At 46.9% G+C, this 63,521-nt stretch overlaps 1 protein-coding gene across 1 annotated transcript; it reads left to right on the forward strand.

The window, feature by feature from the left end:
• Positions 1-40,604: 40,604 nt before the first annotated feature.
• On the forward strand, positions 40,605-59,690 carry LOC133350545 (neuromedin-K receptor-like). Its single transcript, XM_061564976.1, is given in 7 exon segments — positions 40,605-41,339; positions 42,197-42,694; positions 51,603-51,797; positions 56,739-56,889; positions 57,594-57,626; positions 57,628-57,791; positions 58,488-59,690. Coding segments are annotated over 6 exon segments (1,356 nt in total). The 5' UTR covers positions 40,605-41,339; positions 42,197-42,218; the 3' UTR covers positions 58,825-59,690.
• The last annotated feature ends 3,831 nt before the right edge of the window (positions 59,691-63,521 follow it).

Genomic DNA, 63,521 nt, shown 5'->3' on the forward strand with positions numbered 1-63,521 from the left:
AGCATCCATACTCTTTGCATATTCACCTCTTTATAAGTTATTTTTATTTTATAATCTGAGCCAATGCTCCGCTGTGCCTGATTTTACTTTGTGGGATTTTAACGTCCTCAGTGCTAACGTCGTAATAGATACCGCCCTCTGGGGCATTGCCGCTAATGAAAATCATACATTTAATTGGACTTAGCTCTAAGTCCCCAATAAACGACCCATTAAAGTCTACGTATATCCTGAACGAGACATTTGTTTGGCTCGGCATGAAAATGAGATGAATAATAACTACTGAGCATCGAGGGGACTTTGATATAATGCATCCTGAGAATTAATGAAAGGCTCCTTTTATCAAAATAAGTTGAAAGTCCTCTAAAAGATTAAATTAATCGTCATTTTCTTTAGCCAATCGTACTTTTATGCACGAGGAAATCAATTCAAACGGTTTCATTAAATGCATAATACATACGTTTCTCTTTGGGCTCAGTGCCACGGTTTAAAAATCTGCTTTTACGGGAAAGTGCTACAGCGCAACCCCGCTGTAATTTCAGACAAAATTGCCTTCGCATAATGGAAATGGAACTTTCAAAAAATGCTCTGAGCTCTTTTTTTGACGCCAATAGAAGGGGCCGAGAATTCCCCGATCGAAGTAAGCCAGAACGAGTTAAAATAAATCTTACGCCCGCGCGCGCCAGTGGCAGATGTAACAGAATAATAAATAAATAAAGTACATCGACATTTTCACGTTGTCATTGGTGAGGGCCGGCAGATGGAATAGCGTGCTAACCAGTATTGAAAAATTCCAGATTTCTTATCTTACAAAACAGAATATTGGTATTTTCTGCACAATTTCGAGATGAGGTCTGATCTGACCGAGGCTACAGGTAAAAGACAAGGTCCTGGGAGATGCTTGCTCACACCCATTGCTTGCAGGGCAGTTTCCACTCGAGTGAGCTCTACAGTGCCCCTCTAAAAGGTACATTGGCCTACTCTACCAACACTTCACCCCACCACACGTGGCTTGCTGATACGGCCAAATGTGGTGGGCTACCTATTTGAAGCCCTCGAGTAGACAGAAGCTGGGAGAAATTTAAGAAAATCGCTCTATTGTTTCCACTTTAAGATGTTTTCTTGTTCATGTTGTGGTTTTATGTTTGTTGCGGTTGCACTCGATTCAAGAGCCGAATGGCTCACAGGGCTATACCTAATAAATGAACTTGAAACTTGAACTTGAAACTTGAAACACTGCCGCGCCGGGAGATCGAACAAGCCAACTCGCGATTGCAGGACCTTTGTGCTGACCATGACACCAGGGCAGCATCCAAGGCTAGCCTTGGTGAAATACACGTGGAACTGTGGCGGCTATGTGCATTATAAAGCAAAGGAACTTGAGAACTGGGGGGATAGTTTAACGTCTTTATGTCATCATTTTAGGTCCACTGATGTTCAAATAAGCATTATAAATCCCCGTTTAGATTTTTGTTCTTCAGACGAAAAGTATACATGAGCAATTTTTTTTTACAAAGCAACATTTCACCGTCCGACTTTTAATGATATCCGCTTCTGGGTTTTAGTGCATGTTGAGCAGAATGTACTTTGGAAGACAATAATACGTGAAAACTGCTGCCTTTTTAGAATAAAGCTTTTACTATTGCTCAAGGGTGAAATGCATCAACTTTAAGTGATAACTATTTCTGGAAGTGATTTTTTGCACCTGCAGTCACAAACAAATTTCATAAACCTGACATTTACCCCGAAGATATTCATTCGAAGCATTCAAGGCATTAAACGACTATCGCTGTGCCGTCGAGAATAAACAATGTTTTTCAAGTAATATTTTTCCTCTTGATATGCAAATCCCTTTGTCAAGGCGCTCTTCCTCCTCCAACCCAGCTTAAATATACGCTTCCAAGCTTGGTGGTGTTCATTCAGACGCTGTCTTTCCGACAGACCTGTTCTTCACCTGAGGACGACTGCTTGCGTTGTGGCCGAAACGTCGTGAGAATTATTTTATTATGTTTTATTTTTATCATTTTATTATTTCCCTTATACGTGACTTTACCGAAAGAACCAATAAGATGAATCCCTGCAGTCACGAAAGCTTTAAATCGAAATATTTTTCCCCTTTAATTCACTGGTCAGAATCTCACACACACACAGATCAGCAACTCATGCACAATACGCATTAATTAAAAAAGTGTAAATTATAGCAGAGATCCCTCAGTGAGTCTCAAAACTATTTCAAGAGGGTCATGCATGGGGATGTTTGGCCAATCACATGCATGCGTTGTTTGGAGGAAACTCAAGTAGCTGGAGGAAACCCATCCATACAAGGGGGCGGAGGGTGACACTCAAAACTCCACACAGATAGATTCAAGAGTTAAATTGCTGTCCTGCCATCTCCTGGACACCTCGCAGCCCAACGGTTACCCATCCAAGTACTGACCAGGCTCAAAGCCTGCTTAGCTTTTGACGTCACACAAGATTGGACAAATTCGGGGATGATTTGTTCCTGAGCTTGAGTCTAATCAACACGAACTAATAACTAATACGTAAATACAACTGATGTCACTGACCTCATTATGTAGTCACTGATAATCTATGTTTCAACGTTTTTTATACCATTCGAAAAAGGAGAATGTCAATTTCACGAAACCAGTAGGCATTAAGTATTGTCACAGTGGCGATAATTGCTGTTCACATCTACATAATCAGACATTTGTAATACGCTCCACGGCCGTTTCAACAAAACCTGTGGCCTTTGATACGCATTATTGTTAACCACTTCACACTTGATAATTTTTTTTTTACCCTTCTATCTGGCAACAAAACTGAAACCTTTTTTTACAAGGAGTCATGTTTACATAGACCACAATACCTGCAGTCATAATGCAAACAAAAACATAACTCGGATAATGTGCACTGTCCTTGAAGTTGATTGGTCCACACCCGAGACAGCTTTCCTTAGAGCCTATTTTCACATGGGTTGGACCAGATGACGCCAAAAGGACTCCTTGTAAAAAAAAGGTGTCAGTTTTGTTGCCAGATAGAAGGGTAAAAAAACAATTATTATATCTTTTAATGGCAAATGAGATTCCAATGGTGTAAACACTTCACACGTATACGTGCCTATTCACATCGACTACACATGTATGCATACACATGTGTAATGCATGTATGCACACCGTTTCCAGGCCAACACTTATTCTTCCTCACACTGAGTACAACACTCGATGATATGAACGTCTCTACTGGCTACACACAGCCGATCACTCGGTGTGGCCCCATCGCCGTCACTCGGCGACACCGCTGGCTGGTGGCGTGCCGATGGAAACCACGCAGGAGATCTTCCACGTGGCCGGACCACGGAGAGAGATGTCTTCGAGGGGCGACGCAGCCAGGACCCAGGACCCCCCACACGAGCTCGGAGCCCCGGGTCCACTCCCCCCAGACGTGGCTAGGCCCCGCCTCCAGCCACGCCCTCTCGTGGAACCTTCGAGCAGGTTCTTGGAGTATCTCGGCTAGCCCCACCTGTTACCTTTGTCCCAGATGCACGCCCCTTGTCTGATTGGTTGTTGCTTAACCGTGCCCGTAGCCGTGATGCCCCTTCCAGGCCAGCAGGTGTCACCCTGTCACTACACATGTGTCATGGTACATTGGTCAGCGCACAGCGCTATGAACCCAGTGACCTGCGTTTGAATCGCAGTCACAACGAAGATCGGTGACGGGTGGTATTTAAACCGGTACCTGCCCCCCACCAACCAACACTGACCAGAATGGTGAAGTATGGTCGAACAACCCCCATGATGATACAGTGTGAGGAGGCCTTCATCCAGCAGTGGGTTGGAAACGAGTTTGAAAACATAGATATCGAGAATGGCGGTGCAGTGGTCTGTGCACTGTGGTGTGAACCCAGCAAGTTGAGTTCAATCCCCGGTTTGTGATGTCAGTGGCGGGTGATATCTAAACCAATTCTGTGATCCGCCCTTCACCACCCCGAACTGACCAGTGCATGATCAGGCAACCCCAACAACCATCTTGGCATGGGGAAGGCCTCAATCCAGCAGAGGATGGACAGGGGCTGATGTTAATGATCATTCCCATTCATATGTATTAACGTTACATAATCTGAAGAAATATGTTTGCTTAGAAATATTTATTTTGAAAAAATAAATCATTGCGCGTTCAATTTCCCTGCAGAGTTTTCAACATGTGAAGGGTTAATCATCTTTGAGGCCCGATATTTTATTCATGCAAAATATGATTTGGGAATTTGTTTTTGCTGGAAGAAGCTTATATAGTTATTTCATAACTTTTTGCTTTCATGACAACTTGAAGACACATACTCACTCACAGCATATATTTGTTTCGTCAAAATATACAATTCCAATCTTTCATCATCGCAAGTCACAAGATTCACAATTTACGGTCACAATTGCTTTAAAGGCAATTTTTTTTTGTTTACATTTTCTTTTCGAAACAAGTTGTGAATCGTGCTCAGTGTTGCTGTCTCATCCTCAGACCTTAGATATCAACCCTGAGAGCTAAAATGTTGCAATAACCCGGCGCGAAAGAAGTTCAACTTACAGTACTTGAATAAAAAACTATTGTGAAAACTTGTGTGAAACATAAGGCACTTTTTTCCTACATTTTATATTTTATGGAGGAGGGCCATCGCGTGAAATATCACCTGTTATATATATTCCTCTTTTAATGCCGCACGGTGTTATTGATAAATGTGTTAAGGTTTGTTTTTTTTTTCATCTGTGCTTGTGTAGCACTACTAATGCAGCAATATACCAGATACGTTGTTTAAACATTTGCCCTTTCTCCACACCTCCGATTAGGAGGGTTGGCTACGTATCGTGCAAAAGAAGTTCAACATGTGAGTATGGGTCTCCATGGTTCTCTATTATTCTGTAGATATCTGTGGGTTTCTATGGGTCTCTTCCTTCCGATATTAGGAAGCAACTGGAGCTATGCACTATGAAATCATCCCGATTGAAAACGCATTTCTTTAGAACTGCTTTTGTGTGTTTCGTATGGTGTCCTTCCCCTCCGCACCCCCACTAGCACGGTTGGCTACGTACGGTGCGAAGGAAGTTAAAAAGCCATACGTGCATAATCTCAAATTAGGACACAACAATTCATTTCTCTGATTATTCCAATTGTCTCAGCTCAGGGTCGCGATTCACTGCAATGGCTGTTTCATATTTGTTTTGTGCTGCGGTGACGAGGCAGCGCCTCTGGTGGCTGTTGTATACAACTCAAAGGATACGAATCGGAGGGCTGTGATTCTGATATATATGCGCGCGCGAGCGTGAGCGTGATTCCACGTACATTTTGCGAACTTAAGAATCAAAATCATTTGGTGAAATTATGGATGGTTATACCCTTGCTGGCCAATCACACGTCTGTGCAGGCTGCCTTCAAGGGACGCCCGCAGCCCCCTGCGTTCGCTTCATAAACAAGTTTCAAGTTGCATGTATTAGGTATAGTCCTGTGAGCCATTCGGCTCTTGAATCGGGTGCAACCGCAACAAACAAAAAAACAAAAACATGAACAAGAAAACATCTTAAAGTGACTATGTGACTATGTGCAAACAGAAAATCCAAGAAAAGACAGCAAAATATTGCAGAAAAAGCACCGTACACCAACAGCGTTGGTGTGTGAGAATGTCAGAAACCAAATAAATAAGGGGACAGTATTTCTCCTTTACATACATGTCCATCCACATGAAAATTAAAATGATGTTCGCACACCCTCCGTCAGCCACAAAGACTGCTCATTGTGCATATTTTCAGCAGCATCTAGCAGTTCGCCAGCATTGGTTCTGCCGACGAGACGCCGCATATCGACAGGTTTCGGTGCGTGCTTGCGTAGAACCAAATGCTGCTTAAATTGTGCACTCCCAAAAGGCCGTGTGGCTGATGGGATGTGTAAAACGCGGTTTTTGTTTCTTCACGCGAGACGGAGAGATATTTGAAAGGGGCATTTTGTCAGCTTACGTATTCTCTTCACGACTTTGCACTTCTGCAACGTCCCACATGGTAACGCACAAAGCAGCTCCCGTGGGAGGACATCTATAGTTTATTTCTCATAATTTTCGGGACACTCTAAAACAAACTAAACTATTTGTATTCTACCAGGTGAGGTCCACTGAGCTATATAGCTCTTTTTTCAGAACTACCTGGCCACATATGATGGCTCAACAAAGTGGCTTATCACGTGGAAATGTATAGCAGCCAAATACTCGAAACGCATGTTTCTAATGCAGAAGGAAAACCCGGCGGACCCGGAGAAAAATGCACGCGACCATGGGGAGAACACGCAAACTCCAAATATACTGCGGGGTCGGGATCGAACCCACGACCTCCTGTATACCAGCTGAGCTAATTAACATCTCCTAGCCACCGTGGACACATTTTCGTTTTGTTGGACGTATTAATTCAGTTGTGGAGCACGTTTCCACGGACTTCTTAATTTTCACCCTCCCCATGTGCGCATCAAAAAACTCTGGGCCAGTAATCAGGGGAGAAAATTGAGTTTGCAGATTTCGAAGGGGTGGGTCAGTTGTGTCCGCAATCAGTCGTGGTGGTGTTGTTTTTGTTGCAAAAGCAATCTTAGGTGTGCAATAAATACACCTTGACAGATAACATATTTTAATTCAAAATTCAAATCTAAGCAAAACACCATTAAAGTAAAACAACATTCATCTGGTGAATAAAAGTCAAAGAAAGGTACGTAGGTGAATTTCAATTTGAAATAATACTCGTGGTGACAAGAGTCTTGCGTTTTGCAAAGTTTGTATTTGTTGTTTGTGTTAACATGGCAATCAAGAATAAGGCGTCAATGTTGAGTATGACTATACATGTACATATATAGAGACGTTTAAAAACCTGGGAAATTTCTCCAACACAGTTAACGCGCATGGCCACCTGGTCATCTGCACCTTCAAAATAAAACATTTATTTGGGCATTAATATCATATGTTTTTATGTAAAACGTTCTACGATACCGTTATTAATGCGAAGTGCCCTATATAAATGAGAATTAATTGGAGGAAAAAAACCTTACATTTCACTAGTTTTAACGTAACTGGAATGTGAGTGCGTAAAAAGCCACGCATATACCCACAAAGCAAGGCACATAAAAACAATCACCACTGCTGTCAATATTATCACTGCTGCCACAGCAGATGGCATGCATGTGGCTGGCTCACAAGTCAACAGCACCTGTTATATCAATCAATAGCAACACTGCTACGCAGTCGTTAATTCAGGGTTTCCTAAACTCCAGTCATTGCGACCCACCACGCTTCAGATTTCAGCATTCACCAATCTGCCCCCCCACCCCATTCTAATTCAAATTAACTCGTTCCACGCTGCACGCGCACGATGATTGTTAAACACTTCCCACGTGACTCGCTCAGCAGTTAACGGTGTCTGCGTCACGTGCAACAAGCGCGCGCGCACACACAGATCTCAATTTTAATTTGAATCGCCTCTATAACAATGGTCAACAAAAAAAAAATTCTGGCCTGGACCTTTGCAGCTGTTTTAGACAAATTTCAGGGTGCTGATTCCAAATCTGATCTCAGATTTGCTCTATCACATCTCATTTTTATGCTATCGGCATACCCCATTTTAATTGGTTTTACCCGAGATTAACTCTGTCACTTATGATTGCAAGTTGTTGCGAGTCAGTGACTGCTTTAGTGTTAAAATATGGTGCTGTATTTTTAGGATAGTGTGTTTATAATATCATTTTATGTAGATATCCACATTTATTTAATATTTTTCTTCCGCAGTTTTTATTGAAAATGCAATATTTGATACCTCAAAAACCTGACGTGATAGACAAAAACTGATGCCAGATTTGGAATCAGCACCCCAAAATTACCTTAACACCGTTGGAATACCTTTAGCCATTAAAAGTGTGTTGACCAGTGTAATCCATCATGCCAAGACAATCGAATCGAACATGTGCTCTCTGGTCCAGAGGTCCAGCGTGCCAAACGATAAAAAAAAACATCGCTGCCTCGACTGACCACATGCGGTGCAATCTGAGAATCCCCCAATAACAAAACAAAAAAGCCCGACTGTAAATGTCTTGACGAGGTCAGATAATGTGGCGGGTAGGATAACCCTTGAGGGGTCATTTTCTCATCTCCAGACCCCACTCCCCGGATGAACCTCGCGGCTGGCGGAGGAGATGGAGCCACGACTTGACAGGGCGAGGTCGGCCGGGTCACCGAGTCGCAATCGAAACGAACGTTTGTTTCCAAACCAAACGAACGTTTGTTTCCGAACCAAACGCAGTCACCCCGGGGGGGTACTCCTGACCCCCGACGCCACAAACGAGATCAGAGAGTGTCGATTCTCCACAGACAAGAGTGATGATTTTTGTGTTTGTTTCCGTTCTTGTAAAGTAAAAAAAAGAAGTGAAGCCCTTTGCAAAAAAAAAAGGAAAGAGCAGAGCGGTCGTGTGATTCTACGGCGTGTTAAGAAGCGATGGATCCTTCTTGCCTGCGCAAAGGAGCTTTCAAGTGGAGTGCAGTGTGCGCAGAACTGACCCCACCCTTTAAACCCGGGGTTCGTCTGCCATGGCCTAGCAAGCTGGGACGGTGACAGCGAGGTCCTCGGGCCGTAGGTTTTACATCAGAGTTTCCTTCTCCTAGGTAGACGGCCTTCCAAGGCTGAAGAGATCCACCTTCCCTGCTATTTCAAACCATAGCTGGTATAGCCCACAGCCGCAGTCCACAGTAACGAAGTGGCGCGCCTTAGTCCCGAACACTTGGCCGTTGGGTCCTAACGAGACCCTTCCGCCCTGGCCGGTGACTCCGTCGTGGGAGTTCATTCGCCCAGTGATGCAGTGTTGACATCACCCCCTCACGTCGTTTAGCCCGCCAGCTGAAGCGGTTTACCGGGGTGTGGCACTAGGAGCCAGACGTCAGAGATTTAGGAGATGGATGAGGACCAGTGTTTCCGTCCACTCAAAAATTGAGTGCAGCTACCAGAAAACAAAGGTACTACCTCTACCCAGAGCTCCCTACACCCCCGGATACTGACTGGGTAAAAGTTGAGAGTGGAAAAATCGTAGCTCCAACGCCAACGCCATTGATAGGGGGAAAAAATGTGGTTTCCAATTAGCAAAATGAGAAGAGAGAGGATTATAGCTCGTATTATATGATACGGAGAAAGCTATTGAATTGATATGTAATCACATTCCTCAGGCCCATATTTCAAACAAATACATGAAAATTACATAAAAACGCGGGCCTTTATATATAACTAATGTACATCGTTGTGGAATGCAATTAGCATTAACAAAGCTATATAAAATGAAGTAATTATTATAGTTTGGAACATGAAGAGTGGGCATAGAAGCATGGAGAGGGGCATGTTTGGACAGATAATGAGAGGCAGGAACAGCAATACACGAGTTATCGAATATCGGTATCCCTCGATTTACGAATGGAATTCGATCATCAAAAGACACGAGTGAAACGAAATTTCGTAAATGGGAACGGCTTAAAGACATACACCTACATCACGCGTTCACAACATAATAGCATCAAAGAACATACCGTTGGAAACGATTGAATGATACATAATAAATACAAACAAAAATGATTATCCTTTTTCAGGAAACTCGCCCAAATGTCTGCATGTTGTAATGACTGCCATGGCGATGTGGAGGACGTTGCCGTTGCATTGTGGGGATAACAGTGACGTAGCCTCCCGGATGATTCTTGTTTGAGGATCCCGTGGGCGCGTGCTGTAGTGAAATTTCGTTTCAAAGTGCATGTTGGATGCTGGATGCAATTACCAGCGAAACGTCGTACTCAAATTCTAAATGTTGTGGTTTCACGCTTCAACACACCGGTGGGCTAAAGCAGTGAACTATTTGTCTTTTGTCAACGTGACACTTTTTTACTGATTGGCCGTGTCGGGTGGTGGAGGGTTACGACACATTTATAAATAACGCGATCTAAACCCAAAAACGTTGATTATGATTATGCATGTTCTTAATTAAAGTGTCCACGGTCTGTCATGTGCGTTCGTGCGGAATTTCTTAAATCGAGCGTCCGTAAATCGAGGCGTACCTGGGTACAAACGTTAAAGAATATAAAATATTGACCTTCAATAAAACAATCATGGGACTTGATCAGCGCATGTTGCTGAAAGGGATGATGGTTGAGACTACGGAAAAGGCGGTAGCCGGAGGAGGGAGCATGCACAAGAGTTAATTCAATGCGGATATGGAGTGATTCAATCAGCTCGTGTGTTGAAGCTAGATAGATTGTTGCATTGCGACTGCAAAAGACAGTGACGGCTTCCACAAGTGACATAACAAGAATGTAATTGTCCAAACATCCCAATGTAGGACCCTCCTGAAAAGCATGTTAAGGCTGTGACGCTTTCCTGGGTAAATAATAGGAAAGAAAGAAGAGATGGAATCCCACTTCGATGTCAGTGGTATGGAGTAAACTGACCATGTTAGGCCTATTCATTAGACATTTACCTTCACGCCTTGCGCAAATGCTGATTATTGTCAATCAAATTACACTCCAATGCGATTTGTATGGATGTGTGTTCAACTTATTTCCCACCATACGTAGCCAACCGTGCTAATCGGAGGTTATTGTATTGGTCATTGTATTTTATGACTCTTACTTTTGGGACATCCGGTACCGTCCCTCCATGACCTGAACAGGGCCGTGAACCAACGATTCTCCTTGCTTCGTGAGAAATCTACAGATTGATCTGCAAATGATGCAGGGAAAACCAGGAGGGATTGGACGTCGGAGGCGGAAATCTCGTTGAGAATTGGCACGCGCGTAATATCTCGAAGACGCGCGACTTTTGGTGTGTTTTGTTTTACACACGTGTGTACGTCTGCGCAATGCACGTACACCAGTTGGGGAAAAAGTGGACTCGTGGTTCGCCAATGTCGTGTTTTTATTATTACTGCATGGTGGAGGGGGAGGGAGGAGGGTGTGGTACTAATTTACAATTGTGGGGGTTAGCTGTCTCTGCAGGGGGGGTGGGATGGGGTGAGGGGATTAATGGGAGCCGGTGGTAGACGTGGCTTAGGTGACTTATTGTTCCGTGGAATTTCATAGCAGCCAAATACTCGACAGACGTGTTTCTAAATGCGGAGGGAAAAACCGGAGGACCCGGAGAAAAAATCCATGCGACCACGGGGACAACACGCAAACTCCAAATATACAGCAGGCGTCAGGGTCGGGATATAACCTATAATCTGCTGCATACCAGGCGAGGGAGTTAACATCTCACCATCGCCACGACCTTATGAATGAATGGGTTTGGCTTAATTTTTTTTTGCTAAACAATTATTATCCGCTGCGGGCACCGAAGACATGTGGATGCCCAGGCACCTAAAGTGCGGTGTGAAGCTAATCAGGCCAGGACTGCCGTAATTGCAATGGCGAAGCACGTCCCGGTTCGAAGGGAATTAATTCCATGATTGCAATCACCGCCTTTACAGATACCACTGCCACCACCACCTGGGTGCCCATTAGTCAAACCCCTTCCTCCCAACACCATTGCGCATTTGGCCTCTCGCTAAGGACAATGCACACCGCATATTAACCCTGTATCGTGACCTTCTTTTCAAGGGGGAGGGAGGGCATTCAAAACAATCCGGGGGTGCGGAGGAGCGCGACAGTCAATGCTAAACATGTTTTAAACAAATCTTAAACGCTAAACAGAATGAGGAACGATACGATCTCTGCTTTCGTCTCTCATACATTCTGCGCCAGCTCTCTCTCTCTCCCCCTGTGTGTCTGCGTGTGTGCGGAAATTCAAGGTCAACGTGATTTCCTACTCAACTGGGCATTGAAGCCAACGTTCATTTCCTTGTTTTGCAGCGCTGAGCCGATGGTGGAAGTTCTACTTTCCTGCGGCGTGGGGCGAGTTCACGAATAGGACAACCGCTGTCGCCTTCCGCACAAAGTGGCACTCATTTCATCGATCCTGGAGGGACTGTGGCCTGAGTCAATCCCCAACCAGGAGTTGAACTCGCAACCTTTGAAATCTGAGCCGCTTACTGCAACGCTGAGTCACGTGGCCGGGTATATAAGGAAACGCTGCAGAAAAAAACAATACCACACGCGTTAAATATGTCGCCAGCATTTTTTACATGACCATTAAAATGCAGTGGGGGTGGTGGTGGTGGGGGGGGGGGGGGGGTGCACAACCCCCTTTAAATCCCCGCCTGACACGGCGGCGCTGCCGCGAATACATATACAAAGGGCTCTCGCATCTCAAATCATTTTCACATCAGTCCGAGTCAGCACTGTGGGCCACAAATGCATGGGCAGCCCAATGTCGGCGTCGCGAGAGACTAAAGGGCAACTGAAACAAATGATCCGTGAGAATTTCCTGACATATTCCAGGCTAGTTATATGCGCCTGAGCACCATCCCACTCAATGCAAGGGATCGTTTTTTTTTTGTGTATGCGGTACATCACGCCGCTCGACAAACTATCCGTCTCGCCGCCCCGAACCGCGCTTTCTTGCGCGCAAAGAGCTTTGGCATTTTGAAATGAGATGCAATACATCTGCGGTTATAAAGGTCTCTTGAAAAAAAATGCCATCCAGCACCCTCGGCGATTTGAGCAATCGCCACGTGGTTCGGCCTGATACAGAGAGAGATTGATACAGAGAGAGATTGTGACGCCTCGAAGGTGGCTGGGAAGCAGCCAAAAGACACTACGACAATGCCACGATTTAGCATAAGAAAGTTCGGCTAAAAGCAAGCGTAACTTTAAAACTACAAAAGAAATTACGCGCTGAAACTTCCCGCCGTGTAAGTTCGTCGCCCCTATAAAAATAATAATAAAAGCATATCAAAGACGTTATATTAGTATTGTTATTGTCAAAGCAAGAGGCAATATGAATCAAACCATCTGTCAGCCCATCGCAAACCTGCCGCGTCTCAGCACTGTGCTCATCTTCCGTTCATCTTAGTGGTTGGAATGCCCCATTCATGTGGCAGGGGCAAATTATCTTCACAAGACAGACACTGTTGACTTCCCCATGTGGTGTTACTTGTTTTATAGACCCTTGAGAAATGAATTGCTTAGTCAACCTCTCACTGGGTTTGTAACTCAGATTATTCAGATTTCAAGCTGCAGGATAAATATTTTTTTTATTTCATTTGTCCCTTTAATCGCATCACTCTGTCAATCCACTGATAGACAAAGGCCGTCTCGGTCAGAAGAATATTTATTTTTTCAATCCATACCTCCCCATGCAGATCAGTGCGGGATGACAGTGCTCACACAAACCACTGCGCCATCATCAGCACCCCCCCCCCCCCGCCCCCCGCTGCTAAACCAATTGAGTAGGGAGGTGTAAAAACCCACCATGCAATCCCACACTCCTCACGCTACAAACTTTAACAAGCGGCCCTGGCAGCTGTTTCTGAATATTCTGCACACTACATTGGCTCTGTCCCGCGCAGTTAATAGGCCATAATTAAAACGCTGCTATTCACTTTCACTCGGACGAGTCTTCTGCGAATCATGTTGACGGTGGCGCCCCAGAACTTGGAGCGTAGAGAGGCGATTGCATTGGCGCGCCAACAACTTCCTATCTCTCTTCGTCTTTGGCAGGCCCTCGTTGATCAAGGATGGCTTCCTTCCACAGTGGTTCTGAGATGACGGGAAGAGCCCGATGCGAGATCCACTCACTCTGCCGCCCGTAGGGTAGAGTTGCTGGACGGGATGGGCGTGTGTGTGGGTGGTTGTGTGTGTGGGTGGGCATGTGTGTGGGTGGTTGTGTGTGTGGGTGGTTGTTTGTGTGTGTGGGTGGTTGTTTGTGTGTGTGGGTGGTTGTTTGTGTGTGTGGGTGGTTGTTTGTGTGTGTGGTTGTTTGTGTGAGTGGTTGTTTGTGTGGGTGGTTGTTTGTGTGGGTGGGCATGTGTGTGGGTGGTTGTGTGTGTGGGTGGTTGTGTGTGTGTGGGTGGTTGTTTGTGTGTGTGGGTGGTTGTGTGTGTGTGTGTGGGTGGTTGTGTGTGTGGGTGGTTGTGTGTGTGGGTGGTTGTGTGTGTGAGTGGTTGTTTGCGTGGGTGGTTGTGTGTGTGTGGGTGGTTGTTTGTGTGTGTGGGTGGTTGTGTGTGTGTGTGTGGGTGGTTGTGTGTGTGGGTGGTTGTGTGTGTGGGTGGTTGTGTGTGTGAGTGGTTGTTTGCGTGGGTGGTTGTGTGTGTGGGTGGTTGTGTGTGTGAGTGGTTGTTTGCGTGGGTGGTTGTGTGTGTGTGGGTGGTTGTTTGTGTGTGTGGGTGGTTGTGTGTGTGGGTGGTTGTGTGTGTGAGTGGTTGTTTGCGTGGGTGGTTGTGTGTGTGGGTGGTTGTGTGTGTGAGTGGTTGTTTGCGTGGGTGGTTGTGTGTGTGTGGGTGGTTGTTTGTGTGTGTGGGTGGTTGTGTGTGTGGGTGGTTGTGTGTGTGAGTGGTTGTTTGCGTGGGTGGTTGTGTGTGTGTGGGTGGTTGTTTGTGTGTGTGGGTGGTTGTGTGTGTGGGTGGTTGTGTGTGTGAGTGGTTGTTTGCGTGGGTGGTTGTGTGTGTGTGGGTGGTTGTTTGTGTGTGTGGGTGGTTGTGTGTGTGTGGGTGGTTGTTTGTGTGTGTGGGTGGTTGTGTGTGTGTGGGTGGTTGTTTGTGTGTGTGGGTGGTTGTGTGTGTGGGTGGTTGTGTGTGTGAGTGGTTGTTTGCGTGGGGTGGTTGTGTGTGTGAGTGGTTGTTTGCGTGGGTGGTTGTGTGTGTGTGGGTGGTTGTTTGTGTGTGTGGGTGGTTGTGTGTGTGAGTGGTTGTTTGCGTGGGTGGGTGGGCGTGTGTGTGGATGGTTGTGTGTGTGGGTGGTTGTGTGTGTGAGTGGTTGTTTGCGTGGGTGGTTGTGTGTGTGTGGGTGGTTGTTTGTGTGTGTGGGTGGTTGTGTGTGTGAGTGGTTGTTTGCGTGGGTGGGTGGGCGTGTGTGTGGGTGGTTGTGTATGTGGGTGGTTGTTTGCGTGGGTGGGTGGTCGTGTGTGTGGGTGGTCGTTTGCGTGGGTGGGTGGTCGTGTGTGTGGGTGGTCGTTTGTGTGTGTGGGTGGTTGTGTGTGTGGGTGGTTGTTTGCGTGGGTGGGTGGATTGAGATGCAGCGCACTCCTTTCGCTCAGCCCGCTTGGTTTCATTACGCGCTTGCCGGCGAGACTCAAGATGCACGATGCCAACCCCGGCTGTTTCTAGTTCAGTTTGTGCCGTCTGCAGCTAGGCACTCTCACGAGTTGATGTCGATGTCACATCTTTTTTAATGATACTTTAAGAACGTCCTTGAACCTCTTCTACCGTCCTCCCTGCGCATCTCTCACCACGGTGGAGTTCAAAGTAAAGGACTTGCTTTGGCAGCCTGGTATCTGGCTTGGGGACGACATGACCCACTCAGCGGAGGTGGTTTTGTGAGTGAGCAGTGCCTCAATGCCGGGGAGGTTGGCCTGAGAGATGACAATGATTGTGGTTCGCCCGTCCTGACAGCTTTGCCGTGCTTGCTGTAAGAACAGCCCCGCACAGAAGCTACGTGCAGAAACCTTCAACAAACAGCTGCGCGCTCTGCGTTCTTCTTGAATATAAAAAAAAGGTGTTGCCGTTTGATGACTTCGCTTACGCCACTGCTGGCAGAAGAGCTTCCATTGGAGATTCCATTGGAGAGAGGTCTCGAGGGCATTTGGTCTCATCTTCCACACTGACCAGACTTCTTGGCAGAGGTCGGCGTACCCACACTTTACCCCACCGCATTGTGTAACCCGCCGATGTGACGAGTCAAGCGCGCAAAGCGGTACAGCCACGGCAGCGCCCTTCGTTTCTGGGCATGCGTGTCATGTTGCCTGTTAGATATTTCTATATGTGCGGTAATCCTATAACTGTGTGTGTTTTTTCCCAATCCAGTTATTTGCAATGCAAAAAAATACTGTAAAAATAACAATAATAAGGTAATTCATAACATATCCACCAGTTACCGTGGTGGTTATCAAGGAGGCTTGTGAGAGCAAATTGTCAGAACACCAGACTTTGCTGCGGTGATATTCACCCAATTTCCGCACTCTTAATAACAACAACAGCATTCTTTTTCACCGAGTTGTCACGGGAAAGAGGAGGCGGAGAACAACGTCCAGCGTCAATACCCCGCCTGTGCCACCACCACCACGACCACCACCACCACCACGGCCCCTCACGATACTCAGCGTTGCTGGTGGGTTGTGAGCCCCGTGAATTAGGGAGCGGTGGCAGAGCGATTAGCGCACTACGCTACGAACCCGGCGACCGAGTTCGACTCTCGCTCACGGCCAACACCCAGTGACGATTATCTGAATCGGTGCTGGGCCTCCCCTAGGTCGACTCAGCCTCAAATACGTACCTGGTGCGGTGCGCAAACATCGCCACTGGGGAGACAAAGGCGGCCGGGCGTGGTGCTGGCCACCCACCCCCTCGTGTGCCGTGTCGACCTTCATAGGTGCTGCTACTCGCTAACAGCACTTGCCCCGACAGTCTGTTCAGGCTACATGGGGTATCTTTGTCTCTGCCCCGTGAGTTGAGTTGCGTGACAGCGAATATCGCTCCACTGGGCGGAAGAGGCGACGCAGAGTGGGTGAAGCGTAATTTAGAAATATTTAAAATGTGTTATTTTGAAGAACGAGAAGTGCACATTTAAACGCACAAAATAACTAAAAACGCACAAACAAACAAGCGACGCGCAATGCCAAGGGAAATTGGATGTAAGTGTTTTTCCATTGGCAAATTATCGCTAAGAGAGACGCTGTTAAAATATGGGGGGGGGGGGATTTTAGCACTCATGATAACGGTGTCCTATTACGGTCGACATGCGTACAGCAGCATAGCTTGCGAAAGCGCAATGGAAGATGAAAAGAATTTAAACTATATTAATATGTATATATTCATCGATAGGTATCTGTAAGTATTTTTTCGAAAATAGGGCGCCCTGAAAATCAATGCCGTTGTGATTATAGAGTGGTGACGCAGTGGTTAGCGCCCTGCACCATCAACCTGAAGACCTGACTTGAATTCCCGGCCACGGTCTATCGTGATGGAATGCGATGTACGTATGTATGCTGAACTTCTATCGCACCGTACGTAGCCAACCGTGCTAATCGGAGGTCCGGGATGAAGCAACGTCCATGACCGACACACACAGAGTGGCGTCGTAACTGACATTACCAGCTCAGGGCGTGCGCCAAATCGGTCACGTGCGGCCCCAATGTTTGATTTGTCTCTGCTACTCGTGGCTTTAGCCATGGGGGGTGGGGCTGTGGGCACCCCCTGCCTGCGCCACGCGAGTTACGCGACTGCTGACGCCCCGTGGGGAGAAATTGGACTGTCAGAGGGCTGTAAATTGTTATTTCATGCCTATGACTAAATAATAAATTCCCTTTATTGACTCAATAAAGCCCCACTGAGTGTTACGGCTCTTTTGCAGGAAGGGTCCTGCCCCGGCGTATGTGACTAGTCCCATGAACGTTTGTGCATCAGCTACCTGGGTCGACCCTCGAACTCGACCTGAATCACCGCGACCTGAATCACCGCGACCTTCCATGCAAGAGTCGTGCGCTCTTCATCGTGGTTATGCCAATCATTGTTTGCGACTTGAAATTTCGTCATCGCAATCATCAGCCAGGGTCAGTCCACTGCTGGATGAACGCCTCCCCAAAAGCCGCCGCCACCTCTCACGACCACGAGATTTAAAAGCTCACTCAACTACCAGCACACATACTGCATTCATCACTCCGTCTCCTACGTGGACCTCCGCTCGGACACGTTGCCAATCATTGGCTATGTAATCATATTACATACTTGGTGTGATAGTAAGCACTCTCTGTCTCGTTGCGGGCACTTCTGCATTAAGGAATCTATGTAACGAAAGACACACACACACACAACGCCTAACCCCCCTCCCCCCACCATCCCCACTGCTAGCGAATGAATGAAATTAAAGCGCGGTCGATCGTGCAGGATAAACGACGCGGTTGTGCGCTGATGCTGTGCGCGCACGCTCAGTATTTTGATTCGGGCTGGGGGGGTAGGGGAGTGGAGGGTAGGGGAGTGGGGAGTGGGGGTTGGGGCTGGATAATGGGGGTGAGGTGGCGATCGGGTGCGATGTGCTGGCGGGGTTTGTGGTGGCGGTGGTTGTAGCAGTTGTTGATGGTGGTCAGAGTGTTGCAGATGTAGGCGGTGGGTGTGGGAATACGAAACAAATGCCTGTCCCATTGGCAGTGTCTGTGATGGTGGTCATGGTGGACTCAGCCTCAAATGAGGACCATGTGAGTTAGTTCATCCTCTTCATCCCCTATGTCGGGACGCGAGGCCTGCAATGAGTTTCCCTCTCCACTTCTTCCTGTCCTTGGCAACATGTTGAGCCTCGCCTCCAGGAGACGTTGATCTCTGCCACCAGCTCCTCCTTCACGGTCTCGCTCCACGTGGTCTCGGCTCTCCGAGGTTTCCCTTTTGCCCTGTGGTGTCCACGTGAGGGCACATTTTTTAGGGGGCCATCCGGCGCTCGTTCATTCTGAGCTCATCTCCGAGCCATCTGAGTCGCCGTCTCTCGATATCTCTCTCGCGCCGCATTAGGGCAGCCGGCCTTGTTGTACACTTCGGTGTTGTGGATTTCGTTTGGCCAGAAGATGCAGCAGCAGATTATCCTGGGTCATCCTCGCCGTGTCGGTCTTGACAACACGGCAACTTTCTGAGCCGTACAGCAGCGCCGATTTAACGTTGCTGTCATACAACTGGATCTTGGTCTTGATGCTGTACTGCTTAGACCTCAACATGGGGCAGAGTTGGGCAAATGCACACTGAGCTTGATATCTTTGGAGACTCCCGTTGTCTCTGCTGATGAAATGAGTACTTGCTGTGATGTGTAAGCATCGTCATCAGGGAGACAAAGGCGGCTGGGCGTGGTGCTGGCCACCCACCCCCTGGTGCGCCGTGCCGGTTTTCATAGGTGTTCGCTAACAGCACTTGCCCAAACAGTCTGTTACAGGCTACACGGGGGTGGTGGGGTCTTTATATTTGTGCTTGGTGGTGGTGATGATGATGATGGCAGTGCTGGAGATTGTCGTGGTGGTAGTGGTGGTGAGTGTAGTGCTGGAGATTGTCGTGATGGTGGTCGTGGTGGTGGTGGTGGTGGTCGTGGTGGTGGTGGTCGTGGTGGTGGTGGTCGTGGTGGTGGTGATCGCAGTGCTGGAGATTCTGACGATGGCAGTGTTGGTGGTGGCGGCGCCAAACAATGCGATCGCATCGGCCGTCCAACAATGCGTGGGGTGGGGGGGTCCATGTGAATATTCGTTTAGCTCTCGTTCAATCCAGGGGAAGGGGCATGCCTCTGAGTGCTTCCTCTCCCCCTCTCTCCCATCCTGTTACGGCGACGCGGCCAATGCGCCTGCAAGTTTTGGGCACTCGAATGATGCCCTCTCCACCCCCTCCCGCCACCACTCGCTCGCCCTCGCACGTCGGATGAATGTTGCTGTTGTCGTTACTGTGGTCCAGGTCACGTTGATGCATTTTTTTCACCCCCCCCCCCCCCCCACAGACAGATGCGACAATAGGTTCGCTCCATTGTTGTTCGCGACCCCTCAGCGCTGGCAACTTATCCCCCAATGCGGAGTACAATGCTTGACATGGACCCGCAAGCCGATCTAACGCAGGTGATTGTATTGTTGTTGTTGTTGTTGTGTGTGTGGGTGTTGGAGTCTTGTGAAGGTGCGTTCAAACAGCTCTGCTGCGCACAAAATAACCCGTGAGGGAAATCGTTCATTCGGCTATCTTTTATCTGAACGCGCACGCTTCAGTGGAACGAACACAACGCCATCATACCATGTCAGATCAATGCGCGGCGCGGTTTGTAAGCAGTACATGCGAGTGTTGAACGGAAGCTCGTTTTATTCATATTATTTGTTGATTAAAGACACGTGCTCTTTTTTAAAATATCTGGATTGTTTGCTTTTCATTGTACGCGATGATTCAAACCCGTTCTGAAATGGATTACCCCTGAAAACAATGATGTGCCTCCGTTCCAAAAATTCTAAAGTAAATCACGTGTCTTTTTAGCTTCTTGAAATTGGATGTAATCCCATCAACGAACATTTGGAACCATTTTTGAGACAATGTAACAATGTGTGCATCTAAACCGTAGCCACTGCACTGGGGATGAAGTAGGACTTTGTAAAAAAAAGAAAATAGACGCACTCGAGCACCCAATTTAAAATGACACCACAGGCTTCGATGGATGAAGTCAAACTTTGCTCGGACTGCATGAGATCTTGTCTTGGTTCGTGCGCGTTCAGACTGCAGGCAAATGCTGGCAAGTGTCCATTCGGCGTGGCTACGCAGTCCTCGTGTTGACATTTGTTTTCGGTCATGTTATTTTATAACGCTGACATGAATTGGTGCATTTGCAGGACCAGGAGAGATGGCGATGGCATTTGGGGAGGATTTCATCCAGCAGTGGATTGATTGGCTGATGATGGTGATTGATGATGAACCCTGGCCATGCTGTATGGCCTGTTGCACCCACGTTCACAGGCATGAGTCAATTGTTTGGAGACAATGATGTCTACTCTTTGTTTTTTTCGGTAAAGTCACGTAGGTAAAAATTAAAATTAATAAAAGTAAAAGAAATAAAAAATCACGACGTTTCGAAGGCAACAAACGTCGTGATTTTTATTTTATTTTACTTTTATTAATTTAAATTTTTTACCTACGTGACTTTACCGAAAAAACCTAAGAATATGAATCCTTGCAGTCACGAAAGCTTCAAATCTATAATGGAGACAATGATGTCTACTCTTTGGTTTTTTCGGTTAAAGTCACGTCGGTAAAAAATTAAAATAAATGAAATCACGACGTTTCGGGCGCAACACAAGCGTCCTTATTCAGGTGGGGACAACTTAGCGAAAGCGCAACCGCTTAGCGTGATTTTACCGATAACCAACGAGTATGAATCTTTGCAGTCACGAAAACTTCAAATCTAGAAACAATGATGTCTGTTTCGTATTTTGTTTTTCACACAGTTCAGTGCAATTAGGAAGGGTTTCATATGTAGAGTACATCTTCAGTTACTTCATTAAGAATCGATCATCAACCGTATCAGAACTTCAACGGGCCGATGCGCACATATACTTCCTTAATAGAAAAGTTAGGTGCGATTGTGTTAGCAAAACGACGCGAGCTCTCTCTCTGCCGAAGCCCTCTCATCGTGGCTATCAGGCCGAGACATTGGCATTTAGCTCCTGAACGTATTGCCATGCGCAAGAATAGAATTAAGAATCGATAAGACGCGGCTGGAGTGAGTGATGGTGTGGCACATGGAGCCGATCGCACTGTTTCAGTGTGGCTCATCGACAGTGTGGCTCATAAGACCCGGCTGGAGTGAGTCATCGTGTGGCACATGGAGCGTATCGCACAGTTTCAATGTGGCTCATCATCAGTGTGGCTCATAAGACCCGGCTGGAGTGAGTCATCGTGTGGCCCATGGAGCGGATCGCACAGTTTCAGTGTGGCTCATCATCAGTGTGGCTCATAAGACCCGGCTGGAGTGAGTCATCGTGTGGCACATGGAGCGGATCGCACTGTTTCAGTGTGGCTCATCGACAGTGTGGCTCATAAGACCCGGCTGGAGTGAGTCATCTTTTGGCACATGGAGCGTATCGCACAGTTTCAGTGTGGCTCATCATCAGCGTGGCTCATAAGACCCGGCTGGAGTGAGTCATCGTGTGGCACATGGAGCGGACGCACAGTTTCAGTGTGGCTCATCATCAGTGTGGCTCATAAGACCCGGCTGGAGTGAGTGATGGTGTGGCACATGGAGCGGATCGCGCAGTTTCAGTGTGGCTCATCATCAGTGTGGCTCATAAGACCCGGCTGGAGTGAGTCATCGTGTGGCACATGGAGCCGATCGCACTGTTTCAGTGTGGCTCATCATCAGTGTGGCTCATAAGACCCGGCTGGAGTAAGTCATCGTGTGGCACATGGAGCGGCCCGCACTGTTTCCCGCAATACGTGTTTCACAATAGGATATACAAAATAATTGCACTGCTGTGTAAGCAATTTGACATAATATGACGGTATGGGTTTCCCACAACTTTGCAATGGTATTGAGGATTTGTATTGCTACATTGTGTTAGTTCATGACTGTATTTAAAATGTCTTCAATAGCAGTTCACTCAAAACAGGTCCGTGGTAAGTCTTATAATGAGTGCAGCTTTGGAATCTATTACCCAGATATAACACCACACAGATAACACACAGATAACACACGTGCTGTCAGCCAGACGTGACACCATATAACCATGATGCGGTGAATTACTCCGCAGAATGTGTTTTAAAGTACAAATTAAATAGCTACTATCAATGTATTTACAGCATTGGCGATTGAGTTGCCATTTCTTTTTAACTACGTGTTTAGTCAGGAAAGAACATAGTGAGAACGAGAACGTAACCATCATAAAACATGTTGTGGAAAAAGGGACTAAATATCGTGGTTATCGTACAATGTATCGTAGTATCGCCATATCGTTGCGAACAAAAATGTGCTCTCCAAACAACCCAAAGACCCCGGGTTCGTAACGTTCCAAGACGGAGCGGCTCGTAAGGAGGAGGCATGGCCTCAATCTTCCTCCTTGCCTCCCTTCACGCTTGGGCAACTTTCATTAGTCGCAATGCATATCAAATAATTGCAAAGACACAAAACAAAATATCCATTATTAGCACTGCAAATCAAAGCAAGATTAGACTTAATTTATTCTAATATGCAATCCCATTTAGCGGCCTTTGTTCTTTTAAAATAGGCGACGGAGTGACTGAAATTCAAGTTTAGGGGAAAACAAAGGCAAAGAGAGAGAGAGAAGGGGCCCGCATCTGCTCGTGCCACGCTCCGCCGTTGTTTTATAAACTGCGGGGACAGCCGCTCATCAGACAAACCCTGTGGCGCTCCGCACAGGTGAATGATATCTGATGGAGCGAGGGGCGTGTGGGTTATGGTCTCGTGCGACTGACTACCTCGAAGCGCCGAGGCCTGTTTGTCTAGCAGATCTGTCTGAGAGAGAGAGAGAAAATATATAAAAGCTACTCGGCTGTAACGTTTCTCAGAGTCCACATTTGCATGACATTGGCGGATTGTATTATTTTATTTCAGTGCGGAGAGAGAGAGAGAGAGAAAAAAACGTCACTCAAACTGAACTCGCGTGAGAAAGAAAACGTTTAAATATTCGAAGATAGCGAGTGTCGTGGTGCGCTATGTGTGCGTGTGTTTGTGATTGGATTATCGCCTTGGCAAAACGTTTTTCACCCTTGAACAACGCGATTAGAGATAATCACTGGATTCTCCGCTGAGGTGTAAACATTGTTTCAAGCTGAGACGCAAGCTGCTTTTGTTTTTGTTACACCCTGTGATGCGGTCACAATTAATAATTTAAATCTCGATTTGAAGCTTTCGTGACTGCATGAATCCATACTCTTTGGTTCTTTCGCTAAAGTCACGTAACCTGAATGACGGTCGCTTGTTGTTGCGATCGAAACGTCGTGATCAATTATTTTTTCTACCTACGTGACTTTACCGAAATAAGCAAAGAGTAATCATTTAAAGTCCGTCGTCAATCCGATTTTCGATTAAGGCTTCACTCGCACCAATGCTGGCGATGATAGTTTTTTGCCATAATTCACCATGCTGGTTCAGAGTGGGTAAGGTAATACGGAGCCCAGGAACCGGTTCAAACTATCACTTGACATGGTTAGAAACTGAAATCAGGTCGTCAGCACTCAAACAACCCTCGTTACAAATGATACATTTTTTTTAGACATCATGAAACGAGATAAACATTCAACACATTATTTAATCAATTGATTCGCACATTGCAGCATAACCATAACATACAAGACATTTATTGCATTTTTGTTTTACCCAGAAAAGCCTCGCTGACTCTCAAAGTCTCTCTGTCAGGAGGGGCCCGTTGAGGTTTCGCAGTAGGGGGACGATATTGGCGCTCTGCGTCATCCCAATTAAGTTCTGTTGCGGGCAATTTCGACCAATATCAGTGACAATGCGTGCGTGTGCGTGTTTTTTGTTTGTTCACGATATGGCGTGAGAACCGGAAAGGAAGCTCACGCGAAACAGGGCAGGGGGGGGGGGGGGGACATACAAACTGCAGACAGAAAGTGGTTCGAGTCATGAGTCGAACAGGGGCAATTCCTACTGCGAGGCACAGACTTTCCCACCGCGCCCGCGACTTCTACACTCAATGCGCCGCAGCCGTGCAAATGCCACCGCATTTAAAGATGCCGTGCAAAAACAGCGGCAGTATGTGCACCGTGTGGAAAACGACAAAGTATATACACATATCGACTGCATATATAACTTTTTGTCAGTGAACAGGTAGAGAGGGAGAATATGGAGATATTGATCCTGCATTCGAACAAGGGGGCTTTTGCAGATGGCCAGAGGGAGAGAGTTCCAGACCCCAAGGTGCAGCAGAGGAGAAGGAGTGACCTTCCACGGGGCAAAGGTCGACGTGGAGCTTTGATGGAAAGACTTGTTTTGCTGGAGCAAAGGGACTGTGAAGAGGGCAGTAGAGTGAGATGAGAGAGAGGAGAGAGATGGGCAGGGGCCAGTCCGTGGTGGATTGTGACGACAGTGAAGGTGATCTCGGAGTAGACCCAGGACCTCCATTGGGAGACAATTGATGGATTTTTATCCTCAAAACGGCGCATGGCAATATTACAATAAATTTAACAACTCGATTTTAAAATCCGCTTCAAACCTCCCACGCCACGGTCTGTGTGTGCTCTGTACCGGGCTCGTGTTGAAATACAATTAAAAAAACTATTTAAAAAATCTACTTAAAATAATTGTTATCGTCGATCAAGAAACCGTGGTTGTGGCATCGTCGAACAATTGACATGGGCGAGTGGTGGTCACGTCTCTTTGACTCTCTGAGCTGAGGAAAGTTCGACCATGTCCTGGCCCTTGCACAAAACGTCCCCCCCCCCACCCTACCGCCCGTCTCCTCCCCCGCCAGAAGATAAAAATCCTTATAAAAATACGGATTAATCATAGTCGGCGTAATTGTTCTATAATTACATGCCGCTCTATCAATAATTCCTTTGCTTGTATATACATGATACATTGCTGTGGGTGCATCAATATGGCATAATTGATGGGACCTCACGGGCAACAACTTGCACGATAACTGCCCGCCCCTCCTCCCCCCGTACCAACACTCGTCGCTCTGATTGACCGCTGACCTCTGCAATCGAAGGGGGTCAGGCCCCTGGGCAATGGTGGGGACTGGGAGATGAGGGACTAAGAGATGAGGAACTGGGAGATGAGGGACTGGGAGATGAGGGGCTGGGAGATGAGAGGCTGGGAGATGAGGGGCTGGAAGATGAGGGGCTGGGAGATGAGAGACTGGGAGATGAGAGACTGGGAGATGAGAGGCTGGGAGATGAAAGACTGAGGAGATGAGGGGCTGAGAGATGAGAGACTGGGAGATGAGAAGACTGGGAGATGAGAGACTGGGAGATGAGGGGCTGGGAGATGAGGGGCTGGGAGATGAGAGACTGGGAGATGAGAGACTGGGAGATGAGGGGCTGGGAGATGAGGGGCTGGGAGATCAGAGACTGGGAGATGAGGGGCTGGGAGATGAGAGACTGGGAGATGAGAGACTGGGAGATGAGGGACTGGGAGATGAGGGACTGGGAGATGAGAGACTGGGAGATGAGAGACTGGGAGATGAGAGACTGGGAGATGAGGGACTGGGAGATGAGGGACTGGGAGATGAGAGACTGGGAGATGAGGGGCTGGGAGATGAGGGGCTGGGAGATGAGGGGCTGGGAGATGAGAGACTGGGAGATGAGGGACTGGGAGATGAGGGGCTGGGAGATCAGAGACTGGGAGATGAGGGGCTGGGAGATGAGAGACTGGGAGATGAGGGGCTGGGAGATGAGAGACTGGGAGATGAGGGGCTGGGAGATGAGAGACTGGGAGATGAGAGACTGGGAGATGAGAGACTGGGAGATGAGAGACTGGGAGATGAGAGACTGGGAGATGAGAGACTGGGAGATGAGGGGCTGGGAGATGAGAGACTGGGAGATGAGAGACTGGGAGATGAGGGGCTGGGAGATGAGAGACTGGGAGATGAGGGGCTGGGAGATGAGAGACTGGGAGATGAGAGACTGGGAGATGAGGGGCTGGGAGATGAGGGGCTGGGAGATGAGGGGCTGGGAGATGAGGGGCTGGGAGATGAGAGACTGGGAGATGATGGGCTGGGAGATGAGGGGCTGGGAGATGAGGGGCTGGAAGATGGGGGCATCTTGGCAGGGCAGAGTTGTGGCAGGTCAGGCAGTTGCACAAATTAGGTGGCCTCGCGGTCAAAATGTTAAAAATCATCGTCTGAGTAATACACATGTGGGTGTCATTTTGAAGGTAATCATTGTTATAGAAAATAAGGGATATTTGTGGAAAGAGTAAATGGTTTGACACACGCACATATGAGACTGAATGCAGCTCCATCACCATCTCGGCAGAGGTGACAAAGTCAGTGTGTTTGGGTACGTCTAACAACTGTGGTATTTTACGAGCATTTCTCAATGATCAAGAAAGAGAGGAAACATGATTTCTATAGTTTTCCAATGTGTTGTTTTCAGGCGGTTTCACTCCATCTGGAAGCTTTACTTCCTGAAGAAGCTCCCAGCTCGTGGAGTGAAACGTCGGACATCGTGCAGAACAGCACACGGTGCAACCCTAGAATACATCGGAGAGCTGCACATCAGCACAACCGTAAAAAAATAAAACCAGCGCAGTGATTTCCTTCCCACATCTTCCCGTAAAAGCACTCTGCTTCGCAAAACGATAACCGGCAATGAAAAATGTCTCGGCTGGGTCAAAGTTAAATGACAAAGAAGCAATTTTTTTCATCGCTAACTGAAATGCAATCAGGCCCCTCTGAAAATGACATGGCTTTTAGAGCACGCACACCGATGCGAAATAAGGACGAGTTCTAAGGGAATGGCTTCCTGAAAAGTGGCCACCCAAAAAACGAGCGCAAGGATTGCGATCTCAAGAAAACGCCATTCTATGAAGATATACAACAAATCGCGAATAAATAGTGAGAGTCATAATTCACAGCCATTTGTCAATCCACTGCTGGATTAATGGCCACCTCGCACCGCGTTGCCCATGGGGAGGTGACCACGACCCACCACTGCGGACTTTGCGGGAGAGTGACCGGTTCAGATCCCACTCGCGACTCGTGTTCGTCACGGCCAGGAATACAACTCGGTTCTAGATTTGAAGCTTTCGTGACTGCAAGGATTTGGGTTTTTTTGGGTTTTTCGGTAAAGTCACGTAGGTAAAAAAGAAAATAGAAAAATAATAGAAATAAAATAATAACTCACGACGTTTCGGAGGCAACACAAGTCTCCGGAGACTTATTATTTCTATTATTTTTATTATTTATTTTTTATTTTTTACCTACGTGACTTTACCGAAAAAACCTAAGAGTATGAATCCAACTCAGGTCACCGGTTTCATATGCAGTGCGACCCCTTGCACCACCACTCTGTCCTATTCAAAGACATCTATTTGTTGCTATGTTGTATTTTGTTACGTATCTATCTATATACTGGCACAGCTCACACGCATGAAGCACTGCATTAAAATCCTGCCCATCATCAACACAGATATTGGTCGCTGCCATTCATTTTGGGTCAATGGCATGGGTGCTATGCAATGTAGAATGGATGATGATGATGATGATTATTCCACACAGACTTGTCCCATAGATTTGCTTTCACCATATGAACCTGGCACTGCCGTACCCACTGCAAAGGGCAATCCCATAATGAGGTGGGTGAGTGACTGAGTGTTACATCAGGGAACCCAGCCACCACCGCTGATATCCTGGGTTTAAATCCGGGTGTCAGCCAATCACCAGAGTGGGGAAAAAGAAACATCAGAATAAATCGTGGCTTTTCACTTAGTTTGCATTATTACATTTCGAAAAATCAAAAAAATCACTTTGATTGACATTATCGGCATGTCAATGTTTGCATACTATACGGTTGTCAATACTAACAGCAAGTAACAATATTTATTTAAGCTGTAATGGCTCTAATGGGCTAATTGGCATTACCTATCGTGTAGTGGCTACATGACTAATCTGGCTAATCTGACATCGTAGTTGCCTTCTTAACCACCGAACGGTGACTACTGTCGTTCAAAGCACAAATTCGGCCTAGGTTGGAACACCGTTGTAATGCCTGGGATGGAAAGCCTAATTCCTATCAATCAGTTGGGGCTGATTGATGATCTTGTGCTGACCGGTTCACTCCAGTGACTTTTTACTCTCTCATTCATCTGCTTCCTTGTTACTCTTTGACTCTTACTACTAACACGGCATTTTTTTCTCACGAACTCCAATCGTCGATGCCACCTCCCAGGGAGCTTCGTCTCTTCTGAAATATATTCCGGGGGGGGGGGTGGTGGGCATCAAACCCGGCGACCCTCCCTGGCACAACCTCCTGGCAGTAGGAGGGTGGCGAAGAAATGTTTTCCAGGACATCATCCCCAGAAAGTTATCGTTGAAATAAAAGCCCTGCGCTGTCCAGTGTGAAAGACTTTGCTGTCATATATTCACTGAGTCTCTCCGTGTTCAACAACAATATTTTTTTTAAATAAGAAAATTCTTCCACGTTTTTCTTCCTTACTCAAATTACACAGCTTCGAAACTTCCACCTATCGTTTCGTTTTCCCAAGTTCCTAGTACCCTGGCTCTATTGGAGAATTGCGTTGTGTGTGTGTGTAGGTATCGTTGAATTTATTTCGCGCCGGACGTCATCGGAGGTGCGGAGTTCTTATCTCCCGCGGTATCATTAGTGCTCTGCTGCTTTACACGGCCATGTAATCTCTCAATGGACCTATGGCTCAAAAACAGTGATCAAAAGGTTGCACCCCTAGTATTGATTTTAAAAAGTACCTGTTTAAGGGTCTTCAGAAGCAATTACGTGACATCATCTTATGGGGTCTACTCGCTGACGCCAGGTGGTGCACTGCTTACTGCGAGACTTCGCAACGGAGGTTTCTCCATCTCGCGAAATGTTGCGGATAACACAACTGTAACGTAACTGGACGAGGGGTGAAACAAACAAACATGGCATGTTTTGCACATTAATTTACACCACTAAAACACATCCAATTTACGGGGTTTCTTTATTCTGTTGCCAATGCGATGAATGTAAGCTTAGATTATTCTGGAGTAAGGGCTACATCCGGACGTCACGTGTCACATGAAGGAGAGACAGGCCGCTTCATGCAATCTTCGTCTCCACGTAGAAAGTCAGAGCTTCATTTCAGCTGGAGCTGCCCGAGGCTGAGCTCCAGAAAATATGCCCCGCCCCCCCTCACATGCCAATTCATCGTTTGAGGGTGGGAATGGTGCCCAAGGGTTTTGTGGGGGTTTGAGTTTGGAGGATTGTGGGGTTGGGAATGCGGTGGGTTTTCCCAGAAAATATGCCATGAGAAATTCAGCCCCGTGGCTGGGTCTCTCTCTCTCTCTCTCTAGGGGAGACTGAAGCCCATGTCAGAATGCACCGAGCAAACAGCTCCGAGATCCTACCCTGCAGGCCTCAGCTCCCCCGTGAGGTAGATGAACACGTCAAGGTATAGGAATTTGTGACATCACGAGATGTTCGCCATTATAATCAACAGAAGCAGCCATAAGCTATTCATCACCGGACCAAGGCCTCTCCCCAAGCCATCGCCAGATGCCGTGATATGCAGGTGGTTGTCGCATTACGGCCAGGTTATGTAGCAGGAGACAACCGCTAGACATTTGGATAAGACACAATTCAAAGGATCTTAAAAGCTGTTCTATGACATCGCTTTTCCAAGAGACCATTCTCGATCATTGGGTGACGCTGCGCCGATGATTGTTCGATTAACACACTGTGCAAACGTGATCTTATTACCCAATATCAACCATTATTACTCTCTTTTTTCATCGAACGTGCTCAAGAAATATACAAAAAAATGTTTTGATAGTTGTGCTCCGTGTGTTCTATTCAGAGACATTCTCAGCTGCAGTACAAGAAAAGAAAGAGCAAGAAAGGAAGTAAATCAACCACAATCTCTGCACGACCATGATGGGGTTGTGGGAGGCGGGGGGGGGGGGTGCTACTAAAAGCAGAGAAAACCTCTCTGAATGTGCCGAGAGGTAGACCCCCCCACGCTGTGTCTCATTGTACAGCCCTCCCTACCCCACGCTGTGTCGCGAAGCATGACTGTCGGTGGGGGGGGGAGCGATGATGAAAGTGCGGTCGGCATTGTTAACGACACCGCCAGCACAATTTACAAACGGCTCCAGCCAAATTTCAACGCAAGAAAGTGGGACGCCTGTTGTCATCACGAGTCCCTTCGACCTGGCCTCGTGTTGCCCGGGTCCACGATGCAATTTAGCCATTGTCGCGGGATAAGGGAGAGGGCTCGGCACACTGCAATTATTCGCTCGCTCGTGCGTGCCGCTGCTGCCGGAGAAGGCAGCATCGGGGTAGAGAGAGCGAGAGCGATAGAGCGAGCGCGACTCGAGGGATCCCACTTCAAAGGGCGTTCGGCCGACTCCCCTTTCATTCAACGTGGCCAAAAGCAAAATGAACAATTTAAAGATCAAAATATCAAACGAAGAGTATTGCTGTATATATATAAGCTGTGGATAGATCGGGCAATTATTGTAGGTGGATTAGGATCAAATCGATCAGATAAAAAGGCGAACAAGAGTAGTTTTTTTATGGGATGCAGTTGCTTAATAGTTTTTGTCTCGAGGATAATGCTGTAACATAATGTTTTTATCTTCTATCTACAATCGACTTTTAATATTATTATTATTTACAGACTATGTGGAGGCTCAATGTGTATGGAAGAGCCTTGCATGTTTTAATGGTCGCTGTAACGTGTTGATGCACGACCTTGCAATTTGGTACTTGACCGCATATTGTTTCGTTCATAATTGTGCTTTTGGATTATTTCGTTCATCATTGTGTTTTTGCTGAAAATAACCAGGGTTTCTATTGCGTAACCAGGTCCTCATCGAAAATGAGGATTTATCGCCCAGTGGGTTTTACCTGTCACGCAATAAAACAAAAAAACTGAAGCTAAACAAATCCCAATTGTGCCACTGTTGTCATTTCAAGAGAAGAGGAATCCAATGAAGACCATCAGAGAGCGCTGCCTGTGCACCATCATTACATTCACCCGACTGTCAATTGTTACGGTCACAATGTGTTGCTTTAGATGCTGTCCAGTAATATAAAAATCATTGTACTTCATAACGTACGTGGTGCTTGAATGTTATGCTTTGTGTTGTGTTTGTCTATTTAATGTCTATGGAGTTTCATGATCGTTTTGGACCCAGCCACTTGTTGTCGTTCGATTTTATTTCTTTATATTTTAGCAGTGCTCAGGTTTATGAACCATCGTAAACGATATGTTCAGTGTGCTTTAAGTTAAAATGTTACGGTAAATGTTCTATTAACATGCCTTGTACCGCCAGCCACACATCTACGGATATCAGTTTGAGAGGTCGTGCAATTGCCTCCCAGCTGCCTCAGGAGAGGAATGTATTGACTTATTTACTGATACAACACTCAGCATGCACTCTTGTGGAGGATTGTACACAGACAAGTCAGTAAGCAAGCTGATAGCCGTCTGCCTTACTCCATAAAACATAAATATGTTTTTAGCCTTCCAAACCATTGCTTTCCGGTAGCGTCTGTGTCAGCCGATCAAATTATTGATCTAACACGAGTCCCGAAAGCTAATACGCTGATTGACTAAATGTGCAGTCATTTTATTTTTATATAGAGCAAAGAATATCTTCTGCAGATGTATGTATTGCTGTTGTGCTGCTGGTGTGTAGATGCACCACGTGTTGCTCGACACGATGTCCCACATCCCACTTCTCTCGGAACCGAACTGAGCAGTTCGTTTGCTCCTCATTCATTCAATAATGTATTGACTGATTAATCGATTGGCAAGAAACACATGCAATGTGTCAGCATTGCGTAACCCATATGGCCGACTGGATGAGTGTGAATTAAGCTAGACTGGCAGATGTAATGACGGTGGTGGTAGCAATGGCTGGCGATGGTGGTGGGATGACGGGTTTGGGGATGATGGGCTGGGAGAATGATGGGCTGGGAAGATGATGGGTATGGGGAGGATCATGGGCTGACAGGACCATGGGCTGGGAGAATGATGGCCTGATATGATCATGTGCTGGAGGGATGATGGGGAGGACAAGACCAGATGTGAGAAAGCAGAGGCATGAATAATGTGCCTCGACATATCCGGGTGGTTTTGTGTCGCTGATAATCACGTGCAACAAGTCATGGCAGCAACCGTTGAGGAGTATTATATTGCTTTTTATTTATGCTTCACAATCTTACACCTCACTAACAGGAAATGTGCCTGTGTTGATAAGGCATATAGCTTCACGGCCCCGGTAGCCTTAATAAATGCGCTTTAGCATGTCTAAATATCACAAGACGCGATTGATGTATAAGTACATGTGTACGTACGTGTCTTTGTGTGTGTCTGTGTGGGGAGCAGAGGTGCAACGGTTAGCGCGCTGTGCTACAAACCGGGTGTCTCGAGGTGAATTCCCGCTCAGGCCAACACTCAGTGACAATTTTCGAAAACCAGTCATGGGCCTCCCTAAGGTCGCCTCAGACTAAAATGAGTACCTAGTGCGGTGTGTAACCATCGTTGGGCGTGGTGTTGGCCACCCACCCCTCGTGTGCCGTGCCGGCCTTCATAGGTGCTACTCGCCAACAGCACTTGCCCCAATAGTCTGCTTATGTCATACGGGAACCTTTGTCTTTGTCAGTGTGGGGAGGAGGTGGTGCTGAACTTGCACACTGCACTACAACGTGGGCTCGATTCCCAAGTCACAAATAACATTAGTGACACGTGATGTCTGAATCTACCCGGGGCCTTCCCTTCCCTAGGCTGGCTCAGCCTTAAATAGGAATCTGTGAGCAGAGAGTTATACTTGATCTGTGAACATCAGAACTGGGAATACAGAGACGACCAGGCGTGGTGTTGACCCCAAAGCTCTTGGGGGTGGCCTTACTGACAGTACTCACTTTGCAGCATCTGCTGGAGCAGCCTCTAAGGCTAAACGTAAGATCTTTATTTGCATGTAGAAACTGTGCCACCTTCAATGTGAATTGTGAATTGTATGAATCGTACTGCATTTCTGATAAGAAAACACCCCAAAAATGTGTGTGTTTTTTTTTATTTACTATTAATATTTATGCCGACTGCAATTCTATCGATCTACAGGACCTTTGAAAAAGGGCCCAAATTATTTAGGAAATGCCTGTCAATCAGCACACGCCCTCTGGCTTCACCCGGGTCTGGGATGAGATAAATGGGTGGAGGATCAATGCGAGCTCTCTGTTTATCGACCCAGCGAAGGCAGAATTAACGCGTGGGACTCAGATGGGCGGAGTTTGCGGTGGTGGGGGAGGGGGGGGCTGCCCCCCCCAAAAAAAAACTGGGTACCTTTATTAATTTATTTTCAGTAGTTTACAATGAAGATGACAAAAAAACGTAAAATGCACCCGCGAATTCCTAATGTGAGGGACAAAGCCAACTCCTGCCCCCCCTCCCTCCATTCAAATATTGAAGTCAAACTCCGCATTGGAGGACCAGGTGCAAATGACGGTGGGAATGCGTGATCTTTGGAAGACCCTATTCGTCCACCAATTGGATGTTGTTCACAATAACAACAACGTATTTTATTTCGCGTTGAATTTCGTGATTTTTTTGGCCGTGATGGAATGCATTTCGTTATTAGCTGATGTTAGAGGATTGTAGAATTTTCTATATCACTGGATCGGGACTGTTACAAGGAGAAGATTAGAACTGCCGATGGTTATTTGTAAGGAAAATACTTGAACATTTATACGGTGCCGTTTATTCGTTTATCTTTGAAAAGCTGAGTCTCAAGATTGTTTTCAGGAGGGCCCTTGCCATTCAATATTTGGCAATTTTAATTCACGAGTGTTGTGTTTAAAAATGAGAGTTGCCAGATAAATCTCACTTGGCACACTACAAAGAGATGACATTAAAAAACACCGTACAGATGTGTCGATGAACCCACTTGCTGTACGGCCACATTCTTGCCACCCGAAAATCATTGGGTTTGGGAGTTTTACAAACACGCATGATCTCCCCGAATTAATTGTGTCAATTTATTCTTAGGCTTATTTGGAATTCCCAGCGTGAAGCGCGGATAGTGTAACGTGATATGGTGAGAAAATTTAAAACGTTTCTTGATTGAAACTATCACAGGAACAGCTCCACAACTGTGTTCATGCCGGTACTTACACTGTGTGTCTGCCCTTTGATACGCAGGACAATACAACTTGTATTCGTGTAGCGTGTGAATGCACCTTCACCTAAAGATGGTGAACAGCAGACATGCACATCAAGGGAACCACATTTTGGGGAGATATAAACACCTGGTAAACGTTTGATTACGTCGATGAGTCACGGGCAGAAGATAAGGATGCATTAGATGTATCAGAGGCTTCGCTTATGCGTCGCGACCCAAAACAAAACTTGAGATACTGTATAACAAAAACGATTATCAAAGATTACGGATGTGTTGGCAGCGCTTTGCAAACACTTCATAAAATGTAATATATATACAGAATGTGTCATACACACTACCTTATGACAGTTATACTACCACGTCGGCTGATGTTTTGGACATGGCACTTAGTGCACAGAAAGTGTAGAGAATGAATGAGTGGGGTGTCGGTGGAGATTGCACCTCACATTGTTGGGAGCCTGAGACAAACCTGGGCTTTCTTTCTTCTTAAAAGAAGCTGACAAGTGAGCATCTGTGAATTGGCACGAGTCGTATTATTTTCATAGACAGATACGAACATTACCTACTACTGCACATTCCATGTTCACTTCTAGCGATGTATCCTGTCCATGTGCACCTCCAACGATCAACATGATGTCTAGAATTTCGATTTAAAGCTTTCGTGACTGCAGGGATTCATCTTCTTGGTTCTTTCGGTAAAGTCACAACATAAATAATGTTTTATTTTTATTATTTTATTATTTCTCTTCTACGTGACTTTACCGAAAGAACCAAAAAGATGATGTCTCGAAGTTGCGTTTGCACCCTGAATCCCACGTGTTCCTGTTTCCCTCTCTCCCCCCATGTATTTTCAAGTGCTGTACGCATCGCTCCTTGCTTCTTTGCGAATGTCGTCACTTTCGTTATACGTATTTCCTTCATCGGTGTCCATTGTTCTGAACCCATACGTCACCGCGGGTGATACATACGCTTTAGCAACATCGATGTGCAGCTTTACGTTACTGTTCGTGATCAAATTCAACGGAAGGAATTATAGTCGGTGGTCGAGACTAATGACAGAGTGGCAGGCAAAGGAGGGAACACACTCAAGAGGATGTCTACCACTAAGAGTCGAACTGAGACAAAAAGAAAACTCGGCTCAGGCATTGTAACCCCACCGGCTCCAAATTGCCGTGTGATCTCGTTGGCTAATTTGGGCTGCGTCCAAAAAAAACACAAATGGGCCGGTGACGAATAATCGTTGGAGCTGCCGAATATGGAAGACTCACTGGCAACGGAGAGCGTACCATATTTTAATAAAAAAAAATTATTTTTTGTTTACTCTGATCACATTTGCAATTTCCTCACACAGACTGCCCCCCCCCCCCCCCCGGACCTCAGAATTGAGCGGCCTCTGCCCCAGTTGGGGCCTATCTACCACGCAGACGGAGGAGCGCGATCCGTTTGTTGTGTAGACTATATATTTATGGATCTTTGCATCGCACAGTCACGAACATGGCAATGTTTTCTTTCTTTAACCCAGCAGTGGATAGTGCGTAGCTAATGGTGATAATGACACACGACTACAACGATTTCACCACGTAAGAACTTAACATCGATTATTTGGAGTATCTTGAGAATTAGGTCACGTATCTCTCTACAAGTAAATACAAGAAAGAAAAATAAGCTCGTGTAACATGAATGTGGCGGTAATGTGCAAGCACAGGACATTGGTACTTTGTGAGGAAATGGAGATGTGCGTGCTGATATCAAGACATGTAAATTGCAGCGATGACAGTGATCATGTGCATATTTTATCAGAGCATGCTTCTTTGCATGTTCACCACAAGTATACGTGTGGGTAATGCAGACTTTATTACTTGCACAAAGGTATCTCTTTGGTGTTTTGAAAATCTTGACACCAGTTGTGTTGCCAGAAAGGGTAAAAACTATTAATTTTCATACTGGTAAAAAGAGCCATTGATATAGCGGCTCACCCCGAGCTATAAATGCTCTGACACGTGTGTAGTGACTGTTATTGTCACTGTGTGGTGCCGGGCTAACGAAGCCACGGCGGATAATGTGTTGGCATTACGTGTAGCCCGCTCACTGGGCTTAGTACCGCCAGCCCTAGCGGGGCTTGGGTGAGCGCTGGTTAGCACAGAGTCACCACGTACGGTGTGCGGTGCGGACTCCCGGTGAGGGAGCGAGAGGGAGCGTCAGCCAGCCAGGGTTACATACTCTTAGGTTTTTTCAGTAAGGTCACGTAGGAAAAATAAATAATAAAATAATACATTTATATAACTTATAATAGAAATAAAATAATTAATTACGACGCTTCGGAGGCAACACAAGTCTCCGTCATCAGGTGGGACCGTCACAGCTGAATTTACTGTATTAAGTGAGGAAAAAATCCAAGAGACAAGCCCTTTAATACAAGTTAAGGGGGGGAGGGGGGGGTAGTCTGAATGTGGTAGCCAGGGGGATGGCCTGATGGTCCTGGGGAGCGGGGATAAAAGAGAACAATGGTGCACATCGGCTCATGATTGTGGCCGGTGTTAGCTGATAATAAGCACAAAAGTAAGCAATACTGGTAAACGCTGGGAATGTCAACAGCCAGGGTTACCTTGGGGCATGATACGCTGGTTGACCTGTCGACACGTGACCGGATGATATTGGAGGGGGGACCACCGGTGGAGGGAGACCGCTGGGCGGTCACGTGGTCTAAAAGAGCTATCGGGGAGCCTTCGGGAAAGAGCTTGAGAGAGATCTAGAAGGTGGGCGGGGCGAGGGGCGGAGCCAGCCCCAGCCCGGGCCGATATAACGGGGGCCCCTTGAGGGGCTTAGGGTTCTTCGTGTTGCTGGTGAAGAAGATCCACGTAGGGTAAAAGAAGACTCTAGCCACGCGGTCCGGGATCCAGCTCGTGGTCCGGGCCGGGATAGCGAACCCGTGTCTAGTTCTGCCGTAGCGTAGCTAGATGAGCATTCAACACCCAAGTGTAGGTTGTGTTATGTAGTGTGATTTATTGAATACATTGTGTTGCTCCCAAGATAACGTCTGCGACTCAAGTTGGATTCACTACACGTGCATTGCCTTTGTACTGATCGCCTTTTGCCGTTCTCTGGTCTGACGCTGTTGAGACTAGGCCATAAAAAAATTAACCCGTTAAAACAACGTTTTTCACTATAAATCCTTTATATGCGTGGCGGCTAGAGTGCTCTCGTCCTCTGGCTTGAGATGGCTGCCACCTATGGGTCAGATGATTGCATGCCACCATTAAGCAATTGGTAATTAAATAATATTTTTGTCCTAAAAAGTGTAACATTTTGGAAAAAAAATTTCACGAAAATTTATTGTCACGCACAACGAGTCTGTGTGGAAAATGTCAGCTCGATTGGATCACGGGAAGTGGGTTAAAAAACTACCGAAATATTTGCACGGTCGTAAGCAAGCAAGCAAGTGAACTTAATATAAGTATAACCCGTAAAAACAAAGTTTTTCACTCTAAATCCTTTATATGCGTGGCGGCTAGAGTCCTCTCGTCCTCTGGCTTGAGATGGCTGCCACCTATGGGTCAGATGATTGTCTGCAGTATTAAACAATTGGTAATTAAATATTTAATTTGTTTTCCCTAAACAGTGTAAAGTTTTGGAAAAAGAATTTCACGAACATTAATTGTCTCGCACAACGAGTCTGTGTGCAAAATGTCAGCTCGATTGGATCACGGGAAGTGGGTTAAAAACGACCGAAAGGTTTGCACGGTCGTAAGCAAGCAAGCAAGCACGCAAGCAAGCGAACTTAATATAAAGGATTTAATAAAGGAATTAAAAAGGCTGCTATCTCTGGTATAGTCCAATCAGTTTCAAAGACAATGTCATATACCAGAGCATGTTAGGTTGCATGTTCAATACAACTGTGTGTCTAATGCAGATTTGATTCCTTGCAAAAGGTTTCTATTTGGTGTTTGAATATCTTAACACCTGTTGTATTGCCAGAAAGGGTAAAAACTATTGTTCTTGATCAGACATTCGTTCAGTAAAACCCCCATTTTGGATTGCTCCCTCGCTAGGCAACTGGGCTTATCAATATATATTTTTATGAACATAAGTTAAAAGAGATGGAACGATGGTAATAAATTCATGTGCAGGTGCTGCGTGTATTGTTACATCGTTGCATATCAGGAGATGGCAGTAGCATGGGGAAGCCTTCGTCCAACAGTGCATTGACCATGGCTGATGATGATGATGTGACAGTCCTGAGCAAGATCTGCTCAATCTATCACAATCATCATCCTCATGGGTCAGTAAAATACCACCACCTAGTGAGGCTGCACGTATCACTTCGTGGAAAGTTAACAATGCAGATGGTCCCTGCCATAAAAAAACGTGGATTTTTTTTTGTTTGTTGGCTCAGAACTACACAACACGTGTTTTATTTTTTCGCTGAATGACGATTAATTTAAAACGTCAATGCTGACGTCCCTTCAGAGTGAAATACAATTTCAACACATTCGTGGTAAGTAGACCTGACTAGAGGCGTGGGCGATGGGGGCATTTGTTTTATTAAATGCAATAATTGTTGTTATAATTATTATTTTTAAAAATGTGTTCTTACATGATCGGGGTCTTAACCAACAATTTGTACTAGGGCCTATACTGTTATAGGCTTGCGTTATTTGACAATGATCCTTTTTTATTACATTGTGTGTATTAGTCCGTTCCATATTCGTCTGGTTTAAGGCTGTCCTCGTCGAGCCTGGCGAGATTGTATTTGCTTTGATGCGTCATTGCAAAAAAAAAGGGACAACTGCCGTTGTGGCAATGCGTTAGTACCCTGGACTTGCAACCCAGAGGCAGCGTATAACAACGGGGCGATTCTCATCCCCCCCCCCTCCTCCCCGCCTCGGTCTACCCAGCAGTATAAATTGGGCACACCACATTTAGTAAATTATCGGGTCAAGTTTGATGGAGAAAATTGTCGTTAATTTCACCTCCATCAAGATGCCTGGCCGGCTTGTGAGAACTGGGCTAATCATGATGTCGAGATGGGCCACTCGAAAGCTGCCTGGAGTGAGTACGAACTTGCAAGGGCTGTGCCCGTGCCGTTTCACCACTGCATTATGCAGTCGCTTTGTTTGGCATTTGTCTTTGAGTGAAGCTGCACAGAACATATCAGCGGAGGCTCGTGTTTATTTCGTTATTTTATTTTGCTCGGGTACTCCAATTGCGGTCCAATTTTGCTGCAGGCATCAAGGTCGCATCGCTTCCAAAGATACTTTTATTTAGCTTAAGCTAAATAAAAAATAGTGTTTGCCGCATATCAATCAAACTTTATAGCTGATTTGACTGAAAACATTTTCTTTTTAACACGATTCGTTTTTTATGAGTGTGCGATGGTGGGGGGCATGCCACGTTAATGGGTACACAATGCAGCCAATGTTAAACATATGTTAAACAATTCACGGTATGAGCAGCAATGCGATTTGTGTCCGTTCATCATCACGCCTCCTGCTAAGGTTGCGACTTCCATCACTGAATGAAACCTTTTTGTCTCGCCATCGGGACAAAGGCGACCACTGCGTCGTCGCACGCTTTCAGATGCGCTACTGCGGCCGTCTGGAACGCTCTTCCTACCAATATCATGACGCCACTAGAGCTGTGTACGTTTAAATCAAGATCGAATCCTCAATTTCTTAAGAACCGCTTTTTGTGTTTAGTTTGTTGTCCTTCTCCAGCACCTCCGGTGAGCACGGTACGGTGTGAAAGAGGTTCAACACACGAGTACATACATACACCTGACATTAAGACGCGGGGCTGAGGTTCCAGCTGGAGGGGGGGGGGGGTGGCTAGCCCACATATCCATTCCGTCGCTTAGTTGCTAATAAGGTTAATATTGTACCAATATGGATTCCTTCTTCATATGGCTGCTTCATCAACGGACAAAAAAAAACCGCCTCGGCACACAACCCTCACTCACTCTGGCAGTGGCCCTTGGATGCGTTAGATTTATGAGCAAAAAAATAAAATGTTAAAAGGGTTTTATTTTTTTTGTTTGGGGGGGTGGGGTGGGTGGTGGTGTAGAACGAGACGTGTTTGGCGGTGACGCGGGGTGGCGTCACCGAGCGCGCAGCATAAAGCGCGGGTCTCGGCCCCCTTTCTCCACCTCCCCGCGCGCGGCTTCCAAGGCGCCACGGTCGCCGCTGCTGCCGCCTACAGCAAAGAGCCACTTCTTCTGTCTCTGCTGCTATTTCAAAGGGCAGCAGCAGCAGCAAGCAGCATCAACAGCAGCAGCAGCAGCAAAGCAGCAGACAGTTATATGAGCAGCAGCAGCAGCAACAGCAACTAATCCGTTCGCTACGTGTTTGAGCAGGGTGCGTTGTTGCTGGCGAGTTAGCCAGCCGGCTGCGTTATTGTTGAGAGATTAGTGTTGTTAAGTGCGGGCAGGAGTTCCGAAGCTAAATGCGTATTGCGAGTGCCGTGCGTGAGAGGGGTGCAGCGACTGGCGCCGTGGTTATTGCACAGCGCTTCCAACCCGACGATCTGAGTTCCGATTCCAGGCCGCGAAAAACGTCAGCGTTGAGCGATTTCTGAACAAGTCCTGGGCGTCTCTTAGATCGACTCGGCCGTGAATGAGTACTCAGTGCCGAATGTATAAACGTTAGCACTGGGGAGACAAAGGCGGTCGGGTGTGGTTCTGGCTACACCTCACACCTCGTGCGCCGTGCTCACCTTCATAGGTAACAGCACTTGCCGCAACAGCCGAGTAAAGACTACAGGGGGTAGGTTGTCTTTGTCTGTCTGTGTTTGGTGCGTTGATCACGACGGCATTTAGCGCTGAGCGAGCGGTACTCGTGTTGCGTCGAGCTGGGGATCGGTGACTACTTCAAGACAATCCGGCTCGTATTCCCGAATCTGGTACGAACTATATCAGCAGCAGCGGCGGCAGGATCAACACCAATCATCAACAAACATTTACCTTGCCAGACTGCTCCGCCCACCTCGAAGCTGTCCACGCAGCCAGCGCGCAATCATCCATATCGCTTGCCATCGCACTTCGGACAACACAACTTGGCAACGTGACACGCTTGTTTAAACACACCACCGTCTCGCGTTTAAGTTAACATCCTGCATCGATTACACAGACGCGCGCAAAAACAATAATTGGTGTGGGACCTATACTGCATAATTAGAGAGTAGTAGACTCGTTTTCGGCAGTGTTCATGTCGGCGATGATAACCGCCCGCCGTTGCGCGCTTAAACATGCGTGGCGACACCCGTGTGTCCGCTGCACTTAATCACACGCATCCATCTCGGCACGGCCGTATTTTTCAAAAAGCCACCTTCCTACCCGTGTGTTGAGAGACGCATTTCAAGTTTGGAGTCGCACGCCCGGCGGTAGGTTTTGCTCGGATAATTTTCCTTATTCCGCGATAGTGAGCGACTGAAATCAATTCTCTTGGTGTTCGGCGAGAGATGTAAACATTTGGCACGCATATTCAGTAGTCGAGTCCACGAGTATAACAATATCTTTTTTCAAATTCCAAATTTAAAAAAATCGAATTTGGGCATCGTCCAAAAAAAATTCCGGCCGAGAGGATTGATGATTGGTTTCACTTCGTAGGGGAGCGGAGTGCAAGGATCTGTCTAAAGTTCTAACCGCTTTACAAACTTCTAAGCGCTTCACAGCACAACCCCCGCGTCAACCTCGTCACCCCCTTGCCCGTTGAGTGTGACTCTTCAGCCGATTGACAGAAAACGTTCGCTGCTTGTAGGAGGTCCAGCAGTGGAGAAACCATGGAACTCCTCGTGGCGTCCACCGCTCTGGGTTTGGCATCTCAACCGAACGCCACGTGGGACTCCGCCGACTCGGCGAACGCGTCGAGCTGGTCACACGACCCGACCTCGACGTCGTCGCCTCTCGTCAACGCGAGCGCCGGCGGGGCCACCAATCGATTCGCGCAGCGCCCGTGGCAGGTCGCGCTGTGGTCCGTGGCCTACGGTGGCATCGTAGCCGTGGCCTTTTTCGGCAACATGGTGGTCATCTGGATCGTGGTGGCCCATCGTCGCATGCGCACCGTCACCAACTACTTCTTGGTGAACCTGGCGGTGGCCGACTCGGCCATGGCCGCGCTCAACACGAGCATCAACTTCGTGTACGCGGTGCACAACGACTGGTATTTCGGTGGCGCCTACTGCCGCTTCCAGAACTTCATCCCCGTGGCCGCGGTGTTCGCCAGCATCTACTCTATGACGGCCATAGCGGTGGACAGGTAACGCGCGCGTGATGTCGGGGGGTTGATGGTGGAGATGTCATCCTTGCCACGCGCATGCATAACGCCAATGCGCGCAAAGCCTACGCAAGTCTGTCCGGGGCAAGTGTTGTTTTGAGAACACCCCGCGTGCACGCGCGCATGCATAGGCACGTACGCACGCACTCTACACGCGCACGCACGTGAGCACACACACACGTGCGTACACAAGACATACAGACAGACTCACTCAGGTACGCACACTTACATACACAACAAGCACGCGCACCATGTGTTCATTCAGCGAGATCGATTCACGTTTATCTGAACCTGTCGCGGGCCTCCCGTAGGTCGACTCAGCCTCAAATGAGTAGCTGTCGATGATGTGTGAACGTCGCCGGCCTCCAAAGGTGCTCGTTAACAGCACGCAACACACACGCGTGTACTAAAGACAAAGATAGCCCGTATGGCCTTCACATACCGTTGGGGCAAGTGCTGTTAGCGAGAACCTATAAAAGACCGGCACGGCACGCGAGGGGGTGGGTGGCCAGTAATCACGCCCCGGCCGCCTTTGTCTTCCTGGTGGAGATATTTGCATACTGCACCAGGTACTCATTTGAGGCTGAGTCGACCTAGGGAGGCCAAGGACCGGTTGAGATAATCGTCACCGGTGATGGCCGTGAGCGGGAATCGAATTCTGGTCACCGGGTTCGTAGCTTAGCGCGCTAACCACTACACCACCGCTCCCTACGAGTGGACTAAGATCCCCGTGTAGCCTGTAACAGACTGTAGGGGCAAGTGCTGTTAGCGAGCATTTATAAAGGCCGACACTGCACACGAGGGGGTGGGTGGCCAACACAACGCCCGGCCGCCTTTGTCTCCCTAGCGACAATGTTTACACATCGCACCAGGTACTCAATTTGAGGCTGAGTCGACCTAGGGGAGGCCCAGGACCGGTTCAGATAATCGTCACCGGTGATGGCCGTGAGCGGGAATCGAACCCGGGTCGCCAGGTGCATAACGCAGCGCGCTAACCACTACACTACCGCTCCCCCACACACACTCATACACACACTCACACACACTTACACACACACCCGCGCATCCCACCACTATTCATTGTACCGTATTGACCCACCAGTGCGACAGTGTCGCCCCACGCTGTTTCAATCGAAATTTGAAAACGCGAAAAAATCGACCTCGTTTTACTCACTTGAAGGTATCATAAAACCACGCGTTAACAATGCACCCACCCACACACTCACCCACTCAACACACACACACACCTACCAAACACACGCACACACCCAACACCCCACATGCACCCACCCACACGCGCACCCACCAAACACCCACACACACACATCCGCACCCACACACACACATACGCACCCACCAAGAACCCGCACACGCACGTGTCGAATTCACCGTTCACACGCCCAAGTCGCATTTTTTTTTCTTCCCACCGACAATTTTTGTGCTTAAATGTTTCTACACATCAGCAACGCCACCGCCGTTTAAGACGAACGTGCTTTAACTCCGTTGGAAACCGACTCGCTGAAACTGCAACGCGCACTCGCAACACGCGTACGCCGAGCTGACGCACACGTTCTCTCGCTCGCAGCGCATCCAGCACGCACAGGGCACGCGTAGAAACAAACACACAAATTACTCACGTGCAGCTCGATGGGAGCTCGGCACTCGCGCTCGGCATGCGACCAAAGGGGATGGAGGAACAATGGCGATAACTAGGATAATTATGATAGCAGGTGGCGTGTCCTTTCGTAACGGGGAGCAGGACCGTTTTTTTTTTGTTGAACCGCTCAGAATCGTACGTACTTCCAAGCGATGGGTCCAAACGGATGCCGACAGTTTGTGCTCCGCTTGCTGACACTTTTGAAAGAGAAAAAAAAGGTACTCTCGGTATTTTGCGACCAAACTCACGCAAGTTTCCACCCCCCCCCCCTCCCCGAGTGCCTAGCGAAACGTACGGCAGCCGACTGCCACCACAAGCGCAACGACGAACAACCTGCGGTTTGTGAGCGTGATACAGCGCAGCGAGATGCCACAGGGCGGGGGTGCGCATCTGGCAGTCATCCCGGTTCACCAAGAACACCCGGGGTCTGACATCGGCAAATGGCGGTGACATTGCAGTGGATGTTGCTTGTTCGTAATAACACGGGCCATGAATTCCTGTTCGTCATTTCGCCAGAGAGTTCATCCTCGTGGCTCCGAAACTCCGATTTATCCTCGTCACATTTCATCTTTTTTGACGAATTGTTCACTGACGAGGTGCGGTGTTGTTTGAGCAGAAGCATCCCCGGCTTATACCTTTAGAGAATAAGACGTAATCCGATTCACTTTAACACTGACTCTGGCTATCCATCATACGAACCATCGATATAATAAATCACATTGGACTTACTGAGTAATGGAACCCCCTCCTCCCCACGTCCTCCCATTCCGACATTCCCCACCCAACTTATTCCACGGAGGTGACTCCCCAGGCGTATTTCCAGAAACAGGAATTTGCTCCAGTGGTTGATGGGCTCGCTAAAGGCTGTGGTTTGGATGAGGATTAATATCAGCGTGGCCGGTCAACATAAACAGGAGGAAACTGGGCTCGACTCGATGGTTTTTCGCAGCAGCGAACCACCGCGCGCTGCAATAAATGATTTACGGACCACCTTTTTTTTACGTAGCTCAGCCAATATTGGGTCAATCCACGAACGTTTTAGATTGGTCATGGCAGAAGCCGGCAGGCGTGGGTTTCGTGTACAGAGGTCTCGAGACCTTCCGCATTAACTGCGACTGATTCTGCGAGGTCGTCGTTTTAAACATATCAACAAAAACATCCCTTCAAACTAAGGTTGGGAAGCATCGACGCAATTCGCTGTGTTCGTCTATAACACGCGGTCACGATAACGCTGATAAGGGTGGTCCAATAATAACAAATATATATTTAACTTTAGTATAAAGCACAAAAAGGAATACTTGCAAATATGCAGGCGCAGTGTCCCTGCCGCTGATAAATCAGAATCAGAATATTTATTTATTCTGGGGGAATCCGATGAGCTATGAAGCTCTTTTCAGGGGCGGATAAGAACGTCACAACAACAAAGAAGACAAAACACGATAGTAGTGCATCTGCAAGAAAGGTAAACAAATAATCAAAAACACATACAAATGAAACTAAACCATCCCAATCCTACCAGGCAAAGCCCACCGAGGTAGTAACTTGTTTTTCAGAAGCGACCTGGCCACGAATGACAGCTCATGAAAGTGGCCCCATCATTTGGACATTTGTAGCAACGAAATAATCTAAATTATCTCAATACTTTTGAGAATAAACGCACGTTGAAAAGTACAATATTATAGAATCCATGTTAATGCGTGACCGTTCTTGGTTGCTTAATGAATTGAAAGCTTAAATGCTCGTGGGTTTTTTCCCTCCGCTCTGCAACCAGTAACATTTGTATCTACCTATTTAACTTCCTCTGTAATTTTTCCATTGAAATCTTTAATGACTGCAGATATTCATATTCTTGGTTCTTTCGGTAAAGTCACTTAGAAGGGAAATAATAAAATAATAAAAATAAAACAATTAATTTCTCACGACAAGAACATTTTCTTGCTGTGGTTTTCACACCTGATGATGATTGCTTGTGTTGCAATCGAAACGTCGTGAGAATTTTATTGTTTTCTTTTTTTCTTTTTTATTTATTTTCTACGTGACTTTACCGAAATAACCAAGAACATGAATTCCTCTGTAATGTTCCGCCATTTCCGACCGCTTGAGTTTTTGGCTGGACGCCTCCTGAACAAGAGGTTCTCAGCTCGCCGGCTTCTTCCGGCGTGAATCAAACGTCCGTGTCGATATTTCTACGATTGCCCCATCGGATACGTGATCGCGGTCAGCACTTGAAAGTGCCACTTTCGATGTCCCGAAGAAATATCAGACACGCGTCACACCACCTCGGCAAATCGCCCCCATCGTTGGTGATGAGTCGAACAACTCTCCTATTTTTTCACCCAGAGAAAAACATTCTGACCGGAAAAAAAACATTCATCATGAAGCTTAAAACATATCTGGCCCCATCAGTAGATTTTGGAGAACATGACCCACACTCACCAGCGTGGTAAAGGTGGAGCAGTGGTGCAGTGGTTAGCCAACTGCGCTGTTAAACCTGAGTTCGGCTCCCAGCAATAGCTAGTATCAGTGGGGGAGTGATACCTGAACCAGTCCTGAATCTCCACCCCCCCCTTCACCAACCCGAATTGAACAGTGCGGTGAAGTATGGTTATAAACAAAACCTCATGACCAACACAACATAGGACGATGCCTTGATACAGCAGTTAGAGTTAGGCAGGCCTTCATCTGGCAGCGGATTAACAGAGACCGCAAATTACTGTTATTAAATCGGGTGCAAGGAACAACGCGATGTAATACAGAGATTAAGCAGTTACCACTGTAGGCTCGCACACCTTGCTCGCATAGCCTTCTCTCTCTTTTATATTTAAAAAAATACGGCAGCAGCTACAGCAATTACATAATAAAGCATATCCCTGCCTCTCTGATCACTGCCTCTCATCAAATACCACTGTCATTCAGTGATGTCATTGAACATGGATCAAAATAATGTCCGTGAATAGAGCATAATATAAGTGGCTAACTGACATGGACATTTTCATCTTTAAAGGTTTAGGTAATAGCGAGTGAATTAAAAGGACTGCACAAATAGGGCACCCATGTAATGGCATTACTGGAGTGACCCATGGTGTGATTAACATCCCATTGGGTGGTGCATCTTGGATGAGTCACAGATTACAGAATGTCGTTCTAGCGAGCCCGGTTTTGGAATCTTGCCAATGTGAAGTCTGATGTATCGACATAGTTGAGTGTATAATTGCGTTAGTACTATTTAAGCGCAGCTTTCGTTTACAGGCCAGCCAGTCACCTTAAAACGTTCCTGTTCTGGTGAGAATTATTTGTTGAATGACCATTTCATCTCACATACCAAGTTGCAGGTTTTCTTTTTAAACATACAGAAAAGTTGGGGGCAGTGAGACAGAACCGCATAAGAGAAGTGGTGGCTTTCCTGAATCGCAATGTTAAGTGTTAAGCAGCTGTCTGAACCTTATATCCTTGATCCGAGCTTTGTAGCAAAACTCCGAATATACCGAAAGATAAGGCTAAATCAAATATAAGCGAACATTCTATTCTCGTTGCATGGAATGGGGTCTTATACTTTATATGGTGTACTCTTGCTAAATACATCTGGTAATCTAGCAACATTTGTTTACCAGGCCTGACTGCTGGTGAGACCCATACAGTCAAAACCAGCGCCGCGTTTGCTTTCTAAAACACATTCTGCTTGATCGCTTTGGTCTGGAAAGCCAATATGTCGATAGACTCAACACAATATGTTGTATTTTACGTGGAGACATACAATGCTTATATTTCCTTGTACCCATTAAGCTAAACGATGCATTTGCCTGGTTCCATATACAGCTAAATGCTTTTATTTACCCTACTAAATAGTTAATGACCCTCTTACTGTGTTCTCAACAGGTGATTAAATATTGTGAAGCGATGGCTCGGTGCCTTACAGAGGAGGGCGTTCAATTATTTAATAAGTGTCATGCGATTCCAGTGGGCTATGTGTATCGGCTTTGAAATGAAATGCTGTATTCTCTGTAATTCCTCCACGTTATTTTCGTGGGGTATCCATAACTGTAGGAACAAGATTACCCCCCCCCCCTTTAAACGGTCAATGTCGCCCTGCACCGTCAATACCCCCCAGGCGATTTAATTGGAGAAATGCGTTCGGGTCCAAACGGTTGAAAACCTCTGCACGCGCCTTGTCGCTCACACACTGAAGCCACACGTGACTGGAAGCGCAACCTACCGATGCGCTCCCCTTAACACCGAGTGCATTCACGTTTCACTTCTTGTTACCACTTAAACTCACTGCAGTGTGCCGTGTGAATGTTAGAGGTCGCTTAACACCACCGGCTCAGCATTTTATGAAGCCCCAGCTGCCGATGGGTGACGAGCCGCAGAACCCACAGAGAGGGCCCATCTAAAAAATCCACGAAATATATTTTATTTTATTTCGGTCTCAAGCGGAGGCTCTCGAAACTGGCAGCAGGCTCGACCCTGTGGGAGTGAACCCTGGCGATCAGAATGAACGAAAACGAGGCGTCTGCAACAGACACATCGTCTTGGACCCCCCCCCTCCACCCCCCGGCTTCCGTCTGTCCAGAAAACTCTGGACCACACTCAACCGCACAAGGACATCACACGGGTGCTGTGCCAATCTCATGCACAATGAGGGAATTAAAGAGAACCCCCCCCCCCCCCCACGGTTGCAATTATGGCTCCACGCCACAAACCATGGGCCTTATCGTCAACCACCGCAGCACAACATTGCTCAACGGAGGAACGGAGGAGCTCCACGCGGCATCCACAAACGTCAGCAGTTGGCTGCATAAGCTGGATCCAAGCATCTCAATTGCTTTTTGACCTTTTTTTCATTCAGCCACAAGTGAGAAATAAACGTTTATCGTTGTGTGTGTGTGTGGTTACCAACGTGACCAGGGTTTACTCCTTTATGGAATATTTTCTGGGGCCCCCACACACACAAATCATAGCCTCCGATTAGCGTGGTTGACTACGTATGGTGCGAAGGAAGTTGAACATACATACAAGTCCACGCAAGTCGGGGGAGAAATATTTTCTGGAGCTCAGCACTGGACAGCTCCAGTTTAAATTAAGCAATGCGTATAACCACGTTTTAACATAACACACGGTGTAACAATCCCAACGCATGTCTGTGTGCCTTGTAAAATATATTACTGACCGCAATGGACCCTCGACTCGTTATATCCGATGTACACAATGCAAATTATGTAATGACAACAATCACACAAGCTTATATGTACATGTATAAAACGCCTCGCACAACAATTTGTCTTACAATCTAAAATGATAAAATATGTAAAACTACAACTGGTGAAGCAACAGGGGAGGGCAGTGATGGCAATATATATTTAAATGAGATAGTACTTTCAGTAATCACACTTAATTTTAATTCAGAGTACATAGAATTTAGATAAAGTGATTATTTAAACGGGGTGAGTGACCGTTGAGACTTTCAGTATGCTTGGCAAGTGAACCCTGGGAAACCAATGGAAACGTGAACAAAGCAGGCACAGCAAATTATAATCAGACATGTTCTATCCACCACTGGATGAAGGCCTCCATCATGGTCATACGATGTCACAATTCTATCTCGTTCCTGCACATCCCTGGAGCGCCGCTGTGGCGGAATGTTAACTCCCTCGCCTGGTATACAAGACGTCGTGGCTTCAATCCAGACGCTGACGCCTGCTGTATATTTGGAGTTTGCATGTCTCTCTCTCCACGTGGTCTGGTGGATTTTTCCCCGGGTCCTCGGGTTTTTTCGTCCACATTTAGAAACAACTGTTCAGAGTATTTGGCTGCTAAAAACGATTCCACAGTTATAAGCCACTTTATTGAGCTATTATTTGTGGCCAGGTCACGTCTCATAAAGATCCATATAGCTCAGTGGGCCTCACCTGGTAACATGAACAATTAGAAAAGATTTGTTTAGTTTAGATTACCTCCTACGCTCCATTCCCATGGTGGTCGTTCCCCATTGTGGATGACATTGCTATTTCCAGCTTCATCCATCGGCCATCATCCCATGTTGCAATGTGTCCTGCCCTTGTCCACTTGCTTAACATGCAACACGATGTCTCTAATTTCCATTCGTTCACCGATCCGTGCGTTCTTCTTTCTGCCTCTGAGTGTAATTCCCGGCATGCATCTCTCCGCACTGGTTTGCTTAATGTTTCATGTTCTGAAGTATGGCCCGAGGCAATATGATTGCACACTCGTGAAATAATGTCACCCTTATAAGACAATCAAGCCTTTCTCTAATATGCTAATTAAGAATTTCAAACGAAGTTACAAATACAATATAAGCAGCAAAGTAAAAATTTAAACCCTGAAATTAGACGCGATGTCGTACAGAATATTCACAGACATATCCAAAGTTTCCGCACAACTTAGTATATCTATTTTATTTGGGTCTTTCGGTAAAGACACGTAGATAGGTTCAAATAAAATAACAAAAACCACGACGTTTCGATCGCAACACAAACGTTCGTCATCTCTTCTTGAACTACGACGTTTCGATCGTAGTTTTTTGTTCTTTTCTTTGAACCTATCTATGTGACTTTACCGAAAGACCCAAATAATATGAATCCCTGCAGTCACGAAAGCTTTAAGTCAAGATTTGACTTAGTATATCACCAAAGCAAACAATGATGGCACTCTACACGAGTTGAACGTTATATGATTAAAGTTCATGTGTGCTACTGCCTTATAAATTCACACCAGAGCTATAGCCTCACACAGAAACCCATTGACTCATACAGAGACCCATACACACACACAGACCCATATACACATACAGAGACCCATCTACTCACACAGACCCATAGACTCACACAGACCCAAATACTCACACAGACCCATAGACTCACACAGACCCAAAGACTCACACAGAGACCCAAAGGCTGACACAGACCCATAGACTCACACAGAGACCCACAGACTCACACATCAATCATTGAAAGTGAAGTTCATGTGCAGTACTCTGTGCAATTGTGCTCGTTGTTTACACTTGTGTTTTACCCTACAGTAGCCAGATTTGTTTAAAACTTGAGTGAGCCACAATATAAAGTAATACATTATAACTGACGATGATTATGATGATTGCAATCACGGGGTTGGGGGCATCACATGGGCCACAATGCCCCTCTTCCACACTCGCACGCATCATCGCCTCCTCTGTGTGCCGCGTGACCCCCGTTGAACCCCGGCGTGTTGCGTGTGAAGGTACATGGCGATCAGACACCCGCTCAAGCCACGCATGACGGCGCAGAGCACCCGCTTGGTGATGGCCGGCATCTGGGCTCTTGCCATGTGCCTCTCCCTGCCGCTATCCATCTACTCGCGCGTCGAGCAGAGGTTCGGCCGTTTCGTCTGCCTCGTGGACTGGCCCGGGAAGATGGGCGGCGACAGCCAGTTCATGTGAGTCGCCCCGTTTCATCTCGCGCGAGCGCTACTGGGGGGCAGCCCCCACGTTCCGCGGTCGGGGTGATGTGAGGATGACCACGTTCCGCGGTCATCCTCGCAGCGGCGGCTTTTGGCTGGCCATCGAACAAAGAGGGCCATGTGCGTCTTGCGCTTTCAGATGTGCTTCTGCGGCCGTCTGGAACGCTCTTCTTTCCGATATTAGGGAAGCCACTGCGGATATGCACTTTCAGATGTAGATTGAAAACTCATTTCTTTCGATCTTATTTTTGTGTTTAGTCTGTTGTCATTCACCCTGCACCTCCGATTAGCACGGTTGGCTACGTACAGTGCGAAATAAGTTCAACACACGTAAGTTCAACACGTACGTACATTTCACAGCTTTCACAAACCAGCTGACCAGCACACAGGCACGGTGGCACACCTTGCATGCCCACCGAAGCAAATGGGTACTCTGACTCCACGTCCAAATGCAATACTGATAACGCACCAGCATTGCATTTCATCTATTACAAAGTAGTTTATTTTTTGGGGGGGGGCGGGGGGACCCTCAAAATCAGAGTCCCCTGGCCCGTAGCCTCGAAAGCCTCTGCGCTAATCCGGCGACGCGTACAAGTTGTCCTTAGATCCAGCTTCTACTGCGGTACACGGTTCCGTCGATTGGCAATCATGAAGTGGGAAGGACCGGGTGGTGAGCTCCCCGTACTCAAGAGACGGAGAGGTGTCGCAATCGAAGGAAGGGCTTCGAAATGGGAATAAGCGCGCTGGCTTTGAGAGGGGGTCGTGAGGGTTTGCGGGCGGAGGGGATGGTGAGAGAGTCGGTGCGCGAGGAGGGGTGTGAGAGAGAGAGAGTGAGGAGAGGCAGGGCGGAGGGGAGGGAGGAGTGGGGAAGGGTCACAGCACCTTATAAATCCCTAATGGGTGGGTGTCAGAGAATCAGACACGCCACTGTCAGCAGCAGTTTGCAATTCCCTGTCCGCATACACAGCCAACCCCCATACGCGGCCAGCCCCCACGGCCAACCCCCATGCCCGGCCACCCGCCAGACGCGGTGTACGACCCATTCATACTGCGAGGTTGACTTGGGATTTAAAAATCAAAGAAGTTTTCCCTATTGAAAGTTGCCCGTTGTTTTCAAATGGTGCACAGGTAGATCAAATCGAACCAGCGACCTCTGGATTGCAAATGGAATGTGCTAACAACTACACCACGACAGCATCCCTTTATATCGCTATAGACATGAATATAAGACCCCATCACCAGTTATGATTTGCAATGAAGTTGCCTGCTGCATGCAGTGCGGTGCTCATGGTATGTCGTGCATGTGGGTACCCTTCCAAATAAAAACAAATTGCCACGAGTTCATGAAATTGGCCTCGTTACGTAAGAAGAACATACATTCACACATACAGCGGTGCTTTTTCAAACGACCACTTTTAATGGCGTGTTCATCAAGCGCGGCGCACAAGCTTGGTCACGGGAGCAGAGAGCGGGTTAATGAATTTGTATCATAATCTACTCTGAATTACTATTCAGCCGTGAGACAGGCCCCGCTCTCGGTGATTCCGCTGGCCTGGATGCCCCGCATAAAAAGGAAACACTCAACGTGATTTATGCTTCAATGAGCATTGATGTCATCCACATCTCTTATTTACAGCCCCTTGATCCAATTTGTGGAAATGCCACATTCCTGCAACAGGGACGGAGCTTCTCCAGAGGACGACCGCTGTTTGGATTCTCCGACAAAGTGGTACATATTGTATCAACCCCGCCGTGGGGATGATGGGCTGAATCAACCCCAAAACCGGTGATTTGAACTTTGCAACCTTCCCATTGCAAGCCGCTCGCTCGCTCAACAGCTAAGCCACAAGAACGTATCATAAAAGGCACCGTGGGCGCTAAGATAGATTGAGGCTGTTTGATCAGATGCTGTTCACAGAGGTGCAAATATGTGCGTAATCAAATAGGCGGTTGAATTTTAACAAGGAAACCTACGCTGTTATTGAGCCAACATTAACATTATTTTCCCACAATTTTAACCCCCATTGTGCTTTCAGCATCGTGTCACGAGATGAAGTCTTCATTTCTCGCAGAGCATCGCAACCCTTTGTGTCAGAGAACAGCCCACGGAGAGGACATTCACAGAACTACCTCCTGAGATGCCTTCAAGTGAACTCTGCTCCAGCGTTTCCCCCGCTCGCTCTGCCTATGAGAGCGATGTTCCTCGCTTGATATTCAAATCAATAATTTTAAATCATCTCAGAGCTGGAATTTTGCCAATGAGCAAATAAAAATGTAATGTGATGTTTTTTTTTGCGTACAGTCTTTGGTTAATTGTCATTTTTTTTGGTTGTTGTTGTTGTTTGTGTCCTGTGAAGTGTTAACCCATTGATTGTATACCTTCGAATGTCGAAGCATCGACCTCGTGTTCAAAACTGTGAATTAATCATTCTGCATTTTCATTCGCAGTGAACGATGTAACGTCTCCCCTCAGGTGCTTTGCAGGTCTCGTTTTAGCAAAGCAGCCTGCGGCTAAATCTCATCCACCCAGACACACCGTGCATGTTGTGAGTCTCATGTTAGCGAATGTTTCCCGGAGGTTACGGGTTAGATTGGAAGATCTGATTCGGAAAGTTTAACCTTCTTCTTTCGGCAGTGATAAGAGAAGTTCTACTGAACTTCAACCATATTTAATCTGCGCAGATACTGACTCGGCACTGAACCGTTATGTTCATACGCTGCCGTGTATTTAAACAACTCGTCACATTCCACAAAATGTGTCCGTTTAAGGCCGTGTCATTAACAAACGTGTCGAGTCTTAATTTGGAGCTTTCGTGACTGCATGAATAACTCTTTGGTTCTTTCGGTAAAGTCACGTATGAAGATTAAATAAATAAATAATAGTATTACATTTTTTATTTTATCTTTATACGTGACAAATAATTTGTGTCACGTATAAAGATAAAATAATAAATAAAATATTATTATTTAATTTTTTATTTTATCTTTATACGTGACACAAATTATTTGATGATACTGATTTGGCAGTGGAGCACAAAAAATAAAAATAAAAACTCGACACATTTACTCTTTGGTTCTTTCGGTAAAGTCACGTATAAAGATCAAATAATAAATTAAATAATGATATTTAATTTATTATTTTATCTTTCAAATAAATTAAATAATTTGTGCACGCTATGTTAAAGTTCAGTCATGAGCATACACTTTCGTAGTCTAATAGATACCGTAATTCTGAAAAAAATAGTGATGTTTGCTGGACATCTGTGAGAAAGAGCATCGTGGCTCATCGGATTTCCACAGAATAAATAAAGATTCTGATGTTTATTTGTCCAAAATACCGATGGTCTTTCTTAGTCATGATCTACCAACGCTGTGACTCGATCGTGTGTGAAAACATAAACTCGAATATCGGGGTTCGTGACCCACACGGTGGCTTTTCATCGATGACACCCACAGTGAAATGTATTTATTCTAGATTTGAAGCTTTCGTGACTGCAAGGATTCATACTCTTAGGTTTTTTCGGTAAAGTCACGTAGGTAAAAAAATAATAATCGAAAAAATAATACAAATAATCGAAATAAAATAATAGATTACGACGTTTCGGAGGCAACACAAGCTTCCGTCTTCAGGTGGAACCGTCACAACACAAGTCAATCTTGATACCGCTATCGTGCTGTGACGGTTCCACCTGAAGACGGAAGCTTGTGTTGCCTCCGAAACGTCGTGATTTATTATTTTATTTCGATAATTTTTTCGATTATTTTTTCTATAATTTTTATTACTTATTTTTATTATTATTATTTTCCCTACGTGACTTTACCGAAAAAAACCTAAGAAAGTGAAATGTATACTCTTATTTCTTTCCGTAAAGTCACGTAGGAAAAAAAATGAAATTAAGATTAATAAAAAAAAATAGAAACATTATTAATCTTAATTTCATTTTTTACTTACGTGACTTTACCGAAAGAACTAAGAGTATGAATCATTGCAGTCACGAAAGCTTCAAATCTAGAAGTGAAATATAAGTTGAACTTCTTTTGCACCGTACATAGCCCACCGTGCTAATCGTGGGCGCGGGGGAAGGAAGCTTCAACGTCTATGCTCCTCCTCGCTATTGCCAACCCGCACTGACCAGCGTTGTGACGTGCAGTCACAAACAATTCCCACAACACGGCCTGGGGAGACCCTCATCCATCAGTGGATTGACAAAGAGCTGCCACGTGTACCAGAACCAATGGGAGTAGAGCGGTGGGGTGGTGGCGGGGCTGCTAATGCTGTGGGTGGCGGTTGACGTGGGTTGGTGTCGTAGCCGTGATTGAATGGGCTGACTGACGGTGGACTGGACTGCTCTTTTTAAATCCTTTAAATTAAGTTCACTTGCGCGCTTGCTTGCTTGCTTACGACCGTGCAAATCTTTCGGTCGTTTTTTAACCCACTTTCCGTGATCCAATCGAGCTGACATTTTCCACACAGACTTGTTGTGCGTAACAATTAATGTTCGTGAAAAAAAATTCCAAAATGTTACACTTTTTAGTACAAAAATATTATATTTAATTACCAATTGCTTAATGGTGCCATGCAATCATCTAACCCATAGGTGGCAGCCATCTCAAGCCAGAGGACGAGAGGACTCTAGCCGCCACGCATATAAAGGAATTATAGTGAAAAACTTTGTTTTTACGGGTTATACTTGTTATCCCGTCCTGTTGTTGAACACGTGAAACTCGAATGTCTTCACTCCTGTACCTTGGAGGGTTGGCTGCTGCTGGCCCTTCAACTAAAAACTATTTAAACTAAGCTGATTAGAGGTGCGGCGGCGGGGGGGAGAAAAACTCTTTGAGCCACCCGGATGCCTCCTCGTTGAACCAAACAACTGTTTAACGCCCGATGACTCGCTTGCTCACCGTGTCCCGCAGATACCAGCTGGTGGTGATGACCCTGGTGTACGTATTTCCTCTGCTGGTGATGGCCGTCACCTACACGATAGTGGGAGTCACGCTCTGGGGGGGGACCATTCCTGGCGATAGCTCGGAACACTTTCGGGAGCAGCTGCGATCCAAGCGCAAGGTCTGCGTTGCAAAGGCCACTCACGAAATGCACGGCTCGCAAAGACAGAGGTCCTCCGTGTGGCCTTAACAGACCGCTGGGGCAAGTGCTGTTAGCGAGCACCATTTAACACGCACAAACACACACGCCACCACAATTCCGCGTCAAATGATGGTTGGGAAAAATTGACCTCTTTATCGCCTTGAACATCCTTGACTGATAGCCGTCGGATCGATTCACTGCTCCAAAGGTGGCCTTTGATCAACAGATAATTAACGATGATGGTGACTGGTGATGACAATGATGATGGATTTCTTTAATGGATATTGGCAGTGAACGACACACATAAGAGCAACCATGATGATGTTTTGAACGCGATGTTAATAACGCAATCGTGAATTGTTTCCATGACATTCCGGCCATATCTGCTCTCGATGTTTTACAGTAGATTAGCCAGGACCACCCTACTCATTACTCTGTGCTTCATTGAGCATGAAGGGCTGCGGAGTAGCCGCTCATTACTCAACGTCTCGTTTCCATCCCCCCCCCCCCCCCCACGATCCCTACGTCGTGCAGCATCAATCTAGCGGGGAAAATAATGAACATTGAGGTGGCACAGACAGGTCCATTTTTCACCCGAATGGGGGTGGGGGGGGAGGTGATGGCGGAAAGAAAAAAAAATCACCCAATGACCGAGCACGTTGCGCTGATTTGCTGACCCCCAGGTGGTGAAGATGATGATCGTGGTGGTGGTGACGTTTCGCCGTGTGCTGGATGCCCTACCACGTCTACTTCCTGCTGGGCCGCACGCTCAATCGAATCTATCACAGGAAGTACATCCAGCAGGTGTACCTGGCCATCTTCTGGCTGGCCATGAGCTCCACGATGTACAACCCCATCATTTACTGTTGCCTCAACAGCAGGTGAGGGGTGCAAGCGGAGAGTCGACAAAAACGGCCGATTAAAATGAGTTGAGGACGATTTACCTTTTTTTATGTTGAGCAAGGTTTCGCAGTGAATGCACGAACATGTATTGGGGAATATGCACAGAACAAGCATTCGCTGGCCAAAAATGAGGATAGCCCTCACTACGGAATATATTTCGAGTGCATATGCATTATAAAGTAGTTTATAAACAGATTTCAGATTCGCTGATGCCTATTCAGGTGACCTGCATAATAGGGGTGAAATAATTTATCAATTCAAATGTGCCTAACACGATATATGCATCAAATCATGTATAATTGTCATGGGTTCATGTGACCCCTGCAACCACTAGTGGCGCTATACCATTCACAAAACTAAAAAGAGAATCAATTATTGAATGTCAACGGTGAACCTGAATTATGAAAATGTATCGAATTTCCCAGAGGGAAACTTGATCCACCCCCAATCTGTGGCATTCTAATTGACTCTAACCCCAGGTCAAGGTGAGAGAGGGTCAGGTTAGCGAGAGTGGTCAATGCCATACGGTCACTTCACTTGTGAATATGCCGCCCTCCCGTTCATGAATGATTCAATGAAAGACACGAGCGGCAAACGCTCGCTCACGCTGGGGGCCTTGTCATCTGGCTCATCTCCCCCCCCCCCCCCCCCCCCACGTGCGCTTCTGTGGCCAGGTTTCGCACGGGCTTCAAACGCGCCTTCCGCTGGTGCCCGCTCGTGCGCGTGTCCAGCGACGAGGCCTTAGAGCTCTACTCCACCAAGTCGCGCCGCACGCGACACAGCGTCATGATGTACTCGCTGACGCGCATCGACACGAGCGTGCTCACTTCGCTCGACTCCCAGCAATTGCAGCAGCAGCAGCAGCAACAGCAGCAACAGCAGCCGAAGCAGCAGCAGGAGCAGCAGCAGCAGCAGCAGACGCACGAGGCTCAACGTGAAGATCGACCGTCGGGGACGCGCCCGACTCTCCCGGGACCTGGGACCAACGGCCACCCCAACCAGTTCGCGTGATCGATCAGGCCGATCTTCGTTCCGTCGGTTCGTGGTGGCGCTCGTAGTTTTACATCAGCGGGAATCGCCAACGACCGAGCAGGCAGACGTACTTGCATAGAGACAGACGTACATACAGACAGACAGAACGCACGCACGCACGCATACCCACACACACACACAAAAAAGACCAGTGCCAAGCCTGTTCTCACTTGATTGCCGTGAACAAACCCAGCTACAAGTGTGGCTAAAATGAAGTGTTCCCGGCACTGGGCCGGTTAGTAAGTTGACAAGGCAGATGATGCTCACTCGCGGCGATGAATGAGGGTGGCAATGTGTATTGAACGAGCACTGACAGGGAGTCGTGGGGTGTTCTAATGCCGTAGCTTAACCACTGAATCTGTAAGGGAGCAGCGTCGGGAAAGTCTTCTGGCCCTGTGACCCCCCCCCCCCCCCCCCATTGATCATCGATGCCAACGCTGTAAAGTAGCACAGTAAAACGACGACGGAGCGAAGGCTCGTTGCTCCGATGTGCGTGTAGTTTTTGTGTCAGGTTTTGGGCAATTGCATTCAACGTTACAGACACATTGCGGCCGTCGCTGCAATATCATGCGTTAACACGTAACGTCTCGTCTAACATAATACACACCATATGTTGAGTGTTGCCGCTGTACGGGGATGAACATAGTTCCATTTTACAGCTTTAAGATTTTTTTGTTTACACAGAGTGTATAAAATTATCGATGGTTCTATGATAACGTTGCTTTTAGATATGAGTGTAGTGTAAATCTTGGGTAATATAAAGAAATGTTACGTGCCAAAAGCTTACAAGAATTGTGCATCTGTGAAATTATTACAAGTAAAATGGCTGTTCTTTAACAAACGTTGCAGTTGTTGCTCAAGTCTGTTTCTCCTGAATGAATAATCACAAACGTATTCTTTCTAACCAAGGTTAAAGCCCATTTTGACCAAGTCCCTCCGACCAAATGTATCATATACCATCTGCACCATCACAGGACGTCAATTTAAATAGAGCCTCGCAGCTTATTGAGCCCTTCCTGCTAAAAAGAATGAAATACAAACTATATGAATGACTTTGGATGCACGCAATCTCATGAAACCTAGCAAGACAAGCAGGCCTGAGCCTGAATAGTGCTAGGATATGCGACCGCGGCGCATAACAGGTGTCATAGGTTGCTGCTGCTGCTGCTGCAGGGCAACGTTGTTGGCAGAGGGATGTGCAACAAATTCCATCGTTGCACGTATGTATGTTGAACTTCTTCTTGGTTCTTTCGGGAAAGTCACGTAGAATGGAAAAAATAAAATAATAAAAATAAAACATAATAAAATAATTCTCACGACGTTATTATTTCCAGTCTACGTGACTTTACCGAAAGAACCAAGAAGATGAATCCCTGCAGTCACGAAAGCTTTAAATCGAAATATGTTGAACTTCTTTTGCACCGTACATAGCCCACCGTGCTAATCGGGGGTGCGGGGGAAGGAAGCTTCAACATCTATGCTCCTCCTCGCTATTGCCAACCCGCACTGACCAGCGTTGTGACGTGCAGTCACAAACAATTCCCATAACACGGCCTGGGTAGACCCTCATCCATCAGTGGATTGACAAAGAGCTGCCACGTGTACCAGAACCAATGGGAGTAGAGCGGTGGGGTGGTGGGGGGGTTGCTAATGCCGTGGGTGGGGCTTGACGTGGTTGGTGTCGTTGCCGTGATTGGATGGGCTGACTGACGGTGGACTGGACTGTTGTTGAACTCGTCAAACTCGAATGGATTCACTCCTGGACCTTGTGGGGTGGCTGATCCTGGATCTTCAACTAAGAACTAAACTAAGCTCTTTTCATTTTACAAATTAAGGCCTACTGAGCTATACCGGTTTTTTTTTCAGAAGCGACCTGGCCACAAATGATAGCTCAACGTAATGACTTATCGTGTGGAACGTTATAGGAGCCAAAAATTCTAAACGCATGTTTCTCAATGGGGAGGGAAAACCGGAGGACCCGGAGAAAAAAAATCCACGCCACCACGGGGAGAGAGACATGCAAAACTCCAAACATACAGCGGGCGTCGGGGTCAGGATCCAACCCACGACCTCCTGCACACCAGGCGAGGTAGTTAACATCTCGCCACATTGGGTCTGCGCGTGCGGGCTTCTGGTGCAGAGGCGTGGCTCGGCAGTTTGGCGCTCGGGGCAAGGTTCCAACCGCGCCCAACCCCACCACCCACTCCCTGCCTGCTGCTGCTGCGGAATGGGCACCCACACCATCAACATCTTGACGCACTAACTCCCCCCACCCACTCTGTTCGCTTCCTTTCCAAAGAATTCGACAAATTTCGGGCAGTTGCCCTGCCCCCCCTTCGGCCGCACCCTTGCCACGTCACTGCAGTAGTTTCGTTGTCCCCCGACCCCCCCCCCCCCCGAAGTTCGTTGCTTTTTGTCCGTTTCCGTTATCGCCTTGAACATCCTTGACTGATGGCCGGATCAATTCACGGGTCCAGAGGTGGCCTTTATTCAACAGATGATGCATGATGATGGCGACTGGTGATGATGGATTTGTTTAATGGCTATTGGCAGCGAACGACACTCAACTGAGAGCAAACATGATGTTTTCTTTGTATGATGCTTATCACACCAATCGTGAATTGTTTACATGGAATCCAGGCCGTGTCTACTTTAAATTAGCCAGAACCTTTCTGCCCCAAGTGTTCTGTAATTTATCAACTGTCACATTTAAATGATGCTGTCACATTCAAATGTGACAGCATCTCAACGCGCCGTACATCACAGTTAAATGTGACAGGGCTTAAGCCCCAAATTAATGCAAATCCTTAAATCCATTCCGTGCTGCACTATGAATCCGGAAAGCTGGGTTTGAGTGCTGGGCGCGGAGAACATCGCCAATGAGTGCTGCCTGAACCAATCTTTACATCGCACCTCCTGCCTACTGACCAGCATGGTGAAGTATGGTTAAACATCCTTCATGATCGACACATGTGGGGTAAGCCATTCAGCTAGCAATGTCATAGCAAAGGGTCGTACATTATAATTATTAAAACCAGGGTTAAAACAAGAAAATCAGAAGCAAAATCACAACTGCAACACAGAGCTTGCTAGCCACGACGACCTGGGCTTATAACGCAGTGCACTCAAGGCCACCCGAAAGGTGAGGTTGGCAAAATAAACATTTTGCCATGGTCCTCACACAGAGCAGGACTCCACAACGGGCCTTTGAATGGTGGAATGAACGGGCCCCAAGTGCCATTATTCCCTACGCCTCCAGGAACCTCCGCGTGGCAACGAGACCCTAACCACTGCACGACTGCTCCCCTCAATATAGTTCAAGACAGTCTCAAGTACAAATAAACTCTTGACATCCTGCAAAGCTGTCCTGTATTAAAAACCTCATTGTGCCTATGAAGCCAATTGTGAAAGAAAGTAAGGGTCCGTTCTGCACAACTTCAAAAGGTTATAGAGGGTCTCGTAAAGGCTTAAGACAGAATTAAGCTGGCGCACATGGGGCATTGAGCAGCGTGTCCCAAAAGCTGCTCAAGAAAATCACAAAACGCCGTTCAGACTTAAATAGCTTTGTACTCCACGGGTGAACCATTGGGCAAATGCCTTATTCGTATGAACCTACATTAGCAATGGATAGCAACACAAATTTACCGAGTGTGTTTACATTTTTCACAGCCAAGCATCTGGCATCTGTAATGCAACAAAGAGATGGTGCCATGGCGTAATGGTTAGCACACTGGACGTGCAATCAATGGGTGCACCACGGTTCAACAGCAGGTCACGTGGTGGGTTAAAGTGTGGATACTCGTACCTCTTTCAAGACTTGCGGCCAGTGTGGAAAAATTGGCCAAAAATTCTCTCCAGAGGGTCTCTCCCGAGGTCTCTCAAGTGGTCTCTTCTGGAGTGGCTGAATAGATCATTGCAGGGCTGCGTCTTTACCTTTCTCTCAATGTAACCCATGATGCATACTGTAGTTTATACTGGTAGGAACCCACTGGTTCCACCAACCCACAGGGAATTATTGTGTCCGTCCGTCCGTCCATCGTGCAGGGAGGGGCTGGGTGGGGAGGAGCTGGGTGGGGAGGGGCTGGGTGGGGAGGGGCTGGGTGGGGAGGGTGGGGCTAGGTGGGGGGGTTTGGGCTGGGTGGGGAGGGGCTGGTCACCCCGTGGAGCCCTTATAAAACTCAACGTTTAACCTACTCACGCCGGCTTGTGCCCGCCCTCACAGTCGGGCATATTTGCGGAATACACCACGCCGCCGTTGACCCTGGCCATTGACCGAGCAACCCAACGTTCCTACCAGCTCCCTCTGCAGGAATGTGTTACGAGTACAAAATTATAATAAACTCACTACATCATTATAACATAATAATTATATTGAATAGGTTAATCATGTGAGCAATGGCCCATTTTGAGATGCGCAATGTACCATTACATCGCCATTCCTTACCGACAGAATCATCTTCTGGTTCCGTAAATTAAACTGGTTGCATAAATTATTTTCTAAATCTGGCCCATGGGCCAAATTCAACTCACAAGCTCATTCAATCAAGACTCGCTGCCTCATATCTACTAATGAAAACAGCCCTCTGAAGTGTTTATGTTTAGTTAATAAATTAACTGTTAGAATGTAAGATTTCTCGTCTTGTGTCACATGGGGGTTGGAGTCTATGGAGTGACCG

This window comes from Lethenteron reissneri, chromosome 34 (genome assembly GCF_015708825.2).
Source record: "Lethenteron reissneri isolate LAM-NWPU_2019-01 chromosome 34, ASM1570882v1, whole genome shotgun sequence".
NCBI lineage: Eukaryota > Metazoa > Chordata > Hyperoartia > Petromyzontiformes > Petromyzontidae > Lethenteron > Lethenteron reissneri.